Source organism: Nipponia nippon, unplaced genomic scaffold (genome assembly GCF_047370975.1).
Source record: "Nipponia nippon isolate SJK-2023a ecotype South Korea unplaced genomic scaffold, ASM4737097v1 scaffold_38, whole genome shotgun sequence".
Lineage (NCBI taxonomy): Eukaryota > Metazoa > Chordata > Aves > Pelecaniformes > Threskiornithidae > Nipponia > Nipponia nippon.
In genome coordinates, this window is record NW_028262356.1 from 947,906 (window position 1) to 1,008,853 (window position 60,948).

Sequence of the window (60,948 nt, forward strand, 5' to 3'; positions counted from 1 at the left end):
GTGGCCCTGTCCTGAGGAGCCCTTTTGGTGACGGTGGTGCTAACAGGGAGGCCAGCTCTGACACAGTGGTTCACATGGCCTGCTCCTGCCTGCAGCCACAGGCATGCTACTGTGGAGGCAACAGGACTGTCACAAGTTACATGAGACCTTAGGCCTTATACAAATGCTTTGTGGCGTCCCTGCTCAGAGGGGATCCTCAGCACGGCCCTGAAGATCTGCACATAGGACACCACAATGAAAACAAAACACCCAAAGCCCACAAAGACACTAACCACAATAAGTCCAACCTCCCTGGGGTAGGAGTGTGAGCAGGAGAGCTTGAGGATCTGGGGGATTTCACAGGAGAACTGGTCCAGGGCATTGCTGTGGCAGAGTGGTAGTGAAAATGTGTCGAGAGTGTACAGGAGAAAACCACTGCACCAGGCAGCTGCTGCCATGTGGACACAAGCTCTGCTGCCCAGGAGGGTCCCGTAGTGCAGGGGTTTGCAAATGGCAACGTAGCAGTCATAGGCCATGACGGTGAGAAGAAAAAACTCTGCTGAAATCAGTAAGATAAACAGAAAGACTTGGGCAGCACATCCCAAGAAGGAGATGGCCCTGGTGTCCCAGAAGGAATTGCCCATGGCTTTGGGGACAGTGGTGGAGATGGAGCCCAGGTCGAGGAGGGAGAGGTTGAGGAGGAAGAAGTACATGGGGGTGTGGAGGTGATGGTCACAGGCTACAGCAGTGATGATGATGCTGTTGCCCAGGAGGGCAGCCAGGTAGATGCCCAGCAAGAGCCAGAAGTGCAAGAGCTGCAGCTCCCATGTGTCTGCGAATGCCAGGAGGAACTTGTTGATGGAGCTGCTGTTGGACATTTGCCACCTCTGGGCATGGGGATCTGTTCAAGGAGGTAAAGGAAGTGAGAAGTTAGGGCAGAATTCTTTGAGAAAAATCTATTCAATTTTCTATAAAAAATCCCCCAAACCACCTTTCACTTTTCAGGCAGACCTTCAGTGAGCTCTGGCTGGTGCTGGCTGAGGGTGTCTCAGGGAGCAGGAGGCTCTGCTGTGGGCTCCGCAAGAGTCAGTCCTGCCCTACAGCAATAAGGAAATAGGAACTCAGGGTGATCTCAGATTAAATCAACTCGTGATATGAGAAAACTTTTCACCATTGTCGCTCCTAATTCACCTGACTGCAGAGCAGAGCTGTGGGGATTTTGTTTTGTGTCTCCTGCTCTAGTTGCCCCACCACAGCTGAGGAGCGGTTTAAATGCAGAAATCCTTGGCATTTGTGCTGCACTGCAAGTGAAACCTTGTGGGTCCCAAGAGGCAAACCGACTGTCCTTTAGCACAGGGTGAGGACAGCCGGTCTGTCCATCAGCCCTGCTCTCAGCTGCCCTGTGCTGGCAGCTCTTTCAGCTGGAGGACTATCACACTCCAGTGTTCCTCCCAGAAGAAACAGGATGCTGCTGGGAGCAGAGGAATCCAGTTTCTGAGTGCAGATCTCCAACCCCCTCGCCCCATCTCATCATACCTGAGGAGGACCTCAGCTCTGTCTTCCCAAAGAGAGACACAGAGGGCTCATTACAGCTGCCCTCATGCAGCCACCCAGCAGCATTTCAAAGGCCTTAGCACGGAGGTGTCTTCTCCATGGGGTCCTGTATAACAGAGAGATGCCATGGGAGAGCTGTGCCCTAGTGGAGGGCAGCCTGTAGCGCAGCAGAACCTCCTAAGGACAGAGTCAACTGTCCTAAATTTGTTATGTCCTACAGAGAGGGTGAGATCACTGCCAGCCACACACACTGCAGTACCCAGAGCCCCAAAGGTTAACAGGGTGCGAGTTGGATGCTTCTCCTCCATGGATATATGTCACACCAGTGAGTGTAACAATAAGAACAAGGGTGGCAGGGAGAAGAGGAGAACATGCCAAAGGACCCCTGCCAAGAGAGGCAGGAGAGGGAGACACAGTCAGAGCCTTGAGTTTTTCTCCTCTTTGGCGGTCAAGTTGCTGGCCAAGTCTCCATGACATTAAGGGCAGAGGCTCTGCTGTGTGAGTCAGGAGACCGGGGGGCTGATCCCCAGAAAGCATCTGCACTGCAGGGGATGGCAGGGAGATGTCTGAATCCCTCCTCCCTCGGCATTTCTGGGAGCAGGTCTCCCCTTCTGCCCATGTCTCTGCTGCCTGGAGCTCTTCTTGGCCAGGACCTGTTTCTCTGTCCCCACATCTCCTCCCTCTTCATGCTCACAGAGCCCATCCCACCTGCTGTGTGCTCAGCTCTGCCCTGCAGACACCTCCTGGCAGCAGGGCACTGCCCAGGGGCATCTCTGTGTGTGCAGGGGCTAAGGAGCAGCTCAGACAAGTCCTAACGAGATCTGAGGCCTCATGGCCTGCTCCAGAGCAGAGAAATAAATTCCCATCTCCCACCGACCACCCAGCCAACCAAGAGGAGAAAACTCAAAGCAAAGACTTCTTCCGTTTCTGGTGATCCCCTACCTTGACATCCATCTTTAAAACAACCCTCTGCAAATGTCCTCCAGGTGATGTGAAAGTCTGAGCAGCCCTGACCCACACAGCACCTTCTGGACAGCAGAAGGATCCTGCCCTGCCAGAGCTCACTGCTTCCACCCACAGCTTCTCCCCATAGCGTTGTGAGGAGCTCCCCAGGCAGGCTGAGTGCTGACCCTGACAGGCGGCAGAGGCCAGGGCCAGGGCAGGAGCAGGAGCAGGAGCAGCTATCTGCCAGTGCCTAGGGGGTGGGACCTGGAGACCTCACTGCCCGTGGGCCCCGCCATGGCCCAGTTCACCAGCTCAGGATAGAAACTGCGGGGAGTTGGCCAGGGGGCAGTGATCGCTGCTCGGGGCTGGGCTGGGCGTCGGTCGGCGGGTGGTGAGCGGTTGCGTCACTTGTTTTGCCTGGGTTTTGTTCCTCTGTTTCATAGAATCATGGAATAGAATCATAGAATGCGTTGGGATGGAAGGGACCTTTCAAGGTCACCTAGTCCATCCCCCCTGCAATGGGCAGGGACATCTACAACTAGATCCGGTTGCTCAGAGCCCCCTCCAGCCTGGCCTTGAACGTTTCCAAGGATGGGGCATCCACCACCTCTCTGGGCAACCTGTTCCAGTGTTTCACTACCCTCATTGTAAAAAATCTCTTCCTTATATCCAGTCTGAATCTACCCTCTTGTAGTTTAAAGCCATCACCCCTTGTCTTATCGCTACTGGCCCCGCTAAAAAGTCTGTGCCCATCTTTCTCGTAAGCCCCCTTTAAGTACTGAAAGGCTGCAATAAGGTCACCCCGCAGCCTTCTCTTCTCCAGCCTGAACAACCCCGGCTCTTGCCGCCTTCCCTCAGAAGAGAGGGGCTCCATCCCTTTGCTCGTTTTTGTGGCCCTTCTCTGGACCCTCTCCAACAGGTCTATGTCCTTCTTGTACCGAGGACCCCAGAGCTGGAGGCAGTGCTCCAGGTGGGGTCTCACCAGAGCAGAGTAGAGGGGCAGAATCCCCTCCCTCGACCTGCTGGCCACGCTTCTTTGGATGCAGCCCAGGATACGGCGGGCCGCCTGGGCTGCGAGAGCACATTGCCGGCTCATGTCCAGCTTTTCGTCCATCGGTACTGTCCCGGTGCGATTTTGGGCTCGGGGAAGGTTTGTGATGATCCCAAGAGTCAGATTAAGACAGTCCAGCCTCTCACAAGTACCCCCAAGTCCTTCTCAGCGGGGCTTCACACAGTCCCTTCATCCCCCAGCCTGTACTGATACCGGGGATTACTCAGACCCAAGTGCAGGACCTTGCACTTCTCCTTCTTGAACCTCATGAGGTTCACACAGGCCCACCTCTCCAGCCTGTCCAGAACCCTCTGGATGCCATCCCGTCCCTCAGGCGTGTCGACCGCACCACTCAGCTTGGTGTCACCTGCACACTTGCTGAGGGTGCACTCGATCCCGCTGTCTATGTCCTTGATGAAGATATTGAACAGCGCTGGCCCCAGAGCGGACCCCTGAGGGACACCACTCGTCACTGGTCTGCATCTGGACATCGAGCCATTGACCACTACCCTCTGGATGCGACCATCCAGCCAATTCCTTAGCCACCAAACAGTCCACCCATCGAATCCATATCCTTCCAATTTAGAGAGGAGGAGATTGTGGGGGACCGTGCCAAAGGCCTTACAGAAGTCCAGAGAGGTGACATCCGTAGCTCTTCCCTCGTCCGCTGACGTAGTTAATCCATCACAGAAGGCCACTAGGTTGGTCGGGCAGGACTTGCCCTTGGTGAAGGCGTGCTGGCTGTCCCAAATCACCTCCCTGTCCTCCATGGGCCTTAGCGTAGCTTCTAGGAGGATCTGTTCCATGATCTTCCCAGGCACAGAGGGGAGGCTGACAGGTCGGCAGTTCCCAGGGTCCTCCTTTTTACCCTTTTCAAAAATGGCTGCAATACTTCCCTTTTGCCAGTCCCCAGGGACTTCACCTGACTGCCCTGACTTTTCAGATATCATGGAGAGTGGCTTAGCAACTACATCAAGACAAAAAAGACAGGCTGGGACGCTAGAAGTGAGGATTTCAGCCCTAACCATGAGGCTCTGGGCACTAAAAAGGACAGGCGAGGTGCTACAAATGAGGCTTTTGACCCTGCAAAGGAGGGGAACCTCTTGGCTCCTCTATGGCCCCACAAAAGGAAGCTTCCGTCCCTCAAACAGGGCTTTGGGCACTCCAGTGGAGGCTTTGAGCTGTGAAAGAGGGGTTTGGACCTATAAATGAGAGTTTGGACCTACAAAGGGAGGGTTTGGGCTTTAAAAGCAGGGCTTTGAAAATGAAATTGAGGCTTTGAACCCTGAAATTAGGGTTTGTGCCCTAAAATGATGCTTTGGTACCAAACGCTGAGGCTGTTCACACTCCAAATGGGTCTTTGGAGGCTCAAAATGAGGCTTTGGGCCCTCCAAAATGCAGACTCAATCCTAAACATGAGGCTTTGGTCCCTACAAAGGAGGCTTTGGAAGTTAAAAATGAGCCTGTGGACCCTATAAATAAGGCTTTGGCCTCGAAAACTGAGGCTTGGGTCCTTCTAAATCGGCCTGCGGGCCTTGAAAATGACACTCTGGGCCCTTCAAATGAGTCTCTGAACCTTAAAATGGCGGCTTGGAGCTTATCAATGAGGGTTTGTACCCTAAAAACGAGGCTTTGGGACCTAAAAGGCAGGTTTTCAACCCGAGAATCAAAGCTTTGGACTCTAAACATGACGATGGGAGACAAAGTGCTCCCCGCCGCCGCCCCCAGCAATGGCAGGGACTCACGGCTGAGGATGGTGGCCCTCTTGCAGGGCCGGGCGCTCATGGCGGCGGGGCAGAGAGGGGTGCAGAGGTGGTGCCAGGTGGCCTCGCCGTCGCACACCTCGTGGAAGTAGCGGCAGGTCTGGCCCAGTCTCAGCACGTCAGGCAGCGTCAGGAAGGAGATGATGTGCAGTAGCTGTGGAGAGAGAGGCGGGGAGAGCATCGGCCCTGGGACCCCCCTGCATGGCCCCGGGACACTGACTCTCTGTCAGCCGGTGGCTCCCATGGAGACGGGGCGCTCTAGAACGGGAGGGCGGTCAGGGGTGGAGGAGAGAGGGGAGAGAGGTGGGAGGGGGAAGAGGGGCCCCGCACCTGGTCCGGGGGCTGCTCGGCCTCGGGGCAGGCCCCACGGGCGCCATGTTGAAGCTCGGCCTGCCCACAGGCAGAGCCCGCCGCCTTCTCCCAACAGTCGGCACTGGCCTAGGTCGGGAGGGCTGTCAGTCTCCTCCCCTGGGGTGATGCTGCCTGGGATTGGCCCCCAGGTGGTCAGGCTGCGGTGCTGCAGTGCCTGCCCTGCACCTGAGATGTGACCTGGGATTGGCTAGCTGGGCTGTCACTCTGCCCTGGTTGCAGGCCCACCCTCCCCTGCGGTGATGCTCGCTCTTATTGGCTGCCTGTGGGGTCCCTCCCCCTTACCCACCCCAGTGCCCGCCCTTCCCTGCAGGGAGCTTTCCTCTGATTGGCTGCCTGCTCACAGAGCAATCACGTGCCTTGCCCCCGGCTCCTCAAAGGCCATTGGCTGTCCCGGGTCACCGCCCCCCCTTCTGGGCAGGCGTTGCCAGGCGACTCGCTCCGCCCCTGGGGTTGAGGCCCTCAGGGTGAAACCGGGGCCCTGAGGAAAGGCCGTGGGTCCTAAAAGAGACGTTTGGACCCTAAACACGAGGATTTCAGCCCGAAAAAGGAGGCTTTGGGCACGGACGGGATGGGCTAGATGCTAAAAAGGACGCTTTGAACCCTGAGAACAAGGGGAACCTCGTGGTTCCGCCCTGCGCTGGCTTTGGTGCCCAAGAGCCCCACGCAGCGCAGCACCTCTCCTGTCCTGAGTGACCACCGTCACAGATGGAGCCCGGAGTCACGGACCCAGTGAAGCCAATGGACGCTCTGTGGGCATCTGGTGGACATTTGATGGACATTTTACAGGGGTGGTCCATAGACTGAGGGAATGCTAGCTGTGTGTTATGTCAAAGGATGGGAAGGGGAGTGGTGGTTCATGAGGATGTATTGGATCGTGTGGGAGGTGAGCCTGATGTTAATGGTATGGAAGAGGGGCTGGAGAAAGGAGCGTCATGGTTTAACTCCAGCCGGTAACTGAGCTCCACACAGCCACTCGCTGACTCCCCCCAGCAGGATGGGGGGAGAGAATCGGAAGGGTAAAAGTGAGAAAACTCGTGGGTTGAGATGAAAACAGTTTAATAACTGAAATAAAATGACAATAGCAATAGCAGTAACAATAATAATAGTAGTAATAGTAATGGTAAAAATAAAAATAATAATATTGTACTGAAAAGGAAAATAACAAAGAGAGAGACAAATAAAACCCAAGAAAGAGAAGCGATGCAAATCGCTTTTATCCTGACGCTCTACTTGCCCATCTTTGGTCTCGTGGGTTTTTCCGTTACGGTCCCACCAGTTTCACCCCAGGCCAACTACTTTTCTCCTTTCACGGTCTGCCATCTCCAGCAGTTTCTCACTTTCTAAAGCGGTGAGTTGCACTTGGAGCCAAGGCTGACGAAGACAAAAGTGACTGAGAGATTCTGTAAGCAATGAGACGGCAGACCCCATCCAAAAATGTCTCTCCTCTCCACTGCGCACCTTAGAAATCTCAAGAAATCTCTAACGGCACAAATAAGGAGCAGCTCAGAAGATGTTCAAATCAGCCGGGCTTGGTTTCGAACCCCATGGGATCCATGTGTTTAGAGAAGACTTTTCTGAACGACTCCTCAAGTTCTCTGTCTCTTAGGCTGTAGGTGAGGGCGTTGATTAGAGATGTGAAGGCAGTGTAGAAAAGACAGAGAATCTTTCTTTCGGGGTTCCTATTCTGAACAGCATCTGGTAAGCGATACACCCTGTAAGAGTCCCATCGACAGCTGTATCCCCAAAGAGGGACTGGAGGAGAGAAGCAGGCGTAAACATCCTTTGCTTCCTGGTGCTGAGAGAGATTTTCAGAGTGGGGGAAAGGACGTAACTGTGAGATGCCAGAAAGTGTAGAGATGTGAAGAGAGCGCTACACGGAGCGGGAGAAGCAGGGGTCTCCCAGGGAGGTCCTGGGGCCACGCCTGGGCGTGTGAACGCAGGGTTCTGGGACGAGCCGGAGGGTACAGGAAGGTCCTGAGGGGACATAAGGGCAGATGGGGGCCTGGGGGCACCCTGAGAGGAGCCAGGGGCCAATGGCGAGCTGGCTCCCTACCCCTCGCAGTGGACGCCCTGCCCCTCCCAGCCCAGGCGGCGGGTCACAGTGGGGCCCTTTGTGACCCCGCTCTGTGACACCCCACGGCACCGTCTATAGCCAGCGTGGCCGCAGCCCTGCAGTGTTGGAGAAGACAGCGACAGGACAGGGCAGGAGCGTGGAGCTGGCGAGGAGACCCCGAGCGCAGCCCACATCTTTCCCTGTGCCCCAGCAGCCCCGTGGCGCTGGGGTTCCCTTAAGCTGCCCCCTTCTCCCCCGACTTTCCTCCACTTTGCAGGATGGCGGAGAGACCCCCAGCCGCCCCAGGGTGGCCTGGGAGGAGGTGGGGGCTCCCCAGGAGAGCAGCTCTCGGCCAGAGCCCTACGAGGTGTCCATGCTGCAGCCGCTGCAGACCGGTGAGCGAAGGGCCCCGGGACTGGCAGGGTCGGGGCCAGCGAGTGCGACCGGCTGGACGCCGGCATCCTGTTTCCTCGGCACACCGGCAGCAGGGGTCCTGTGGGCAGGGGCCACGGCGGTGCCTGAATGGCAGGGCTGCTTGGGGCTGGGAGCCGGCTCCGGCACAGCCTCCCTCCTCAGCCGTGCTGAGCTTAAAGCTCTTTTCACCATTTGGCAAGCTTGTTGGCAAAGATGCTGTGTCCTACTGCCTCTTTTGTGTTTCCCCTCCATGCAGGCGAGACACTGCCAGAGGATAATGCAGAGCATCCGGAGCTCCGACCAGAGAGGGATTCTGAGAGCGCCCGGCTGCTTTCTTCCCACAACAGCAGTGACCTGACCACGGTAATAAGCTCCCCCTTGCTAGGACTCTTGTCCGTGGCATCGGCAGGAGGCTTGTGTGAGCAAAGGGACCCAGAATCAGTGGGCTTGGCATGGCCTCAGTGTCCCTGCTGAGAGGCTTCCTGCTGTCCCCGAGCAGGGCCTATCCGAGGGGGGCACTCCAGTGTCCCAGCAGCAGCTCCAGCCCTCCTGGCCACCAGCGAGCCCTGGTTCTCTGCAGGGCCAACACACAGTGCCCATGCCCCCAAGCCTCCTCCCTCACCCGCTGCTCTCTCCTCTGCCCTGCAGAGACTGCAAGCCCTGCTTCCAGCTTTCCTGTGGGCACTGCTGGCAGCACTGCCGGGCATCTCTTGCCAGAGCTGTTGGTGCTGCTCAGGCAAACAGCCCCATCAGGGTACTTGGCGTGACATGGCTTCCCTCCCTTCCTTCCTCCCATAGCTGTTTGGAGAACACCTCGAGCCTGCTGAGATGACAGACGTTCTCCTTGGGGCCATTGAAGCCTTGACAGCAGACGACATAGCTGACAGGGAGATGGGCAGCACTGTCCTGGCCATGGCCAGGAGAGACCCTGCCTCCTGGCTGAGGGATGTAAGTGCCCTGTGGCTGGATTGCCCTGCCCCTGAACCCTGTCAGGCCTTGTTCTTCCCTCCCTGCCTAACTCAGCTCTCTCGGGCACCTGAAGCCATTTCAAGGCAGCAGAGAGGGACAGGAAGGGCAGCAGTTTCAGTGGCAGCTTGGGAAATGGCTGCACTCCAGTGGCTGCACACCATCCTCACCTCTGTCCCCTCCAGGTGCCAAAGATCATGAGGTACATCCACAAAAACGTGGAGTGCGTCCGCACGGAGCCAGCCCGGCACAGCCTGGACTCATTCCTCCTCCTGCTGACCGAGTGGTGCCCCAGGGAAGCGGTCAGGAGCCTGCTGAAGATCTCTCCAACATCTGACAGGTAGTGGCCCCGACAGCCTTGAGAGCTTGTTCCCTGTGCGGAGAGGGGCCCAGAGACTCTCTGGCTGCCAGACCCACAGAAAACCGCAGGACATCCTCGAGGAGCCGGGCCCTCCATCCCACCGCGCTTCCCAGCCCCGGTGGAACAGCCAGGCCCGCAGCAGCCAAAGCTGGCCAAGCCAGAGCCCTGCCCCCACGCTCCTCCCTGCCCCATGGGGAGCACCACCTCAGCCCCCTCCTGCCTGCGTGGGCAGGGCCCCCGGGCACCCCAAGCGAGGGGGTGCGCAGGGCCAGGGCTGCAGCACAGCCTGGGTCCGGAGAGGCTGGCGCGGGCAGGGTGCGGTGGCCGAGGCAGCCCTGCTGACCGAGCGCTCTGGGTCTGCAGCGCTGCCCTGGCCATGTGGGAGGTGATCATCTCCGTGCCTCGGGCTTTGCGGAGTGTCTTGACGGAGCTGCTCGGCGTGCTCCAGGACCAGCGGCTGCGCAAGGTGTTCAGCTGTGCCGCAGAGGACGCCTGCATCTGTCCCTTGGCTGTGAGTGACCATGCTCAACTTCAGAGCTGTGCCTGCCTCCCCAGGGAAACGGGCACGGCCCCCTCCCCTTCTGGCTGCCTCCAAATGGCCACCTCCTCCAGGACACAGGGACACAGCCACCTAGGGTCAGCAGGGACCTGCCCAGCACCAGCCAGACCCCATGCCAGACACTTGGGGCCGCCCCGTGCCGGTTTGGTCCGGGTGAAAAAACCACGAAGCCTGCCCCTGCCCGGGCAGCGCTCTGCTTCCCCCCTGCCCGCATGCCCCTGCCCTGCTCTGCAGCCTGGAAACCTGGGGCAGGGGCAGAGAAAGGGGCAGAAGGCAGAGTCAGGCCAGTTGCTGGGCCTGGGGCAGAGGCACGGCCTGCACAGGCTGAGGGGGCTTCAAGCCTGGGGAGAGGAGACACTCGCCACCGCCCACGTCTCGTGCCTCCTTTGTGGCAGCGCGGTGGAGGGAGCCCTGCGGGCTCTGCTGCTCTCTCACTGCTGTCTTCGTTTTAGCTGCTGGTCTGCGGTGACATTGAAACAGAGGAGTTTGCTGCCCTCTACAAAGCCCAGAGGTACCTGAGGCATCCAAGCCTGCCGATGCTCTCGCCAGTGCTCAGCGGCCTCATCACGCTCTCAAAGACAGCGGAGATGGTGAGCAGGGTGCAGTCAAGCGGAGCCATGTTGGCAGCCGAGGCCTGGGGCAGTGGGTAACGCGGTGGCTTGGCCTCGGCTGGGAGTCAGAATGTGGGGTGACGGCTCCAGTCTCCCTCCCTGCTGGGGAGGGGGCTGGTGGGTGCCTGGGGAGCCCTCCAGGCGCAGAGGGTTACCAGTCCACCTGCCCCTTCAGGCCTGTCGCAAAAGGAGGTGGCAGAGCAGGGGACCCTGCTCTCCTGCACTCCCTTCCCTTCCTGGTGCTCTCCCCGCATCCCCATCAGTGGCCACTGCCTGCCAGGAGGCTGCTGCAGGGACTCCTGTGCCAGGTCCTGGGAGGCTGGTGCTCAGCGACCGGTGCACTTTTGCCAGGGTGGTCTCTTACCGCTTCACAATAAGGAAACTGTGTGTTTCATGCAGGCACGAAAAATCCTGGTCCTGCTGCCAGACATCGTGGAGACCCTGCAGGATGCCGACACTGACGTCAAGACGAAGGCCCTGGTATTCCTCAGGAACATGATGGGTCACATGAAGAGGGAGGAGGCCAGCCTCATTGCTCTGCAGCTGGCGGAGAAGCTCCTGCCCCTCTTTGATGAGGTAAGGCTGCCGTGGGAGCCTGACGCCACTGATGGGCACTCTGCAAGGACAGCTGCCCTTCAGCCCAGCGCTGCGGGCAGCACTCAGGCAGGGCTGCTCCCCTCCTTGCTCCTCTTGCGTGGCCTGGCAGGGCTCTGGGGCCATTCAGCCGGGGCTGCAGGTCTGGCCCACGGCTCCTGTGTTCAGGAGCTGACCCCAGAGCATCTCCCCTCACATCAGCCATGCCAACGCCCTTGGCTCCCTCTGGGCAGGGAGCGGCTGGTGCTCAAGTGCCCCTGTCCTCCTCCCTACCAGGAGGCCAGCCAGGTGCAGGAGCTCTCCATCAGCCTCTTCAAAGACACGATGAAGAGTGTGGTGGGGAGTGAGAAGGAAAAGATGAAGAAGAACGTGCAGAGGGTCCTGCTCCCGCTCTTGTTGCATATGAACGACCAAATCAGCAGCGTGGCCAAGGTGCAGTGAGCAGCGACCAGTGTCGCGGGGAAGGGCGTGCTGACACCATGGGGGTGGCCTGGGCATAAGGGGCAAGGGCTGCTGGACCTCAGGGTCTGGGAATGAGTGTCACCTCAGGGTCCCACTGCTCCCCTCCTTCCCTGCGCTGGTCCCACCGCTGCCTTCCTCCTTCCCCGCTGCTGCCTGCTGCCCTGCTCACCCAGGTGCCCCTGCACTGGGCCAGAGAACTTGGTCTGTGCGGAGGGGTGCAGCACTTGCAAGGGGTGCAGAGCCAGCTTGTTCCCCAGCCTGGGGCAGGGAGAGCGGTGGGAAGGGAGATGCAGCCGGCGGTGGACTGGCCCTGCATCCCGGGATCAAAGCTCTGCCCACCCAGAGCCTGGGCGTGAAGGGGCTGGGGACCCCAGCGTCCTGCTGGGGGATGCCCATGCGAGATGCTGCTGGCTCTGTCCTGCCTCGGTGTCTCTGGGACTGTGGACCTCTCTGCCTACAGCCGCAGGCCTACACCTCCTTTCCCTTCAGTCTGCCCCATCCCTGAGAGCAGCTCAGCAGTTCTTGAGCTTCTCTGTTCTGCTGGCCGGCAGCGTGAGACACCTGAGGTGGTGGCTGCCCCGTGTCCCTGCCCTGGGCACTGAACCCAGTTCAGACTCTGTCCCCCGCTGCCTCTTCCCCTAAGGGGCTGGGAAGGGCTCGGAGCCTGGCCAAGAGGAGGAGGATGCCAAGGCTCGTCCCCTGGGCTGTGCTGCCGTCTCCCGACCTCTGCTTCTCTGCAGGCCTCTAGGGACACCCTCCTCGCCTCTGCAGAGTTCCTGGGCTGGAGGAAGCTCAGTGACCTGGCCGAGACCTACCAGACACGCCAGATTGGAGAGTGCTTGGTGAGGACAACCGCCAAGGCCCAGGGCCGGGCTGGACGAGGGCTGCCCCACGTGCCATGGGGAGGGCTGTGCAGCTGTGCCTCGCCTGCCCTGCTCCAGCCCAGAGCCCACAGCCTGGAGCTGCAGCCTCCTTCCCTGCCCTCAAGCACGGAGCCCCCAAGGGCTCTTCTGCAGGCCCCTCTCCCCTCCCTGCCCCCAGGCTGCTAAGCAAGACCCCGGCCCGTGTGGGCCCTGGCAGTGGCACAGAGGGGTCTCAGCACCCCCAGGCCCCCTGTGCCTGCGGCTCTCTCTCAACCTCGGCCCCACAGGGCTCCTGGCTGGGAGACGGGGAATCGCCGGGAGGGAAGGGGGTGCTGGTAGGAGGCACTGGTGCGGCTGTCTGGGGAGGGTCTGTACCAGCCCCGTGCCCTTGTGCTCTCCCCAGCTACAGCAGGACAGGAGCAGGGTGAAAGAATATCTGCGTCAGAGCCTGCCGTACCTGAAGGACACTCGGGCCACCTTGCGAGAGGCAGCCGTCAGGTTCATCGGTGAGCCACACACAGCCCCCGGGGACCCTCTTCTGGCAGCCTGGCCCCAGTCCCTGCCGCTGCACTGGCAACAAGGGGCAGCCCAGTGGCTGCCAGAGCCCCAGCTGCCGCGTGCACGGCCCACCGCGCAGGTGGGCTCGCTGGGCGCCTTGCTCAGTGCCAGCGCCCTCACGTGCTGTCCTTCCCTGGGGTCAGCCCTGCTGAGGGCGAGGAGGGTGTGCAGCCGCGGTGGAAGGGCCAGGGGCCGTGTGGCTGGGAGCGTGCTGGGGAGCAGAGGTGTGACAGGAGCTCTGTGCCTAGGGCTTGCTGCGGGGCACCAGAGGAACCTGAGCAGGGAGGAGCTGCGGGCTATCTGCAACGGTGAGCAGGGGCAGTGCTGTGCTGGCCGGGGCTGGTGGGGCAGGGGCCAGAGCCAGGGCAGGGCGCTGCCATGCCTGGCCCTGCTCCAGGAAAAGGCTTCAGGGGCAGAGGAAGATGTCAGGGGCACGTGGGGCATTCCTGAGCAGCAGCTTCCAGCTGGTCTCTTTGTGTCACCTGCTCCTCCTGGCCAGGGAGATAGAGAGGGTGGGGCTGGCATGGTCCGCAGGGGACTCCTGGGGGTCTCTGCAGGCAGTGGCGGCTCATGTCTGCTCTGCTTCCTTCTTTTGCAGCCCTCCTGCCCTTGGGGAAAGACCCCGATCCCTTGGTCAGCCTCCTGGCAGCTGACACCGTCTTTGTCTTGACAACAGACATGCCAACATCAAGATGGAGCCTGCGGTGGCTGTGCTGCTGGCTCTGCTGAGCCTCGGAGAGATTAAATTCTCTTCTGGAAATGGCCAAAGTGGAATGAATTGTTTTGAAATAAAGCTGGAAGAAAGCGCCCCGTCCCCTGGTGTCTGTTCCCGTGGAGACCACCCTGAGTGTGCTGAGCAGACAGGGTCATTCCTGGCCTCTGCCGCTGCCTGCAGGACAGCACCCCCGGACCCAGGGTGTGCTTGCCACAAAGCCCCAGCTGCCCCGCTAGGCCACAACACCCGGAGGGGAGGAGGAGAGAAGCTTTAGCCCCACAAAGCCCCAGCTGCTCGCTGCCATCTGTGCTGGCATCCAACCGACAGTGATGAGGACGTGACGGTGAGGCTGCTGGGATGGCGGTGGAGTGGATGAGGATGGGTGGGGGGTTGTCCTAGTTTCAGCTGCGATGGAGTTAATTTTCTTCCGAGTAGCTGGTACAGTGCTGTCTTTTGGATTTAGGATGAGAATAATGTTGGTAACACACTGCTGGTTTAGTGGTTGCTAAGTAGTGCTTCCACCAGTCAAGGACTTTTCAGCTCCCCACGCTCTGCCAGGTGCATGAGAAGCTGGGAGGGGGCACAGCCAGGAGAGCCGAGCCAGACTGGCCCAAGGGCTATTCCATCCCATATGACGTCATGCTCAGGATAGAAACTGCGGGGAGTTGGCCAGGGGGCAGTGATCGCTGCTCGGGGCTGGGCTGGGCGTCGGTCGGCGGGTGGTGAGCGGTTGCGTCACTTGTTTTGCCTGGGTTTTGTTCCTCTGTTTCATAGAATCATGGAATAGAATCATAGAATGCGTTGGGATGGAAGGGACCTTTCAAGGTCACCTAGTCCATCCCCCTGCAATGGGCAGGGACATCTACAACTAGATCCGGTTGCTCAGAGCCCCCTCCAGCCTGGCCTTGAACGTTTCCAAGGATGGGGCATCCACCACCTCTCTGGGCAACCTGTTCCAGTGTTTCACTACCCTCATTGTAAAAAATCTCTTCCTTATATCCAGTCTGAATCTACCCTCTTGTAGTTTAAAGCCATCACCCCTTGTCTTATCGCTACTGGCCCCGCTAAAAAGTCTGTGCCCATCTTTCTCGTAAGCCCCCTTTAAGTACTGAAAGGCTGCAATAAGGTCACCCCGCAGCCTTCTCTTCTCCAGCCTGAACAACCCCGGCTCTTGCCGCCTTCCCTCAGAAGAGAGGGGCTCCATCCCTTTGCTCGTTTTTGTGGCCCTTCTCTGGACCCTCTCCAACAGGTCTATGTCCTTCTTGTACCGAGGACCCCAGAGCTGGAGGCAGTGCTCCAGGTGGGGTCTCACCAGAGCAGAGTAGAGGGGCAGAATCCCCTCCCTCGACCTGCTGGCCACGCTTCTTTGGATGCAGCCCAGGATACGGCGGGCCGCCTGGGCTGCGAGAGCACATTGCCGGCTCATGTCCAGCTTTTCGTCCATCGGTACTGTCCCGGTGCGATTTTGGGCTCGGGGAAGGTTTGTGATGATCCCAAGAGTCAGATTAAGACAGTCCAGCCTCTCACAAGTACCCCCAAGTCCTTCTCAGCGGGGCTTCACACAGTCCCTTCATCCCCCAGCCTGTACTGATACCGGGGATTACTCAGACCCAAGTGCAGGACCTTGCACTTCTCCTTCTTGAACCTCATGAGGTTCACACAGGCCCACCTCTCCAGCCTGTCCAGAACCCTCTGGATGCCATCCCGTCCCTCAGGCGTGTCGACCGCACCACTCAGCTTGGTGTCACCTGCACACTTGCTGAGGGTGCACTCGATCCCGCTGTCTATGTCCTTGATGAAGATATTGAACAGCGCTGGCCCCAGAGCGGACCCCTGAGGGACACCACTCGTCACTGGTCTGCATCTGGACATCGAGCCATTGACCACTACCCTCTGGATGCGACCATCCAGCCAATTCCTTAGCCACCAAACAGTCCACCCATCGAATCCATATCCTTCCAATTTAGAGAGGAGGAGATTGTGGGGGACCGTGCCAAAGGCCTTACAGAAGTCCAGAGAGGTGACATCCGTAGCTCTTCCCTCGTCCGCTGACGTAGTTAATCCATCACAGAAGGCCACTAGGTTGGTCGGGCAGGACTTGCCCTTGGTGAAGGCGTGCTGGCTGTCCCAAATCACCTCCCTGTCCTCCATGGGCCTTAGCGTAGCTTCTAGGAGGATCTGTTCCATGATCTTCCCAGGCACAGAGGGGAGGCTGACAGGTCGGCAGTTCCCAGGGTCCTCCTTTTTACCCTTTTCAAAAATGGCTGCAATACTTCCCTTTTGCCAGTCCCCAGGGACTTCACCTGACTGCCCTGACTTTTCAGATATCATGGAGAGTGGCTTAGCAACTACATCAAGACAAAAAAGACAGGCTGGGACGCTAGAAGTGAGGATTTCAGCCCTAACCATGAGGCTCTGGGCACTAAAAAGGACAGGCGAGGTGCTACAAATGAGGCTTTTGACCCTGCAAAGGAGGGGAACCTCTTGGCTCCTCTATGGCCCCACAAAAGGAAGCTTCCGTCCCTCAAACAGGGCTTTGGGCACTCCAGTGGAGGCTTTGAGCTGTGAAAGAGGGGTTTGGACCTATAAATGAGAGTTTGGACCTACAAAGGGAGGGTTTGGGCTTTAAAAGCAGGGCTTTGAAAATGAAATTGAGGCTTTGAACCCTGAAATTAGGGTTTGTGCCCTAAAATGATGCTTTGGTACCAAACGCTGAGGCTGTTCACACTCCAAATGGGTCTTTGGAGGCTCAAAATGAGGCTTTGGGCCCTCCAAAATGCAGACTCAATCCTAAACATGAGGCTTTGGTCCCTACAAAGGAGGCTTTGGAAGTTAAAAATGAGCCTGTGGACCCTATAAATAAGGCTTTGGCCTCGAAAACTGAGGCTTGGGTCCTTCTAAATCGGCCTGCGGGCCTTGAAAATGACACTCTGGGCCCTTCAAATGAGTCTCTGAACCTTAAAATGGCGGCTTGGAGCTTATCAATGAGGGTTTGTACCCTAAAAACGAGGCTTTGGGACCTAAAAGGCAGGTTTTCAACCCGAGAATCAAAGCTTTGGACTCTAAACATGACGATGGGAGACAAAGTGCTCCCCGCCGCCGCCCCCAGCAATGGCAGGGACTCACGGCTGAGGATGGTGGCCCTCTTGCAGGGCCGGGCGCTCATGGCGGCGGGGCAGAGAGGGGTGCAGAGGTGGTGCCAGGTGGCCTCGCCGTCGCACACCTCGTGGAAGTAGCGGCAGGTCTGGCCCAGTCTCAGCACGTCAGGCAGCGTCAGGAAGGAGATGATGTGCAGTAGCTGTGGAGAGAGAGGCGGGGAGAGCATCGGCCCTGGGACCCCCTGCATGGCCCCGGGACACTGACTCTCTGTCAGCCGGTGGCTCCCATGGAGACGGGGCGCTCTAGAACGGGAGGGCGGTCAGGGGTGGAGGAGAGAGGGGAGAGAGGTGGGAGGGGGAAGAGGGGCCCCGCACCTGGTCCGGGGGCTGCTCGGCCTCGGGGCAGGCCCCACGGGCGCCATGTTGAAGCTCGGCCTGCCCACAGGCAGAGCCCGCCGCCTTCTCCCAACAGTCGGCACTGGCCTAGGTCGGGAGGGCTGTCAGTCTCCTCCCCTGGGGTGATGCTGCCTGGGATTGGCCCCCAGGTGGTCAGGCTGCGGTGCTGCAGTGCCTGCCCTGCACCTGAGATGTGACCTGGGATTGGCTAGCTGGGCTGTCACTCTGCCCTGGTTGCAGGCCCACCCTCCCCTGCGGTGATGCTCGCTCTTATTGGCTGCCTGTGGGGTCCCTCCCCCTTACCCACCCCAGTGCCCGCCCTTCCCTGCAGGGAGCTTTCCTCTGATTGGCTGCCTGCTCACAGAGCAATCACGTGCCTTGCCCCCGGCTCCTCAAAGGCCATTGGCTGTCCCGGGTCACCGCCCCCTTCTGGGCAGGCGTTGCCAGGCGACTCGCTCCGCCCCTGGGGTTGAGGCCCTCAGGGTGAAACCGGGGCCCTGAGGAAAGGCCGTGGGTCCTAAAAGAGACGTTTGGACCCTAAACACGAGGATTTCAGCCCGAAAAAGGAGGCTTTGGGCACGGACGGGATGGGCTAGATGCTAAAAAGGACGCTTTGAACCCTGAGAACAAGGGGAACCTCGTGGTTCCGCCCTGCGCTGGCTTTGGTGCCCAAGAGCCCCACGCAGCGCAGCACCTCTCCTGTCCTGAGTGACCACCGTCACAGATGGAGCCCGGAGTCACGGACCCAGTGAAGCCAATGGACGCTCTGTGGGCATCTGGTGGACATTTGATGGACATTTTACAGGGGTGGTCCATAGACTGAGGGAATGCTAGCTGTGTGTTATGTCAAAGGATGGGAAGGGGAGTGGTGGTTCATGAGGATGTATTGGATCGTGTGGGAGGTGAGCCTGATGTTAATGGTATGGAAGAGGGGCTGGAGAAAGGAGCGTCATGGTTTAACTCCAGCCGGTAACTGAGCTCCACACAGCCACTCGCTGACTCCCCCCAGCAGGATGGGGGGAGAGAATCGGAAGGGTAAAAGTGAGAAAACTCGTGGGTTGAGATGAAAACAGTTTAATAACTGAAATAAAATGACAATAGCAATAGCAGTAACAATAATAATAGTAGTAATAGTAATGGTAAAAATAAAAATAATAATATTGTACTGAAAAGGAAAATAACAAAGAGAGAGACAAATAAAACCCAAGAAAGAGAAGCGATGCAAATCGCTTTTATCCTGACGCTCTACTTGCCCATCTTTGGTCTCGTGGGTTTTTCCGTTACGGTCCCACCAGTTTCACCCCAGGCCAACTACTTTTCTCCTTTCACGGTCTGCCATCTCCAGCAGTTTCTCACTTTCTAAAGCGGTGAGTTGCACTTGGAGCCAAGGCTGACGAAGACAAAAGTGACTGAGAGATTCTGTAAGCAATGAGACGGCAGACCCCATCCAAAAATGTCTCTCCTCTCCACTGCGCACCTTAGAAATCTCAAGAAATCTCTAACGGCACAAATAAGGAGCAGCTCAGAAGATGTTCAAATCAGCCGGGCTTGGTTTCGAACCCCGTGGGATCCATGTGTTTAGAGAAGACTTTTCTGAACGACTCCTCAAGTTCTCTGTCTCTTAGGCTGTAGGTGAGGGCGTTGATTAGAGATGTGAAGGCAGTGTAGAAAAGACAGAGAATCTTTCTTTCGGGGTTCCTATTCTGAACAGCATCTGGTAAGCGATACACCCTGTAAGAGTCCCATCGACAGCTGTATCCCCAAAGAGGGACTGGAGGAGAGAAGCAGGCGTAAACATCCTTTGCTTCCTGGTGCTGAGAGAGATTTTCAGAGTGGGGGAAAGGACGTAACTGTGAGATGCCAGAAAGTGTAGAGATGTGAAGAGAGCGCTACACGGAGCGGGAGAAGCAGGGGTCTCCCAGGGAGGTCCTGGGGCCACGCCTGGGCGTGTGAACGCAGGGTTCTGGGACGAGCCGGAGGGTACAGGAAGGTCCTGAGGGGACATAAGGGCAGATGGGGGCCTGGGGGCACCCTGAGAGGAGCCAGGGGCCAATGGCGAGCTGGCTCCCTACCCCTCGCAGTGGACGCCCTGCCCCTCCCAGCCCAGGCGGCGGGTCACAGTGGGGCCCTTTGTGACCCCGCTCTGTGACACCCCACGGCACCGTCTATAGCCAGCGTGGCCGCAGCCCTGCAGTGTTGGAGAAGACAGCGACAGGACAGGGCAGGAGCGTGGAGCTGGCGAGGAGACCCCGAGCGCAGCCCACATCTTTCCCTGTGCCCCAGCAGCCCCGTGGCGCTGGGGTTCCCTTAAGCTGCCCCCTTCTCCCCCGACTTTCCTCCACTTTGCAGGATGGCGGAGAGACCCCCAGCCGCCCCAGGGTGGCCTGGGAGGAGGTGGGGGCTCCCCAGGAGAGCAGCTCTCGGCCAGAGCCCTACGAGGTGTCCATGCTGCAGCCGCTGCAGACCGGTGAGCGAAGGGCCCCGGGACTGGCAGGGTCGGGGCCAGCGAGTGCGACCGGCTGGACGCCGGCATCCTGTTTCCTCGGCACACCGGCAGCAGGGGTCCTGTGGGCAGGGGCCACGGCGGTGCCTGAATGGCAGGGCTGCTTGGGGCTGGGAGCCGGCTCCGGCACAGCCTCCCTCCTCAGCCGTGCTGAGCTTAAAGCTCTTTTCACCATTTGGCAAGCTTGTTGGCAAAGATGCTGTGTCCTACTGCCTCTTTTGTGTTTCCCCTCCATGCAGGCGAGACACTGCCAGAGGATAATGCAGAGCATCCGGAGCTCCGACCAGAGAGGGATTCTGAGAGCGCCCGGCTGCTTTCTTCCCACAACAGCAGTGACCTGACCACGGTAATAAGCTCCCCCCTTGCTAGGACTCTTGTCCGTGGCATCGGCAGGAGGCTTGTGTGAGCAAAGGGACCCAGAATCAGTGGGCTTGGCATGGCCTCAGTGTCCCTGCTGAGAGGCTTCCTGCTGTCCCCGAGCAGGGCCTATCCGAGGGGGGCACTCCAGTGTCCCAGCAGCAGCTCCAGCCCTCCTGGCCACCAGCGAGCCCTGGTTCTCTGCAGGGCCAACACACAGTGCCCGTGCCCCCAAGCCTCCTCCCTCACCCGCTGCTCTCTCCTCTGCCCTGCAGAGACTGCAAGCCCTGCTTCCAGCTTTCCTGTGGGCACTGCTGACAGCACTGCCGGGCATCTCTTGCCAGAGCTGTTGGTGCTGCTCAGGCAAACAGCCCCATCAGGGTACTTGGCGTGACATGGCTTCCCTCCCTTCCTTCCTCCCATAGCTGTTTGGAGAACACCTCGAGCCTGCTGAGATGACAGACGTTCTCCTTGGGGCCATTGAAGCCTTGACAGCAGACGACATAGCTGACAGGGAGATGGGCAGCACTGTCCTGGCCATGGCCAGGAGAGACCCTGCCTCCTGGCTGAGGGATGTAAGTGCCCTGTGGCTGGATTGCCCTGCCCCTGAACCCTGTCAGGCCTTGTTCTTCCCTCCCTGCCTAACTCAGCTCTCTCGGGCACCTGAAGCCATTTCAAGGCAGCAGAGAGGGACAGGAAGGGCAGCAGTTTCAGTGGCAGCTTGGGAAATGGCTGCACTCCAGTGGCTGCACACCATCCTCACCTCTGTCCCCTCCAGGTGCCAAAGATCATGAGGTACATCCACAAAAACGTGGAGTGCGTCCGCACGGAGCCAGCCCGGCACAGCCTGGACTCATTCCTCCTCCTGCTGACCGAGTGGTGCCCCAGGGAAGCGGTCAGGAGCCTGCTGAAGATCTCTCCAACATCTGACAGGTAGTGGCCCCGACAGCCTTGAGAGCTTGTTCCCTGTGCGGAGAGGGGCCCAGAGACTCTCTGGCTGCCAGACCCACAGAAAACCGCAGGACATCCTCGAGGAGCCGGGCCCTCCATCCCACCGCGCTTCCCAGCCCCGGTGGAACAGCCAGGCCCGCAGCAGCCAAAGCTGGCCAAGCCAGAGCCCTGCCCCCACGCTCCTCCCTGCCCCATGGGGAGCACCACCTCAGCCCCCTCCTGCCTGCGTGGGCAGGGCCCCCGGGCACCCCAAGCGAGGGGGTGCGCAGGGCCAGGGCTGCAGCACAGCCTGGGTCCGGAGAGGCTGGCGCGGGCAGGGTGCGGTGGCCGAGGCAGCCCTGCTGACCGAGCGCTCTGGGTCTGCAGCGCTGCCCTGGCCATGTGGGAGGTGATCATCTCCGTGCCTCGGGCTTTGCGGAGTGTCTTGACGGAGCTGCTCGGCGTGCTCCAGGACCAGCGGCTGCGCAAGGTGTTCAGCTGTGCCGCAGAGGACGCCTGCATCTGTCCCTTGGCTGTGAGTGACCATGCTCAACTTCAGAGCTGTGCCTGCCTCCCCAGGGAAACGGGCACGGCCCCCTCCCCTTCTGGCTGCCTCCAAATGGCCACCTCCTCCAGGACACAGGGACACAGCCACCTAGGGTCAGCAGGGACCTGCCCAGCACCAGCCAGACCCCATGCCAGACACTTGGGGCCGCCCCGTGCCGGTTTGGTCCGGGTGAAAAAACCACGAAGCCTGCCCCTGCCCGGGCAGCGCTCTGCTTCCCCCCTGCCCGCATGCCCCTGCCCTGCTCTGCAGCCTGGAAACCTGGGGCAGGGGCAGAGAAAGGGGCAGAAGGCAGAGTCAGGCCAGTTGCTGGGCCTGGGGCAGAGGCACGGCCTGCACAGGCTGAGGGGGCTTCAAGCCTGGGGAGAGGAGACACTCGCCACCGCCCACGTCTCGTGCCTCCTTTGTGGCAGCGCGGTGGAGGGAGCCCTGCGGGCTCTGCTGCTCTCTCACTGCTGTCTTCGTTTTAGCTGCTGGTCTGCGGTGACATTGAAACAGAGGAGTTTGCTGCCCTCTACAAAGCCCAGAGGTACCTGAGGCATCCAAGCCTGCCGATGCTCTCGCCGGTGCTCAGCGGCCTCATCACGCTCTCAAAGACAGCGGAGACGGTGAGCAGGGTGCAGTCAAGCGGAGCCATGTTGGCAGCCGAGGCCTGGGGCAGTGGGTAACGCGGTGGCTTGGCCTCGGCTGGGAGTCAGAATGTGGGGTGACGGCTCCAGTCTCCCTCCCTGCTGGGGAGGGGGCTGGTGGGTGCCTGGGGAGCCCTCCAGGCGCAGAGGGTTACCAGTCCACCTGCCCCTTCAGGCCTGTCGCAAAAGGAGGTGGCAGAGCAGGGGACCCTGCTCTCCTGCACTCCCTTCCCTTCCTGGTGCTCTCCCCGCATCCCCATCAGTGGCCACTGCCTGCCAGGAGGCTGCTGCAGGGACTCCTGTGCCAGGTCCTGGGAGGCTGGTGCTCAGCGACCGGTGCACTTTTGCCAGGGTGGTCTCTTACCGCTTCACAATAAGGAAACTGTGTGTTTCATGCAGGCACGAAAAATCCTGGTCCTGCTGCCAGACATCGTGGAGACCCTGCAGGATGCCGACACTGACGTCAAGACGAAGGCCCTGGTATTCCTCAGGAACATGATGGGTCACATGAAGAGGGAGGAGGCCAGCCTCATTGCTCTGCAGCTGGCGGAGAAGCTCCTGCCCCTCTTTGATGAGGTAAGGCTGCCGTGGGAGCCTGACGCCACTGATGGGCACTCTGCAAGGACAGCTGCCCTTCAGCCCAGCGCTGCGGGCAGCACTCAGGCAGGGCTGCTCCCCTCCTTGCTCCTCTTGCGTGGCCTGGCAGGGCTCTGGGGCCATTCAGCCGGGGCTGCAGGTCTGGCCCACGGCTCCTGTGTTCAGGAGCTGACCCCAGAGCATCTCCCCTCACATCAGCCATGCCAACGCCCTTGGCTCCCTCTGGGCAGGGAGCGGCTGGTGCTCAAGTGCCCCTGTCCTCCTCCCTACCAGGAGGCCAGCCAGGTGCAGGAGCTCTCCATCAGCCTCTTCAAAGACACGATGAAGAGTGTGGTGGGGAGTGAGAAGGAAAAGATGAAGAAGAACGTGCAGAGGGTCCTGCTCCCGCTCTTGTTGCATATGAACGACCAAATCAGCAGCGTGGCCAAGGTGCAGTGAGCAGCGACCAGTGTCGCGGGGAAGGGCGTGCTGACACCATGGGGGTGGCCTGGGCATAAGGGGCAAGGGCTGCTGGACCTCAGGGTCTGGGAATGAGTGTCACCTCAGGGTCCCACTGCTCCCCTCCTTCCCTGCGCTGGTCCCACCGCTGCCTTCCTCCTTCCCCGCTGCTGCCTGCTGCCCTGCTCACCCAGGTGCCCCTGCACTGGGCCAGAGAACTTGGTCTGTGCGGAGGGGTGCAGCACTTGCAAGGGGTGCAGAGCCAGCTTGTTCCCCAGCCTGGGGCAGGGAGAGCGGTGGGAAGGGAGATGCAGCCGGCGGTGGACTGGCCCTGCATCCCGGGATCAAAGCTCTGCCCACCCAGAGCCTGGGCGTGAAGGGGCTGGGGACCCCAGCGTCCTGCTGGGGGATGCCCATGCGAGATGCTGCTGGCTCTGTCCTGCCTCGGTGTCTCTGGGACTGTGGACCTCTCTGCCTACAGCCGCAGGCCTACACCTCCTTTCCCTTCAGTCTGCCCCATCCCTGAGAGCAGCTCAGCAGTTCTTGAGCTTCTCTGTTCTGCTGGCCGGCAGCGTGAGACACCTGAGGTGGTGGCTGCCCCGTGTCCCTGCCCTGGGCACTGAACCCAGTTCAGACTCTGTCCCCCGCTGCCTCTTCCCCTAAGGGGCTGGGAAGGGCTCGGAGCCTGGCCAAGAGGAGGAGGATGCCAAGGCTCGTCCCCTGGGCTGTGCTGCCGTCTCCCGACCTCTGCTTCTCTGCAGGCCTCTAGGGACACCCTCCTCGCCTCTGCAGAGTTCCTGGGCTGGAGGAAGCTCAGTGACCTGGCCGAGACCTACCAGACACGCCAGATTGGAGAGTGCTTGGTGAGGACAACCGCCAAGGCCCAGGGCCGGGCTGGACGAGGGCTGCCCCACGTGCCATGGGGAGGGCTGTGCAGCTGTGCCTCGCCTGCCCTGCTCCAGCCCAGAGCCCACAGCCTGGAGCTGCAGCCTCCTTCCCTGCCCTCAAGCACGGAGCCCCCAAGGGCTCTTCTGCAGGCCCCTCTCCCCTCCCTGCCCCCAGGCTGCTAAGCAAGACCCCGGCCCGTGTGGGCCCTGGCAGTGGCACAGAGGGGTCTCAGCACCCCCAGGCCCCCTGTGCCTGCGGCTCTCTCTCAACCTCGGCCCCACAGGGCTCCTGGCTGGGAGACGGGGAATCGCCGGGAGGGAAGGGGGGTGCTGGTAGGAGGCACTGGTGCGGCTGTCTGGGGAGGGTCTGTACCAGCCCCGTGCCCTTGTGCTCTCCCCAGCTACAGCAGGACAGGAGCAGGGTGAAAGAATATCTGCGTCAGAGCCTGCCGTACCTGAAGGACACTCGGGCCACCTTGCGAGAGGCAGCCGTCAGGTTCATCGGTGAGCCACACACAGCCCCCGGGGACCCTCTTCTGGCAGCCTGGCCCCAGTCCCTGCCGCTGCACTGGCAACAAGGGGCAGCCCAGTGGCTGCCAGAGCCCCAGCTGCCGCGTGCACGGCCCACCGCGCAGGTGGGCTCGCTGGGCGCCTTGCTCAGTGCCAGCGCCCTCACGTGCTGTCCTTCCCTGGGGTCAGCCCTGCTGAGGGCGAGGAGGGTGTGCAGCCGCGGTGGAAGGGCCAGGGGCCGTGTGGCTGGGAGCGTGCTGGGGAGCAGAGGTGTGACAGGAGCTCTGTGCCTAGGGCTTGCTGCGGGGCACCAGAGGAACCTGAGCAGGGAGGAGCTGCGGGCTATCTGCAACGGTGAGCAGGGGCAGTGCTGTGCTGGCCGGGGCTGGTGGGGCAGGGGCCAGAGCCAGGGCAGGGCGCTGCCATGCCTGGCCCTGCTCCAGGAAAAGGCTTCAGGGGCAGAGGAAGATGTCAGGGGCACGTGGGGCATTCCTGAGCAGCAGCTTCCAGCTGGTCTCTTTGTGTCACCTGCTCCTCCTGGCCAGGGAGATAGAGAGGGTGGGGCTGGCATGGTCCGCAGGGGACTCCTGGGGGTCTCTGCAGGCAGTGGCGGCTCATGTCTGCTCTGCTTCCTTCTTTTGCAGCCCTCCTGCCCTTGGGGAAAGACCCCGATCCCTTGGTCAGCCTCCTGGCAGCTGACACCGTCTTTGTCTTGACAACAGACATGCCAACATCAAGATGGAGCCTGCGGTGGCTGTGCTGCTGGCTCTGCTGAGCCTCGGAGAGATTAAATTCTCTTCTGGAAATGGCCAAAGTGGAATGAATTGTTTTGAAATAAAGCTGGAAGAAAGCGCCCCGTCCTCTGGTGTCTGTTCCCGTGGAGACCACCCTGAGTGTGCTGAGCAGACAGGGTCATTCCTGGCCTCTGCCGCTGCCTGCAGGACAGCACCCCCGGACCCAGGGTGTGCTTGCCACAAAGCCCCAGCTGCCCCGCTAGGCCACAACACCCGGAGGGGAGGAGGAGAGAAGCTTTAGCCCCACAAAGCCCCAGCTGCTCGCTGCCATCTGTGCTGGCATCCAACCGACAGTGATGAGGACGTGACGGTGAGGCTGCTGGGATGGCGGTGGAGTGGATGAGGATGGGTGGGGGGTTGTCCTAGTTTCAGCTGCGATGGAGTTAATTTTCTTCCGAGTAGCTGGTACAGTGCTGTCTTTTGGATTTAGGATGAGAATAATGTTGGTAACACACTGCTGGTTTAGTGGTTGCTAAGTAGTGCTTCCACCAGTCAAGGACTTTTCAGCTCCCCACGCTCTGCCAGGTGCATGAGAAGCTGGGAGGGGGCACAGCCAGGAGAGCCGAGCCAGACTGGCCCAAGGGCTATTCCATCCCATATGACGTCATGCTCAGGATAGAAACTGCGGGGAGTTGGCCAGGGGGCAGTGATCGCTGCTCGGGGCTGGGCTGGGCGTCGGTCGGCGGGTGGTGAGCGGTTGCGTCACTTGTTTTGCCTGGGTTTTGTTCCTCTGTTTCATAGAATCATGGAATAGAATCATAGAATGCGTTGGGATGGAAGGGACCTTTCAAGGTCACCTAGTCCATCCCCCTGCAATGGGCAGGGACATCTACAACTAGATCCGGTTGCTCAGAGCCCCCTCCAGCCTGGCCTTGAACGTTTCCAAGGATGGGGCATCCACCACCTCTCTGGGCAACCTGTTCCAGTGTTTCACTACCCTCATTGTAAAAAATCTCTTCCTTATATCCAGTCTGAATCTACCCTCTTGTAGTTTAAAGCCATCACCCCTTGTCTTATCGCTACTGGCCCCGCTAAAAAGTCTGTGCCCATCTTTCTCGTAAGCCCCCTTTAAGTACTGAAAGGCTGCAATAAGGTCACCCCGCAGCCTTCTCTTCTCCAGCCTGAACAACCCCGGCTCTTGCCGCCTTCCCTCAGAAGAGAGGGGCTCCATCCCTTTGCTCGTTTTTGTGGCCCTTCTCTGGACCCTCTCCAACAGGTCTATGTCCTTCTTGTACCGAGGACCCCAGAGCTGGAGGCAGTGCTCCAGGTGGGGTCTCACCAGAGCAGAGTAGAGGGGCAGAATCCCCTCCCTCGACCTGCTGGCCACGCTTCTTTGGATGCAGCCCAGGATACGGCGGGCCGCCTGGGCTGCGAGAGCACATTGCCGGCTCATGTCCAGCTTTTCGTCCATCGGTACTGTCCCGGTGCGATTTTGGGCTCGGGGAAGGTTTGTGATGATCCCAAGAGTCAGATTAAGACAGTCCAGCCTCTCACAAGTACCCCCAAGTCCTTCTCAGCGGGGCTTCACACAGTCCCTTCATCCCCCAGCCTGTACTGATACCGGGGATTACTCCGACCCAAGTGCAGGACCTTGCACTTGTCCTTCTTGAACCTCATGAGGTTCACACAGGCCCACCTCTCCAGCCTGTCCAGAACCCTCTGGATGCCATCCCGTCCCTCAGGCGTGTCGACCGCACCACTCAGCTTGGTGTCACCTGCACACTTGCTGAGGGTGCACTCGATCCCGCTGTCTATGTCCTTGATGAAGATATTGAACAGCGCTGGCCCCAGAGCGGACCCCTGAGGGACACCACTCGTCACTGGTCTGCATCTGGACATCGAGCCATTGACCACTACCCTCTGGATGCGACCATCCAGCCAATTCCTTAGCCACCAAACAGTCCACCCATCGAATCCATATCCTTCCAATTTAGAGAGGAGGAGATTGTGGGGGACCGTGCCAAAGGCCTTACAGAAGTCCAGAGAGGTGACATCCGTAGCTCTTCCCTCGTCCGCTGACGTAGTTAATCCATCACAGAAGGCCACTAGGTTGGTCGGGCAGGACTTGCCCTTGGTGAAGGCGTGCTGGCTGTCCCAAATCACCTCCCTGTCCTCCATGGGCCTTAGCGTAGCTTCTAGGAGGATCTGTTCCATGATCTTCCCAGGCACAGAGGGGAGGCTGACAGGTCGGCAGTTCCCAGGGTCCTCCTTTTTACCCTTTTTAAAAATGGCTGCAATACTTCCCTTTTGCCAGTCCCCAGGGACTTCACCTGACTGCCCTGACTTTTCAGATATCATGGAGAGTGGCTTAGCAACTACATCAAGACAAAAAAGACAGGCTGGGACCCTAGAAGTGAGGATTTCAGCCCTAACCATGAGGCTCTGGGCACTAAAAAGGACAGGCGAGGTGCTACAAATGAGGCTTTTGACCCTGCAAAGGAGGGGAACCTCTTGGCTCCTCTATGGCCCCACAAAAGGAAGCTTCCGTCCCTCAAACAGGGCTTTGGGCACTCCAGTGGAGGCTTTGAGCTGTGAAAGAGGGGTTTGGACCTATAAATGAGAGTTTGGACCTACAAAGGGAGGGTTTGGGCTTTAAAAGCAGGGCTTTGAAAATGAAATTGAGGCTTTGAACCCTGAAATTAGGGTTTGTGCCCTAAAATGATGCTTTGGTACCAAACGCTGAGGCTGTTCACACTCCAAATGGGTCTTTGGAGGCTCAAAATGAGGCTTTGGGCCCTCCAAAATGCAGACTCAATCCTAAACATGAGGCTTTGGTCCCTACAAAGGAGGCTTTGGAAGTTAAAAATGAGCCTGTGGACCCTATAAATAAGGCTTTGGCCTCGAAAACTGAGGCTTGGGTCCTTCTAAATCGGCCTGCGGGCCTTGAAAATGACACTCTGGGCCCTTCAAATGAGTCTCTGAACCTTAAAATGGCGGCTTGGAGCTTATCAATGAGGGTTTGTACCCTAAAAACGAGGCTTTGGGACCTAAAAGGCAGGTTTTCAACCCGAGAATCAAAGCTTTGGACTCTAAACATGACGATGGGAGACAAAGTGCTCCCCGCCGCCGCCCCCAGCAATGGCAGGGACTCACGGCTGAGGATGGTGGCCCTCTTGCAGGGCCGGGCGCTCATGGCGGCGGGGCAGAGAGGGGTGCAGAGGTGGTGCCAGGTGGCCTCGCCGTCGCACACCTCGTGGAAGTAGCGGCAGGTCTGGCCCAGTCTCAGCACGTCAGGCAGCGTCAGGAAGGAGATGATGTGCAGTAGCTGTGGAGAGAGAGGCGGGGAGAGCATCGGCCCTGGGACCCCCCTGCATGGCCCCGGGACACTGACTCTCTGTCAGCCGGTGGCTCCCATGGAGACGGGGCGCTCTAGAACGGGAGGGCGGTCAGGGGTGGAGGAGAGAGGGGAGAGAGGTGGGAGGGGGGAAGAGGGGCCCCGCACCTGGTCCGGGGGCTGCTCGGCCTCGGGGCAGGCCCCACGGGCGCCATGTTGAAGCTCGGCCTGCCCACAGGCAGAGCCCGCCGCCTTCTCCCAACAGTCGGCACTGGCCTAGGTCGGGAGGGCTGTCAGTCTCCTCCCCTGGGGTGATGCTGCCTGGGATTGGCCCCCAGGTGGTCAGGCTGCGGTGCTGCAGTGCCTGCCCTGCACCTGAGATGTGACCTGGGATTGGCTAGCTGGGCTGTCACTCTGCCCTGGTTGCAGGCCCACCCTCCCCTGCGGTGATGCTCGCTCTTATTGGCTGCCTGTGGGGTCCCTCCCCCTTACCCACCCCAGTGCCCGCCCTTCCCTGCAGGGAGCTTTCCTCTGATTGGCTGCCTGCTCACAGAGCAATCACGTGCCTTGCCCCCGGCTCCTCAAAGGCCATTGGCTGTCCCGGGTCACCGCCCCCCCTTCTGGGCAGGCGTTGCCAGGCGACTCGCTCCGCCCCTGGGGTTGAGGCCCTCAGGGTGAAACCGGGGCCCTGAGGAAAGGCCGTGGGTCCTAAAAGAGACGTTTGGACCCTAAACACGAGGATTTCAGCCCGAAAAAGGAGGCTTTGGGCACGGACGGGATGGGCTAGATGCTAAAAAGGACGCTTTGAACCCTGAGAACAAGGGGAACCTCGTGGTTCCGCCCTGCGCTGGCTTTGGTGCCCAAGAGCCCCACGCAGCGCAGCACCTCTCCTGTCCTGAGTGACCACCGTCACAGATGGAGCCCGGAGTCACGGACCCAGTGAAGCCAATGGACGCTCTGTGGGCATCTGGTGGACATTTGATGGACATTTTACAGGGGTGGTCCATAGACTGAGGGAATGCTAGCTGTGTGTTATGTCAAAGGATGGGAAGGGGAGTGGTGGTTCATGAGGATGTATTGGATCGTGTGGGAGGTGAGCCTGATGTTAATGGTATGGAAGAGGGGCTGGAGAAAGGAGTGTCATGGTTTAACTCCAGCCGGTAACTGAGCTCCACACAGCCACTCGCTGACTCCCCCCAGCAGGATGGGGGGAGAGAATCGGAAGGGTAAAAGTGAGAAAACTCGTGGGTTGAGATGAAAACAGTTTAATAACTGAAATAAAATGACAATAGCAATAGCAATAGCAATAGCAGTAACAATAATAATAGTAGTAATAGTAATGGTAAAAATAAAAATAATAATATTGTACTGAAAAGGAAAATAACAAAGAGAGAGACAAATAAAACCCAAGAAAGAGAAGCGATGCAAATCGCTTTTATCCTGACGCTCTACTTGCCCATCTTTGGTCTCGTAGGTTTTTCCGTTACGGTCCCACCAGTTTCACCCCAGGCCAACTACTTTTCTCCTTTCACGGTCTGCCATCTCCAGCAGTTTCTCACTTTCTAAAGCGGTGAGTTGCACTTGGAGCCAAGGCTGACGAAGACAAAAGTGACTGAGAGATTCTGTAAGCAATGAGACGGCAGACCCCATCCAAAAATGTCTCTCCTCTCCACTGCGCACCTTAGAAATCTCAAGAAATCTCTAACGGCACAAATAAGGAGCAGCTCAGAAGATGTTCAAATCAGCCGGGCTTGGTTTCGAACCCCGTGGGATCCATGTGTTTAGAGAAGACTTTTCTGAACGACTCCTCAAGTTCTCTGTCTCTTAGGCTGTAGGTGAGGGCGTTGATTAGAGATGTGAAGGCAGTGTAGAAAAGACAGAGAATCTTTCTTTCGGGGTTCCTATTCTGAACAGCATCTGGTAAGCGATACACCCTGTAAGAGTCCCATCGACAGCTGTATCCCCAAAGAGGGACTGGAGGAGAGAAGCAGGCGTAAACATCCTTTGCTTCCTGGTGCTGAGAGAGATTTTCAGAGTGGGGGAAAGGACGTAACTGTGAGATGCCAGAAAGTGTAGAGATGTGAAGAGAGCGCTACACGGAGCGGGAGAAGCAGGGGTCTCCCAGGGAGGTCCTGGGGCCACGCCTGGGCGTGTGAACGCAGGGTTCTGGGACGAGCCGGAGGGTACAGGAAGGTCCTGAGGGGACATAAGGGCAGATGGGGGCCTGGGGGCACCCTGAGAGGAGCCAGGGGCCAATGGCGAGCTGGCTCCCTACCCCTCGCAGTGGACGCCCTGCCCCTCCCAGCCCAGGCGGCGGGTCACAGTGGGGCCCTTTGTGACCCCGCTCTGTGACACCCCACGGCACCGTCTATAGCCAGCGTGGCCGCAGCCCTGCAGTGTTGGAGAAGACAGCGACAGGACAGGGCAGGAGCGTGGAGCTGGCGAGGAGACCCCGAGCGCAGCCCACATCTTTCCCTGTGCCCCAGCAGCCCCGTGGCGCTGGGGTTCCCTTAAGCTGCCCCCTTCTCCCCCGACTTTCCTCCACTTTGCAGGATGGCGGAGAGACCCCCCAGCCGCCCCAGGGTGGCCTGGGAGGAGGTGGGGGCTCCCCAGGAGAGCAGCTCTCGGCCAGAGCCCTACGAGGTGTCCATGCTGCAGCCGCTGCAGACCGGTGAGCGAAGGGCCCCGGGACTGGCAGGGTCGGGGCCAGCGAGTGCGACCGGCTGGACGCCGGCATCCTGTTTCCTCGGCACACCGGCAGCAGGGGTCCTGTGGGCAGGGGCCACGGCGGTGCCTGAATGGCAGGGCTGCTTGGGGCTGGGAGCCGGCTCCGGCACAGCCTCCCTCCTCAGCCGTGCTGAGCTTAAAGCTCTTTTCACCATTTGGCAAGCTTGTTGGCAAAGATGCTGTGTCCTACTGCCTCTTTTGTGTTTCCCCTCCATGCAGGCGAGACACTGCCAGAGGATAATGCAGAGCATCCGGAGCTCCGACCAGAGAGGGATTCTGAGAGCGCCCGGCTGCTTTCTTCCCACAACAGCAGTGACCTGACCACGGTAATAAGCTCCCCCCTTGCTAGGACTCTTGTCCGTGGCATCGGCAGGAGGCTTGTGTGAGCAAAGGGACCCAGAATCAGTGGGCTTGGCATGGCCTCAGTGTCCCTGCTGAGAGGCTTCCTGCTGTCCCCGAGCAGGGCCTATCCGAGGGGGGCACTCCAGTGTCCCAGCAGCAGCTCCAGCCCTCCTGGCCACCAGCGAGCCCTGGTTCTCTGCAGGGCCAACACACAGTGCCCATGCCCCCAAGCCTCCTCCCTCACCCGCTGCTCTCTCCTCTGCCCTGCAGAGACTGCAAGCCCTGCTTCCAGCTTTCCTGTGGGCACTGCTGGCAGCACTGCCGGGCATCTCTTGCCAGAGCTGTTGGTGCTGCTCAGGCAAACAGCCCCATCAGGGTACTTGGCGTGACATGGCTTCCCTCCCTTCCTTCCTCCCATAGCTGTTTGGAGAACACCTCGAGCCTGCTGAGATGACAGACGTTCTCCTTGGGGCCATTGAAGCCTTGACAGCAGACGACATAGCTGACAGGGAGATGGGCAGCACTGTCCTGGCCATGGCCAGGAGAGACCCTGCCTCCTGGCTGAGGGATGTAAGTGCCCTGTGGCTGGATTGCCCTGCCCCTGAACCCTGTCAGGCCTTGTTCTTCCCTCCCTGCCTAACTCAGCTCTCTCGGGCACCTGAAGCCATTTCAAGGCAGCAGAGAGGGACAGGAAGGGCAGCAGTTTCAGTGGCAGCTTGGGAAATGGCTGCACTCCAGTGGCTGCACACCATCCTCACCTCTGTCCCCTCCAGGTGCCAAAGATCATGAGGTACATCCACAAAAACGTGGAGTGCGTCCGCACGGAGCCAGCCCGGCACAGCCTGGACTCATTCCTCCTCCTGCTGACCGAGTGGTGCCCCAGGGAAGCGGTCAGGAGCCTGCTGAAGATCTCTCCAACATCTGACAGGTAGTGGCCCCGACAGCCTTGAGAGCTTGTTCCCTGTGCGGAGAGGGGCCCAGAGACTCTCTGGCTGCCAGACCCACAGAAAACCGCAGGACATCCTCGAGGAGCCGGGCCCTCCATCCCACCGCGCTTCCCAGCCCCGGTGGAACAGCCAGGCCCGCAGCAGCCAAAGCTGGCCAAGCCAGAGCCCTGCCCCCACGCTCCTCCCTGCCCCATGGGGAGCACCACCTCAGCCCCCTCCTGCCTGCGTGGGCAGGGCCCCCGGGCACCCCAAGCGAGGGGGTGCGCAGGGCCAGGGCTGCAGCACAGCCTGGGTCCGGAGAGGCTGGCGCGGGCAGGGTGCGGTGGCCGAGGCAGCCCTGCTGACCGAGCGCTCTGGGTCTGCAGCGCTGCCCTGGCCATGTGGGAGGTGATCATCTCCGTGCCTCGGGCTTTGCGGAGTGTCTTGACGGAGCTGCTCGGCGTGCTCCAGGACCAGCGGCTGCGCAAGGTGTTCAGCTGTGCCGCAGAGGACGCCTGCATCTGTCCCTTGGCTGTGAGTGACCATGCTCAACTTCAGAGCTGTGCCTGCCTCCCCAGGGAAACGGGCACGGCCCCCTCCCCTTCTGGCTGCCTCCAAATGGCCACCTCCTCCAGGACACAGGGACACAGCCACCTAGGGTCAGCAGGGACCTGCCCAGCACCAGCCAGACCCCATGCCAGACACTTGGGGCCGCCCCGTGCCGGTTTGGTCCGGGTGAAAAAACCACGAAGCCTGCCCCTGCCCGGGCAGCGCTCTGCTTCCCCCCTGCCCGCATGCCCCTGCCCTGCTCTGCAGCCTGGAAACCTGGGGCAGGGGCAGAGAAAGGGGCAGAAGGCAGAGTCAGGCCAGTTGCTGGGCCTGGGGCAGAGGCACGGCCTGCACAGGCTGAGGGGGCTTCAAGCCTGGGGAGAGGAGACACTCGCCACCGCCCACGTCTCGTGCCTCCTTTGTGGCAGCGCGGTGGAGGGAGCCCTGCGGGCTCTGCTGCTCTCTCACTGCTGTCTTCGTTTTAGCTGCTGGTCTGCGGTGACATTGAAACAGAGGAGTTTGCTGCCCTCTACAAAGCCCAGAGGTACCTGAGGCATCCAAGCCTGCCGATGCTCTCGCCGGTGCTCAGCGGCCTCATCACGCTCTCAAAGACAGCGGAGACGGTGAGCAGGGTGCAGTCAAGCGGAGCCATGTTGGCAGCCGAGGCCTGGGGCAGTGGGTAACGCGGTGGCTTGGCCTCGGCTGGGAGTCAGAATGTGGGGTGACGGCTCCAGTCTCCCTCCCTGCTGGGGAGGGGGCTGGTGGGTGCCTGGGGAGCCCTCCAGGCGCAGAGGGTTACCAGTCCACCTGCCCCTTCAGGCCTGTCGCAAAAGGAGGTGGCAGAGCAGGGGACCCTGCTCTCCTGCACTCCCTTCCCTTCCTGGTGCTCTCCCCGCATCCCCATCAGTGGCCACTGCCTGCCAGGAGGCTGCTGCAGGGACTCCTGTGCCAGGTCCTGGGAGGCTGGTGCTCAGCGACCGGTGCACTTTTGCCAGGGTGGTCTCTTACCGCTTCACAATAAGGAAACTGTGTGTTTCATGCAGGCACGAAAAATCCTGGTCCTGCTGCCAGACATCGTGGAGACCCTGCAGGATGCCGACACTGACGTCAAGACGAAGGCCCTGGTATTCCTCAGGAACATGATGGGTCACATGAAGAGGGAGGAGGCCAGCCTCATTGCTCTGCAGCTGGCGGAGAAGCTCCTGCCCCTCTTTGATGAGGTAAGGCTGCCGTGGGAGCCTGACGCCACTGATGGGCACTCTGCAAGGACAGCTGCCCTTCAGCCCAGCGCTGCGGGCAGCACTCAGGCAGGGCTGCTCCCCTCCTTGCTCCTCTTGCGTGGCCTGGCAGGGCTCTGGGGCCATTCAGCCGGGGCTGCAGGTCTGGCCCACGGCTCCTGTGTTCAGGAGCTGACCCCAGAGCATCTCCCCTCACATCAGCCATGCCAACGCCCTTGGCTCCCTCTGGGCAGGGAGCGGCTGGTGCTCAAGTGCCCCTGTCCTCCTCCCTACCAGGAGGCCAGCCAGGTGCAGGAGCTCTCCATCAGCCTCTTCAAAGACACGATGAAGAGTGTGGTGGGGAGTGAGAAGGAAAAGATGAAGAAGAACGTGCAGAGGGTCCTGCTCCCGCTCTTGTTGCATATGAACGACCAAATCAGCAGCGTGGCCAAGGTGCAGTGAGCAGCGACCAGTGTCGCGGGGAAGGGCGTGCTGACACCATGGGGGTGGCCTGGGCATAAGGGGCAAGGGCTGCTGGACCTCAGGGTCTGGGAATGAGTGTCACCTCAGGGTCCCACTGCTCCCCTCCTTCCCTGCGCTGGTCCCACCGCTGCCTTCCTCCTTCCCCGCTGCTGCCTGCTGCCCTGCTCACCCAGGTGCCCCTGCACTGGGCCAGAGAACTTGGTCTGTGCGGAGGGGTGCAGCACTTGCAAGGGGTGCAGAGCCAGCTTGTTCCCCAGCCTGGGGCAGGGAGAGCGGTGGGAAGGGAGATGCAGCCGGCGGTGGACTGGCCCTGCATCCCGGGATCAAAGCTCTGCCCACCCAGAGCCTGGGCGTGAAGGGGCTGGGGACCCCAGCGTCCTGCTGGGGGATGCCCATGCGAGATGCTGCTGGCTCTGTCCTGCCTCGGTGTCTCTGGGACTGTGGACCTCTCTGCCTACAGCCGCAGGCCTACACCTCCTTTCCCTTCAGTCTGCCCCATCCCTGAGAGCAGCTCAGCAGTTCTTGAGCTTCTCTGTTCTGCTGGCCGGCAGCGTGAGACACCTGAGGTGGTGGCTGCCCCGTGTCCCTGCCCTGGGCACTGAACCCAGTTCAGACTCTGTCCCCCGCTGCCTCTTCCCCTAAGGGGCTGGGAAGGGCTCGGAGCCTGGCCAAGAGGAGGAGGATGCCAAGGCTCGTCCCCTGGGCTGTGCTGCCGTCTCCCGACCTCTGCTTCTCTGCAGGCCTCTAGGGACACCCTCCTCGCCTCTGCAGAGTTCCTGGGCTGGAGGAAGCTCAGTGACCTGGCCGAGACCTACCAGACACGCCAGATTGGAGAGTGCTTGGTGAGGACAACCGCCAAGGCCCAGGGCCGGGCTGGACGAGGGCTGCCCCACGTGCCATGGGGAGGGCTGTGCAGCTGTGCCTCGCCTGCCCTGCTCCAGCCCAGAGCCCACAGCCTGGAGCTGCAGCCTCCTTCCCTGCCCTCAAGCACGGAGCCCCCAAGGGCTCTTCTGCAGGCCCCTCTCCCCTCCCTGCCCCCAGGCTGCTAAGCAAGACCCCGGCCCGTGTGGGCCCTGGCAGTGGCACAGAGGGGTCTCAGCACCCCCAGGCCCCCTGTGCCTGCGGCTCTCTCTCAACCTCGGCCCCACAGGGCTCCTGGCTGGGAGACGGGGAATCGCCGGGAGGGAAGGGGGTGCTGGTAGGAGGCACTGGTGCGGCTGTCTGGGGAGGGTCTGTACCAGCCCCGTGCCCTTGTGCTCTCCCCAGCTACAGCAGGACAGGAGCAGGGTGAAAGAATATCTGCGTCAGAGCCTGCCGTACCTGAAGGACACTCGGGCCACCTTGCGAGAGGCAGCCGTCAGGTTCATCGGTGAGCCACACACAGCCCCCGGGGACCCTCTTCTGGCAGCCTGGCCCCAGTCCCTGCCGCTGCACTGGCAACAAGGGGCAGCCCAGTGGCTGCCAGAGCCCCAGCTGCCGCGTGCACGGCCCACCGCGCAGGTGGGCTCGCTGGGCGCCTTGCTCAGTGCCAGCGCCCTCACGTGCTGTCCTTCCCTGGGGTCAGCCCTGCTGAGGGCGAGGAGGGTGTGCAGCCGCGGTGGAAGGGCCAGGGGCCGTGTGGCTGGGAGCGTGCTGGGGAGCAGAGGTGTGACAGGAGCTCTGTGCCTAGGGCTTGCTGCGGGGCACCAGAGGAACCTGAGCAGGGAGGAGCTGCGGGCTATCTGCAACGGTGAGCAGGGGCAGTGCTGTGCTGGCCGGGGCTGGTGGGGCAGGGGCCAGAGCCAGGGCAGGGCGCTGCCATGCCTGGCCCTGCTCCAGGAAAAGGCTTCAGGGGCAGAGGAAGATGTCAGGGGCACGTGGGGCATTCCTGAGCAGCAGCTTCCAGCTGGTCTCTTTGTGTCACCTGCTCCTCCTGGCCAGGGAGATAGAGAGGGTGGGGCTGGCATGGTCCGCAGGGGACTCCTGGGGGTCTCTGCAGGCAGTGGCGGCTCATGTCTGCTCTGCTTCCTTCTTTTGCAGCCCTCCTGCCCTTGGGGAAAGACCCCGATCCCTTGGTCAGCCTCCTGGCAGCTGACACCGTCTTTGTCTTGACAACAGACATGCCAACATCAAGATGGAGCCTGCGGTGGCTGTGCTGCTGGCTCTGCTGAGCCTCGGAGAGATTAAATTCTCTTCTGGAAATGGCCAAAGTGGAATGAATTGTTTTGAAATAAAGCTGGAAGAAAGCGCCCCGTCCCCTGGTGTCTGTTCCCGTGGAGACCACCCTGAGTGTGCTGAGCAGACAGGGTCATTCCTGGCCTCTGCCGCTGCCTGCAGGACAGCACCCCCGGACCCAGGGTGTGCTTGCCACAAAGCCCCAGCTGCCCCGCTAGGCCACAACACCCGGAGGGGAGGAGGAGAGAAGCTTTAGCCCCACAAAGCCCCAGCTGCTCGCTGCCATCTGTGCTGGCATCCAACCGACAGTGATGAGGACGTGACGGTGAGGCTGCTGGGATGGCGGTGGAGTGGATGAGGATGGGTGGGGGGTTGTCCTAGTTTCAGCTGCGATGGAGTTAATTTTCTTCCGAGTAGCTGGTACAGTGCTGTCTTTTGGATTTAGGATGAGAATAATGTTGGTAACACACTGCTGGTTTAGTGGTTGCTAAGTAGTGCTTCCACCAGTCAAGGACTTTTCAGCTCCCCACGCTCTGCCAGGTGCATGAGAAGCTGGGAGGGGGCACAGCCAGGAGAGCCGAGCCAGACTGGCCCAAGGGCTATTCCATCCCATATGACGTCATGCTCAGGATAGAAACTGCGGGGAGTTGGCCAGGGGGCAGTGATCGCTGCTCGGGGCTGGGCTGGGCGTCGGTCGGCGGGTGGTGAGCGGTTGCGTCACTTGTTTTGCCTGGGTTTTGTTCCTCTGTTTCATAGAATCATGGAATAGAATCATAGAATGCGTTGGGATGGAAGGGACCTTTCAAGGTCACCTAGTCCATCCCCCGTGCAATGGGCAGGGACATCTACAACTAGATCCGGTTGCTCAGAGCCCCCTCCAGCCTGGCCTTGAACGTTTCCAAGGATGGGGCATCCACCACCTCTCTGGGCAACCTGTTCCAGTGTTTCACTACCCTCATTGTAAAAAATCTCTTCCTTATATCCAGTCTGAATCTACCCTCTTGTAGTTTAAAGCCATCACCCCTTGTCTTATCGCTACTGGCCCCGCTAAAAAGTCTGTGCCCATCTTTCTCGTAAGCCCCCTTTAAGTACTGAAAGGCTGCAATAAGGTCACCCCGCAGCCTTCTCTTCTCCAGCCTGAACAACCCCGGCTCTTGCCGCCTTCCCTCAGAAGAGAGGGGCTCCATCCCTTTGCTCGTTTTTGTGGCCCTTCTCTGGACCCTCTCCAACAGGTCTATGTCCTTCTTGTACCGAGGACCCCAGAGCTGGAGGCAGTGCTCCAGGTGGGGTCTCACCAGAGCAGAGTAGAGGGGCAGAATCCCCTCCCTCGACCTGCTGGCCACGCTTCTTTGGATGCAGCCCAGGATACGGCGGGCCGCCTGGGCTGCGAGAGCACATTGCCGGCTCATGTCCAGCTTTTCGTCCATCGGTACTGTCCCGGTGCGATTTTGGGCTCGGGGAAGGTTTGTGATGATCCCAAGAGTCAGATTAAGACAGTCCAGCCTCTCACAAGTACCCCCAAGTCCTTCTCAGCGGGGCTTCACACAGTCCCTTCATCCCCCAGCCTGTACTGATACCGGGGATTACTCAGACCCAAGTGCAGGACCTTGCACTTCTCCTTCTTGAACCTCATGAGGTTCACACAGGCCCACCTCTCCAGCCTGTCCAGAACCCTCTGGATGCCATCCCGTCCCTCAGGCGTGTCGACCGCACCACTCAGCTTGGTGTCACCTGCACACTTGCTGAGGGTGCACTCGATCCCGCTGTCTATGTCCTTGATGAAGATATTGAACAGCGCTGGCCCCAGAGCGGACCCCTGAGGGACACCACTCGTCACTGGTCTGCATCTGGACATCGAGCCATTGACCACTACCCTCTGGATGCGACCATCCAGCCAATTCCTTAGCCACCAAACAGTCCACCCATCGAATCCATATCCTTCCAATTTAGAGAGGAGGAGATTGTGGGGGACCGTGCCAAAGGCCTTACAGAAGTCCAGAGAGGTGACATCCGTAGCTCTTCCCTCGTCCGCTGACGTAGTTAATCCATCACAGAAGGCCACTAGGTTGGTCGGGCAGGACTTGCCCTTGGTGAAGGCGTGCTGGCTGTCCCAAATCACCTCCCTGTCCTCCATGGGCCTTAGCGTAGCTTCTAGGAGGATCTGTTCCATGATCTTCCCAGGCACAGAGGGGAGGCTGACAGGTCGGCAGTTCCCAGGGTCCTCCTTTTTACCCTTTTTAAAAATGGCTGCAATACTTCCCTTTTGCCAGTCCCCAGGGACTTCACCTGACTGCCCTGACTTTTCAGATATCATGGAGAGTGGCTTAGCAACTACATCAAGACAAAAAAGACAGGCTGGGACGCTAGAAGTGAGGATTTCAGCCCTAACCATGAGGCTCTGGGCACTAAAAAGGACAGGCGAGGTGCTACAAATGAGGCTTTTGACCCTGCAAAGGAGGGGAACCTCTTGGCTCCTCTATGGCCCCACAAAAGGAAGCTTCCGTCCCTCAAACAGGGCTTTGGGCACTCCAGTGGAGGCTTTGAGCTGTGAAAGAGGGGTTTGGACCTATAAATGAGAGTTTGGACCTACAAAGGGAGGGTTTGGGCTTTAAAAGCAGGGCTTTGAAAATGAAATTGAGGCTTTGAACCCTGAAATTAGGGTTTGTGCCCTAAAATGATGCTTTGGTACCAAACGCTGAGGCTGTTCACACTCCAAATGGGTCTTTGGAGGCTCAAAATGAGGCTTTGGGCCCTCCAAAATGCAGACTCAATCCTAAACATGAGGCTTTGGTCCCTACAAAGGAGGCTTTGGAAGTTAAAAATGAGCCTGTGGACCCTATAAATAAGGCTTTGGCCTCGAAAACTGAGGCTTGGGTCCTTCTAAATCGGCCTGCGGGCCTTGAAAATGACACTCTGGGCCCTTCAAATGAGTCTCTGAACCTTAAAATGGCGGCTTGGAGCTTATCAATGAGGGTTTGTACCCTAAAAACGAGGCTTTGGGACCTAAAAGGCAGGTTTTCAACCCGAGAATCAAAGCTTTGGACTCTAAACATGACGATGGGAGACAAAGTGCTCCCCGCCGCCGCCCCCAGCAATGGCAGGGACTCACGGCTGAGGATGGTGGCCCTCTTGCAGGGCCGGGCGCTCATGGCGGCGGGGCAGAGAGGGGTGCAGAGGTGGTGCCAGGTGGCCTCGCCGTCGCACACCTCGTGGAAGTAGCGGCAGGTCTGGCCCAGTCTCAGCACGTCAGGCAGCGTCAGGAAGGAGATGATGTGCAGTAGCTGTGGAGAGAGAGGCGGGGAGAGCATCGGCCCTGGGACCCCCTGCATGGCCCCGGGACACTGACTCTCTGTCAGCCGGTGGCTCCCATGGAGACGGGGCGCTCTAGAACGGGAGGGCGGTCAGGGGTGGAGGAGAGAGGGGAGAGAGGTGGGAGGGGGGAAGAGGGGCCCCGCACCTGGTCCGGGGGCTGCTCGGCCTCGGGGCAGGCCCCACGGGCGCCATGTTGAAGCTCGGCCTGCCCACAGGCAGAGCCCGCCGCCTTCTCCCAACAGTCGGCACTGGCCTAGGTCGGGAGGGCTGTCAGTCTCCTCCCCTGGGGTGATGCTGCCTGGGATTGGCCCCCAGGTGGTCAGGCTGCGGTGCTGCAGTGCCTGCCCTGCACCTGAGATGTGACCTGGGATTGGCTAGCTGGGCTGTCACTCTGCCCTGGTTGCAGGCCCACCCTCCCCTGCGGTGATGCTCGCTCTTATTGGCTGCCTGTGGGGTCCCTCCCCCTTACCCACCCCAGTGCCCGCCCTTCCCTGCAGGGAGCTTTCCTCTGATTGGCTGCCTGCTCACAGAGCAATCACGTGCCTTGCCCCCGGCTCCTCAAAGGCCATTGGCTGTCCCGGGTCACCGCCCCCCCTTCTGGGCAGGCGTTGCCAGGCGACTCGCTCCGCCCCTGGGGTTGAGGCCCTCAGGGTGAAACCGGGGCCCTGAGGAAAGGCCGTGGGTCCTAAAAGAGACGTTTGGACCCTAAACACGAGGATTTCAGCCCGAAAAAGGAGGCTTTGGGCACGGACGGGATGGGCTAGATGCTAAAAAGGACGCTTTGAACCCTGAGAACAAGGGGAACCTCGTGGTTCCGCCCTGCGCTGGCTTTGGTGCCCAAGAGCCCCACGCAGCGCAGCACCTCTCCTGTCCTGAGTGACCACCGTCACAGATGGAGCCCGGAGTCACGGACCCAGTGAAGCCAATGGACGCTCTGTGGGCATCTGGTGGACATTTGATGGACATTTTACAGGGGTGGTCCATAGACTGAGGGAATGCTAGCTGTGTGTTATGTCAAAGGATGGGAAGGGGAGTGGTGGTTCATGAGGATGTATTGGATCGTGTGGGAGGTGAGCCTGATGTTAATGGTATGGAAGAGGGGCTGGAGAAAGGAGCGTCATGGTTTAACTCCAGCCGGTAACTGAGCTCCACACAGCCACTCGCTGACTCCCCCAGCAGGATGGGGGGAGAGAATCGGAAGGGTAAAAGTGAGAAAACTCGTGGGTTGAGATGAAAACAGTTTAATAACTGAAATAAAATGACAATAGCAATAGCAGTAACAATAATAATAGTAGTAATAGTAATGGTAAAAATAAAAATAATAATATTGTACTGAAAAGGAAAATAACAAAGAGAGAGACAAATAAAACCCAAGAAAGAGAAGCGATGCAAATCGCTTTTATCCTGACGCTCTACTTGCCCATCTTTGGTCTCGTAGGTTTTTCCGTTACGGTCCCACCAGTTTCACCCCAGGCCAACTACTTTTCTCCTTTCACGGTCTGCCATCTCCAGCAGTTTCTCACTTTCTAAAGCGGTGAGTTGCACTTGGAGCCAAGGCTGACGAAGACAAAAGTGACTGAGAGATTCTGTAAGCAATGAGACGGCAGACCCCATCCAAAAATGTCTCTCCTCTCCACTGCGCACCTTAGAAATCTCAAGAAATCTCTAACGGCACAAATAAGGAGCAGCTCAGAAGATGTTCAAATCAGCCGGGCTTGGTTTCGAACCCCGTGGGATCCATGTGTTTAGAGAAGACTTTTCTGAACGACTCCTCAAGTTCTCTGTCTCTTAGGCTGTAGGTGAGGGCGTTGATTAGAGATGTGAAGGCAGTGTAGAAAAGACAGAGAATCTTTCTTTCGGGGTTCCTATTCTGAACAGCATCTGGTAAGCGATACACCCTGTAAGAGTCCCATCGACAGCTGTATCCCCAAAGAGGGACTGGAGGAGAGAAGCAGGCGTAAACATCCTTTGCTTCCTGGTGCTGAGAGAGATTTTCAGAGTGGGGGAAAGGACGTAACTGTGAGATGCCAGAAAGTGTAGAGATGTGAAGAGAGCGCTACACGGAGCGGGAGAAGCAGGGGTCTCCCAGGGAGGTCCTGGGGCCACGCCTGGGCGTGTGAACGCAGGGTTCTGGGACGAGCCGGAGGGTACAGGAAGGTCCTGAGGGGACATAAGGGCAGATGGGGGCCTGGGGGCACCCTGAGAGGAGCCAGGGGCCAATGGCGAGCTGGCTCCCTACCCCTCGCAGTGGACGCCCTGCCCCTCCCAGCCCAGGCGGCGGGTCACAGTGGGGCCCTTTGTGACCCCGCTCTGTGACACCCCACGGCACCGTCTATAGCCAGCGTGGCCGCAGCCCTGCAGTGTTGGAGAAGACAGCGACAGGACAGGGCAGGAGCGTGGAGCTGGCGAGGAGACCCCGAGCGCAGCCCACATCTTTCCCTGTGCCCCAGCAGCCCCGTGGCGCTGGGGTTCCCTTAAGCTGCCCCCTTCTCCCCCGACTTTCCTCCACTTTGCAGGATGGCGGAGAGACCCCCAGCCGCCCCAGGGTGGCCTGGGAGGAGGTGGGGGCTCCCCAGGAGAGCAGCTCTCGGCCAGAGCCCTACGAGGTGTCCATGCTGCAGCCGCTGCAGACCGGTGAGCGAAGGGCCCCGGGACTGGCAGGGTCGGGGCCAGCGAGTGCGACCGGCTGGACGCCGGCATCCTGTTTCCTCGGCACACCGGCAGCAGGGGTCCTGTGGGCAGGGGCCACGGCGGTGCCTGAATGGCAGGGCTGCTTGGGGCTGGGAGCCGGCTCCGGCACAGCCTCCCTCCTCAGCCGTGCTGAGCTTAAAGCTCTTTTCACCATTTGGCAAGCTTGTTGGCAAAGATGCTGTGTCCTACTGCCTCTTTTGTGTTTCCCCTCCATGCAGGCGAGACACTGCCAGAGGATAATGCAGAGCATCCGGAGCTCCGACCAGAGAGGGATTCTGAGAGCGCCCGGCTGCTTTCTTCCCACAACAGCAGTGACCTGACCACGGTAATAAGCTCCCCCTTGCTAGGACTCTTGTCCGTGGCATCGGCAGGAGGCTTGTGTGAGCAAAGGGACCCAGAATCAGTGGGCTTGGCATGGCCTCAGTGTCCCTGCTGAGAGGCTTCCTGCTGTCCCCGAGCAGGGCCTATCCGAGGGGGGCACTCCAGTGTCCCAGCAGCAGCTCCAGCCCTCCTGGCCACCAGCGAGCCCTGGTTCTCTGCAGGGCCAACACACAGTGCCCGTGCCCCCAAGCCTCCTCCCTCACCCGCTGCTCTCTCCTCTGCCCTGCAGAGACTGCAAGCCCTGCTTCCAGCTTTCCTGTGGGCACTGCTGACAGCACTGCCGGGCATCTCTTGCCAGAGCTGTTGGTGCTGCTCAGGCAAACAGCCCCATCAGGGTACTTGGCGTGACATGGCTTCCCTCCCTTCCTTCCTCCCATAGCTGTTTGGAGAACACCTCGAGCCTGCTGAGATGACAGACGTTCTCCTTGGGGCCATTGAAGCCTTGACAGCAGACGACATAGCTGACAGGGAGATGGGCAGCACTGTCCTGGCCATGGCCAGGAGAGACCCTGCCTCCTGGCTGAGGGATGTAAGTGCCCTGTGGCTGGATTGCCCTGCCCCTGAACCCTGTCAGGCCTTGTTCTTCCCTCCCTGCCTAACTCAGCTCTCTCGGGCACCTGAAGCCATTTCAAGGCAGCAGAGAGGGACAGGAAGGGCAGCAGTTTCAGTGGCAGCTTGGGAAATGGCTGCACTCCAGTGGCTGCACACCATCCTCACCTCTGTCCCCTCCAGGTGCCAAAGATCATGAGGTACATCCACAAAAACGTGGAGTGCGTCCGCACAGAGCCAGCCCGGCACAGCCTGGACTCATTCCTCCTCCTGCTGACCGAGTGGTGCCCCAGGGAAGCGGTCAGGAGCCTGCTGAAGATCTCTCCAACATCTGACAGGTAGTGGCCCCGACAGCCTTGAGAGCTTGTTCCCTGTGCGGAGAGGGGCCCAGAGACTCTCTGGCTGCCAGACCCACAGAAAACCGCAGGACATCCTCGAGGAGCCGGGCCCTCCATCCCACCGCGCTTCCCAGCCCCGGTGGAACAGCCAGGCCCGCAGCAGCCAAAGCTGGCCAAGCCAGAGCCCTGCCCCCACGCTCCTCCCTGCCCCATGGGGAGCACCACCTCAGCCCCCTCCTGCCTGCGTGGGCAGGGCCCCCGGGCACCCCAAGCGAGGGGGTGCGCAGGGCCAGGGCTGCAGCACAGCCTGGGTCCGGAGAGGCTGGCGCGGGCAGGGTGCGGTGGCCGAGGCAGCCCTGCTGACCGAGCGCTCTGGGTCTGCAGCGCTGCCCTGGCCATGTGGGAGGTGATCATCTCCGTGCCTCGGGCTTTGCGGAGTGTCTTGACGGAGCTGCTCGGCGTGCTCCAGGACCAGCGGCTGCGCAAGGTGTTCAGCTGTGCCGCAGAGGACGCCTGCATCTGTCCCTTGGCTGTGAGTGACCATGCTCAACTTCAGAGCTGTGCCTGCCTCCCCAGGGAAACGGGCACGGCCCCCTCCCCTTCTGGCTGCCTCCAAATGGCCACCTCCTCCAGGACACAGGGACACAGCCACCTAGGGTCAGCAGGGACCTGCCCAGCACCAGCCAGACCCCATGCCAGACACTTGGGGCCGCCCCGTGCCGGTTTGGTCCGGGTGAAAAAACCACGAAGCCTGCCCCTGCCCGGGCAGCGCTCTGCTTCCCCCCTGCCCGCATGCCCCTGCCCTGCTCTGCAGCCTGGAAACCTGGGGCAGGGGCAGAGAAAGGGGCAGAAGGCAGAGTCAGGCCAGTTGCTGGGCCTGGGGCAGAGGCACGGCCTGCACAGGCTGAGGGGGCTTCAAGCCTGGGGAGAGGAGACACTCGCCACCGCCCACGTCTCGTGCCTCCTTTGTGGCAGCGCGGTGGAGGGAGCCCTGCGGGCTCTGCTGCTCTCTCACTGCTGTCTTCGTTTTAGCTGCTGGTCTGCGGTGACATTGAAACAGAGGAGTTTGCTGCCCTCTACAAAGCCCAGAGGTACCTGAGGCATCCAAGCCTGCCGATGCTCTCGCCGGTGCTCAGCGGCCTCATCACGCTCTCAAAGACAGCGGAGACGGTGAGCAGGGTGCAGTCAAGCGGAGCCATGTTGGCAGCCGAGGCCTGGGGCAGTGGGTAACGCGGTGGCTTGGCCTCGGCTGGGAGTCAGAATGTGGGGTGACGGCTCCAGTCTCCCTCCCTGCTGGGGAGGGGGCTGGTGGGTGCCTGGGGAGCCCTCCAGGCGCAGAGGGTTACCAGTCCACCTGCCCCTTCAGGCCTGTCGCAAAAGGAGGTGGCAGAGCAGGGGACCCTGCTCTCCTGCACTCCCTTCCCTTCCTGGTGCTCTCCCCGCATCCCCATCAGTGGCCACTGCCTGCCAGGAGGCTGCTGCAGGGACTCCTGTGCCAGGTCCTGGGAGGCTGGTGCTCAGCGACCGGTGCACTTTTGCCAGGGTGGTCTCTTACCGCTTCACAATAAGGAAACTGTGTGTTTCATGCAGGCACGAAAAATCCTGGTCCTGCTGCCAGACATCGTGGAGACCCTGCAGGATGCCGACACTGACGTCAAGACGAAGGCCCTGGTATTCCTCAGGAACATGATGGGTCACATGAAGAGGGAGGAGGCCAGCCTCATTGCTCTGCAGCTGGCGGAGAAGCTCCTGCCCCTCTTTGATGAGGTAAGGCTGCCGTGGGAGCCTGACGCCACTGATGGGCACTCTGCAAGGACAGCTGCCCTTCAGCCCAGCGCTGCGGGCAGCACTCAGGCAGGGCTGCTCCCCTCCTTGCTCCTCTTGCGTGGCCTGGCAGGGCTCTGGGGCCATTCAGCCGGGGCTGCAGGTCTGGCCCACGGCTCCTGTGTTCAGGAGCTGACCCCAGAGCATCTCCCCTCACATCAGCCATGCCAACGCCCTTGGCTCCCTCTGGGCAGGGAGCGGCTGGTGCTCAAGTGCCCCTGTCCTCCTCCCTACCAGGAGGCCAGCCAGGTGCAGGAGCTCTCCATCAGCCTCTTCAAAGACACGATGAAGAGTGTGGTGGGGAGTGAGAAGGAAAAGATGAAGAAGAACGTGCAGAGGGTCCTGCTCCCGCTCTTGTTGCATATGAACGACCAAATCAGCAGCGTGGCCAAGGTGCAGTGAGCAGCGACCAGTGTCGCGGGGAAGGGCGTGCTGACACCATGGGGGTGGCCTGGGCATAAGGGGCAAGGGCTGCTGGACCTCAGGGTCTGGGAATGAGTGTCACCTCAGGGTCCCACTGCTCCCCTCCTTCCCTGCGCTGGTCCCACCGCTGCCTTCCTCCTTCCCCGCTGCTGCCTGCTGCCCTGCTCACCCAGGTGCCCCTGCACTGGGCCAGAGAACTTGGTCTGTGCGGAGGGGTGCAGCACTTGCAAGGGGTGCAGAGCCAGCTTGTTCCCCAGCCTGGGGCAGGGAGAGCGGTGGGAAGGGAGATGCAGCCGGCGGTGGACTGGCCCTGCATCCCGGGATCAAAGCTCTGCCCACCCAGAGCCTGGGCGTGAAGGGGCTGGGGACCCCAGCGTCCTGCTGGGGGATGCCCATGCGAGATGCTGCTGGCTCTGTCCTGCCTCGGTGTCTCTGGGACTGTGGACCTCTCTGCCTACAGCCGCAGGCCTACACCTCCTTTCCCTTCAGTCTGCCCCATCCCTGAGAGCAGCTCAGCAGTTCTTGAGCTTCTCTGTTCTGCTGGCCGGCAGCGTGAGACACCTGAGGTGGTGGCTGCCCCGTGTCCCTGCCCTGGGCACTGAACCCAGTTCAGACTCTGTCCCCCGCTGCCTCTTCCCCTAAGGGGCTGGGAAGGGCTCGGAGCCTGGCCAAGAGGAGGAGGATGCCAAGGCTCGTCCCCTGGGCTGTGCTGCCGTCTCCCGACCTCTGCTTCTCTGCAGGCCTCTAGGGACACCCTCCTCGCCTCTGCAGAGTTCCTGGGCTGGAGGAAGCTCAGTGACCTGGCCGAGACCTACCAGACACGCCAGATTGGAGAGTGCTTGGTGAGGACAACCGCCAAGGCCCAGGGCCGGGCTGGACGAGGGCTGCCCCACGTGCCATGGGGAGGGCTGTGCAGCTGTGCCTCGCCTGCCCTGCTCCAGCCCAGAGCCCACAGCCTGGAGCTGCAGCCTCCTTCCCTGCCCTCAAGCACGGAGCCCCCAAGGGCTCTTCTGCAGGCCCCTCTCCCCTCCCTGCCCCCAGGCTGCTAAGCAAGACCCCGGCCCGTGTGGGCCCTGGCAGTGGCACAGAGGGGTCTCAGCACCCCCAGGCCCCCTGTGCCTGCGGCTCTCTCTCAACCTCGGCCCCACAGGGCTCCTGGCTGGGAGACGGGGAATCGCCGGGAGGGAAGGGGGGTGCTGGTAGGAGGCACTGGTGCGGCTGTCTGGGGAGGGTCTGTACCAGCCCCGTGCCCTTGTGCTCTCCCCAGCTACAGCAGGACAGGAGCAGGGTGAAAGAATATCTGCGTCAGAGTCTGCCGTACCTGAAGGACACTCGGGCCACCTTGCGAGAGGCAGCCGTCAGGTTCATCGGTGAGCCACACACAGCCCCCGGGGACCCTCTTCTGGCAGCCTGGCCCCAGTCCCTGCCGCTGCACTGGCAACAAGGGGCAGCCCAGTGGCTGCCAGAGCCCCAGCTGCCGCGTGCACGGCCCACCGCGCAGGTGGGCTCGCTGGGCGCCTTGCTCAGTGCCAGCGCCCTCACGTGCTGTCCTTCCCTGGGGTCAGCCCTGCTGAGGGTGAGGAGGGTGTGCAGCCGCGGTGGAAGGGCCAGGGGCCGTGTGGCTGGGAGCGTGCTGGGGAGCAGAGGTGTGACAGGAGCTCTGTGCCTAGGGCTTGCTGCGGGGCACCAGAGGAACCTGAGCAGGGAGGAGCTGTGGGCTATCTGCAACGGTGAGCAGGGGCAGTGCTGTGCTGGCCGGGGCTGGTGGGGCAGGGGCCAGAGCCAGGGCAGGGTGCTGCCATGCCTGGCCCTGCTCCAGGAAAAGGCTTCAGGGGCAGAGGAAGATGTCAGGGGCACGTGGGGCATTCCTGAGCAGCAGCTTCCAGCTGGTCTCTTTGTGTCACCTGCTCCTCCTGGCCAGGGAGATAGAGAGGGTGGGGCTGGCATGGTCCGCAGGGGACTCCTGGGGGTCTCTGCAGGCAGTGGCGGCTCATGTCTGCTCTGCTTCCTTCTTTTGCAGCCCTCCTGCCCTTGGGGAAAGACCCCGATCCCTTGGTCAGCCTCCTGGCAGCTGACACCGTCTTTGTCTTGACAACAGACATGCCAACATCAAGATGGAGCCTGCGGTGGCTGTGCTGCTGGCTCTGCTGAGCCTCGGAGAGATTAAATTCTCTTCTGGAAATGGCCAAAGTGGAATGAATTGTTTTGAAATAAAGCTGGAAGAAAGCGCCCCGTCCTCTGGTGTCTGTTCCCGTGGAGACCACCCTGAGTGTGCTGAGCAGACAGGGTCATTCCTGGCCTCTGCCGCTGCCTGCAGGACAGCACCCCCGGACCCAGGGTGTGCTTGCCACAAAGCCCCAGCTGCCCCGCTAGGCCACAACACCCGGAGGGGAGGAGGAGAGAAGCTTTAGCCCCACAAAGCCCCAGCTGCTCGCTGCCATCTGTGCTGGCATCCAACCGACAGTGATGAGGACGTGACGGTGAGGCTGCTGGGATGGCGGTGGAGTGGATGAGGATGGGTGGGGGGTTGTCCTAGTTTCAGCTGCGATGGAGTTAATTTTCTTCCGAGTAGCTGGTACAGTGCTGTCTTTTGGATTTAGGATGAGAATAATGTTGGTAACACACTGCTGGTTTAGTGGTTGCTAAGTAGTGCTTCCACCAGTCAAGGACTTTTCAGCTCCCCACGCTCTGCCAGGTGCATGAGAAGCTGGGAGGGGGCACAGCCAGGAGAGCCGAGCCAGACTGGCCCAAGGGCTATTCCATCCCATATGACGTCATGCTCAGGATAGAAACTGCGGGGAGTTGGCCAGGGGGCAGTGATCGCTGCTCGGGGCTGGGCTGGGCGTCGGTCGGCGGGTGGTGAGCGGTTGCGTCACTTGTTTTGCCTGGGTTTTGTTCCTCTGTTTCATAGAATCATGGAATAGAATCATAGAATGCGTTGGGATGGAAGGGACCTTTCAAGGTCACCTAGTCCATCCCCCCTGCAATGGGCAGGGACATCTACAACTAGATCCGGTTGCTCAGAGCCCCCTCCAGCCTGGCCTTGAACGTTTCCAAGGATGGGGCATCCACCACCTCTCTGGGCAACCTGTTCCAGTGTTTCACTACCCTCATTGTAAAAAATCTCTTCCTTATATCCAGTCTGAATCTACCCTCTTGTAGTTTAAAGCCATCACCCCTTGTCTTATCGCTACTGGCCCCGCTAAAAAGTCTGTGCCCATCTTTCTCGTAAGCCCCCTTTAAGTACTGAAAGGCTGCAATAAGGTCACCCCGCAGCCTTCTCTTCTCCAGCCTGAACAACCCCGGCTCTTGCCGCCTTCCCTCAGAAGAGAGGGGCTCCATCCCTTTGCTCGTTTTTGTGGCCCTTCTCTGGACCCTCTCCAACAGGTCTATGTCCTTCTTGTACCGAGGACCCCAGAGCTGGAGGCAGTGCTCCAGGTGGGGTCTCACCAGAGCAGAGTAGAGGGGCAGAATCCCCTCCCTCGACCTGCTGGCCACGCTTCTTTGGATGCAGCCCAGGATACGGCGGGCCGCCTGGGCTGCGAGAGCACATTGCCGGCTCATGTCCAGCTTTTCGTCCATCGGTACTGTCCCGGTGCGATTTTGGGCTCGGGGAAGGTTTGTGATGATCCCAAGAGTCAGATTAAGACAGTCCAGCCTCTCACAAGTACCCCCAAGTCCTTCTCAGCGGGGCTTCACACAGTCCCTTCATCCCCCAGCCTGTACTGATACCGGGGATTACTCAGACCCAAGTGCAGGACCTTGCACTTCTCCTTCTTGAACCTCATGAGGTTCACACAGGCCCACCTCTCCAGCCTGTCCAGAACCCTCTGGATGCCATCCCGTCCCTCAGGCGTGTCGACCGCACCACTCAGCTTGGTGTCACCTGCACACTTGCTGAGGGTGCACTCGATCCCGCTGTCTATGTCCTTGATGAAGATATTGAACAGCGCTGGCCCCAGAGCGGACCCCTGAGGGACACCACTCGTCACTGGTCTGCATCTGGACATCGAGCCATTGACCACTACCCTCTGGATGCGACCATCCAGCCAATTCCTTAGCCACCAAACAGTCCACCCATCGAATCCATATCCTTCCAATTTAGAGAGGAGGAGATTGTGGGGGACCGTGCCAAAGGCCTTACAGAAGTCCAGAGAGGTGACATCCGTAGCTCTTCCCTCGTCCGCTGACGTAGTTAATCCATCACAGAAGGCCACTAGGTTGGTCGGGCAGGACTTGCCCTTGGTGAAGGCGTGCTGGCTGTCCCAAATCACCTCCCTGTCCTCCATGGGCCTTAGCGTAGCTTCTAGGAGGATCTGTTCCATGATCTTCCCAGGCACAGAGGGGAGGCTGACAGGTCGGCAGTTCCCAGGGTCCTCCTTTTTACCCTTTTTAAAAATGGCTGCAATACTTCCCTTTTGCCAGTCCCCAGGGACTTCACCTGACTGCCCTGACTTTTCAGATATCATGGAGAGTGGCTTAGCAACTACATCAAGACAAAAAAGACAGGCTGGGACGCTAGAAGTGAGGATTTCAGCCCTAACCATGAGGCTCTGGGCACTAAAAAGGACAGGCGAGGTGCTACAAATGAGGCTTTTGACCCTGCAAAGGAGGGGAACCTCTTGGCTCCTCTATGGCCCCACAAAAGGAAGCTTCCGTCCCTCAAACAGGGCTTTGGGCACTCCAGTGGAGGCTTTGAGCTGTGAAAGAGGGGTTTGGACCTATAAATGAGAGTTTGGACCTACAAAGGGAGGGTTTGGGCTTTAAAAGCAGGGCTTTGAAAATGAAATTGAGGCTTTGAACCCTGAAATTAGGGTTTGTGCCCTAAAATGATGCTTTGGTACCAAACGCTGAGGCTGTTCACACTCCAAATGGGTCTTTGGAGGCTCAAAATGAGGCTTTGGGCCCTCCAAAATGCAGACTCAATCCTAAACATGAGGCTTTGGTCCCTACAAAGGAGGCTTTGGAAGTTAAAAATGAGCCTGTGGACCCTATAAATAAGGCTTTGGCCTCGAAAACTGAGGCTTGGGTCCTTCTAAATCGGCCTGCGGGCCTTGAAAATGACACTCTGGGCCCTTCAAATGAGTCTCTGAACCTTAAAATGGCGGCTTGGAGCTTATCAATGAGGGTTTGTACCCTAAAAACGAGGCTTTGGGACCTAAAAGGCAGGTTTTCAACCCGAGAATCAAAGCTTTGGACTCTAAACATGACGATGGGAGACAAAGTGCTCCCCGCCGCCGCCCCCAGCAATGGCAGGGACTCACGGCTGAGGATGGTGGCCCTCTTGCAGGGCCGGGCGCTCATGGCGGCGGGGCAGAGAGGGGTGCAGAGGTGGTGCCAGGTGGCCTCGCCGTCGCACACCTCGTGGAAGTAGCGGCAGGTCTGGCCCAGTCTCAGCACGTCAGGCAGCGTCAGGAAGGAGATGATGTGCAGTAGCTGTGGAGAGAGAGGCGGGGAGAGCATCGGCCCTGGGACCCCCCTGCATGGCCCCGGGACACTGACTCTCTGTCAGCCGGTGGCTCCCATGGAGACGGGGCGCTCTAGAACGGGAGGGCGGTCAGGGGTGGAGGAGAGAGGGGAGAGAGGTGGGAGGGGGGAAGAGGGGCCCCGCACCTGGTCCGGGGGCTGCTCGGCCTCGGGGCAGGCCCCACGGGCGCCATGTTGAAGCTCGGCCTGCCCACAGGCAGAGCCCGCCGCCTTCTCCCAACAGTCGGCACTGGCCTAGGTCGGGAGGGCTGTCAGTCTCCTCCCCTGGGGTGATGCTGCCTGGGATTGGCCCCCAGGTGGTCAGGCTGCGGTGCTGCAGTGCCTGCCCTGCACCTGAGATGTGACCTGGGATTGGCTAGCTGGGCTGTCACTCTGCCCTGGTTGCAGGCCCACCCTCCCCTGCGGTGATGCTCGCTCTTATTGGCTGCCTGTGGGGTCCCTCCCCCTTACCCACCCCAGTGCCCGCCCTTCCCTGCAGGGAGCTTTCCTCTGATTGGCTGCCTGCTCACAGAGCAATCACGTGCCTTGCCCCCGGCTCCTCAAAGGCCATTGGCTGTCCCGGGTCACCGCCCCCAGTTCTGGGCAGGCGTTGCCAGGCGACTCGCTCCGCCCCTGGGGTTGAGGCCCTCAGGGTGAAACCGGGGCCCTGAGGAAAGGCCGTGGGTCCTAAAAGAGACGTTTGGACCCTAAACACGAGGATTTCAGCCCGAAAAAGGAGGCTTTGGGCACGGACGGGATGGGCTAGATGCTAAAAAGGACGCTTTGAACCCTGAGAACAAGGGGAACCTCGTGGTTCCGCCCTGCGCTGGCTTTGGTGCCCAAGAGCCCCACGCAGCGCAGCACCTCTCCTGTCCTGAGTGACCACCGTCACAGATGGAGCCCGGAGTCACGGACCCAGTGAAGCCAATGGACGCTCTGTGGGCATCTGGTGGACATTTGATGGACATTTTACAGGGGTGGTCCATAGACTGAGGGAATGCTAGCTGTGTGTTATGTCAAAGGATGGGAAGGGGAGTGGTGGTTCATGAGGATGTATTGGATCGTGTGGGAGGTGAGCCTGATGTTAATGGTATGGAAGAGGGGCTGGAGAAAGGAGCGTCATGGTTTAACTCCAGCCGGTAACTGAGCTCCACACAGCCACTCGCTGACTCCCCCCAGCAGGATGGGGGGAGAGAATCGGAAGGGTAAAAGTGAGAAAACTCGTGGGTTGAGATGAAAACAGTTTAATAACTGAAATAAAATGACAATAGCAATAGCAGTAACAATAATAATAGTAGTAATAGTAATGGTAAAAATAAAAATAATAATATTGTACTGAAAAGGAAAATAACAAAGAGAGAGACAAATAAAACCCAAGAAAGAGAAGCGATGCAAATCGCTTTTATCCTGACGCTCTACTTGCCCATCTTTGGTCTCGTAGGTTTTTCCGTTACGGTCCCACCAGTTTCACCCCAGGCCAACTACTTTTCTCCTTTCACGGTCTGCCATCTCCAGCAGTTTCTCACTTTCTAAAGCGGTGAGTTGCACTTGGAGCCAAGGCTGACGAAGACAAAAGTGACTGAGAGATTCTGTAAGCAATGAGACGGCAGACCCCATCCAAAAATGTCTCTCCTCTCCACTGCGCACCTTAGAAATCTCAAGAAATCTCTAACGGCACAAATAAGGAGCAGCTCAGAAGATGTTCAAATCAGCCGGGCTTGGTTTCGAACCCCGTGGGATCCATGTGTTTAGAGAAGACTTTTCTGAACGACTCCTCAAGTTCTCTGTCTCTTAGGCTGTAGGTGAGGGCGTTGATTAGAGATGTGAAGGCAGTGTAGAAAAGACAGAGAATCTTTCTTTCGGGGTTCCTATTCTGAACAGCATCTGGTAAGCGATACACCCTGTAAGAGTCCCATCGACAGCTGTATCCCCAAAGAGGGACTGGAGGAGAGAAGCAGGCGTAAACATCCTTTGCTTCCTGGTGCTGAGAGAGATTTTCAGAGTGGGGGAAAGGACGTAACTGTGAGATGCCAGAAAGTGTAGAGATGTGAAGAGAGCGCTACACGGAGCGGGAGAAGCAGGGGTCTCCCAGGGAGGTCCTGGGGCCACGCCTGGGCGTGTGAACGCAGGGTTCTGGGACGAGCCGGAGGGTACAGGAAGGTCCTGAGGGGACATAAGGGCAGATGGGGGCCTGGGGGCACCCTGAGAGGAGCCAGGGGCCAATGGCGAGCTGGCTCCCTACCCCTCGCAGTGGACGCCCTGCCCCTCCCAGCCCAGGCGGCGGGTCACAGTGGGGCCCTTTGTGACCCCGCTCTGTGACACCCCACGGCACCGTCTATAGCCAGCGTGGCCGCAGCCCTGCAGTGTTGGAGAAGACAGCGACAGGACAGGGCAGGAGCGTGGAGCTGGCGAGGAGACCCCGAGCGCAGCCCACATCTTTCCCTGTGCCCCAGCAGCCCCGTGGCGCTGGGGTTCCCTTAAGCTGCCCCCTTCTCCCCCGACTTTCCTCCACTTTGCAGGATGGCGGAGAGACCCCCCAGCCGCCCCAGGGTGGCCTGGGAGGAGGTGGGGGCTCCCCAGGAGAGCAGCTCTCGGCCAGAGCCCTACGAGGTGTCCATGCTGCAGCCGCTGCAGACCGGTGAGCGAAGGGCCCCGGGACTGGCAGGGTCGGGGCCAGCGAGTGCGACCGGCTGGACGCCGGCATCCTGTTTCCTCGGCACACCGGCAGCAGGGGTCCTGTGGGCAGGGGCCACGGCGGTGCCTGAATGGCAGGGCTGCTTGGGGCTGGGAGCCGGCTCCGGCACAGCCTCCCTCCTCAGCCGTGCTGAGCTTAAAGCTCTTTTCACCATTTGGCAAGCTTGTTGGCAAAGATGCTGTGTCCTACTGCCTCTTTTGTGTTTCCCCTCCATGCAGGCGAGACACTGCCAGAGGATAATGCAGAGCATCCGGAGCTCCGACCAGAGAGGGATTCTGAGAGCGCCCGGCTGCTTTCTTCCCACAACAGCAGTGACCTGACCACGGTAATAAGCTCCCCCCTTGCTAGGACTCTTGTCCGTGGCATCGGCAGGAGGCTTGTGTGAGCAAAGGGACCCAGAATCAGTGGGCTTGGCATGGCCTCAGTGTCCCTGCTGAGAGGCTTCCTGCTGTCCCCGAGCAGGGCCTATCCGAGGGGGGCACTCCAGTGTCCCAGCAGCAGCTCCAGCCCTCCTGGCCACCAGCGAGCCCTGGTTCTCTGCAGGGCCAACACACAGTGCCCGTGCCCCCAAGCCTCCTCCCTCACCCGCTGCTCTCTCCTCTGCCCTGCAGAGACTGCAAGCCCTGCTTCCAGCTTTCCTGTGGGCACTGCTGACAGCACTGCCGGGCATCTCTTGCCAGAGCTGTTGGTGCTGCTCAGGCAAACAGCCCCATCAGGGTACTTGGCGTGACATGGCTTCCCTCCCTTCCTTCCTCCCATAGCTGTTTGGAGAACACCTCGAGCCTGCTGAGATGACAGACGTTCTCCTTGGGGCCATTGAAGCCTTGACAGCAGACGACATAGCTGACAGGGAGATGGGCAGCACTGTCCTGGCCATGGCCAGGAGAGACCCTGCCTCCTGGCTGAGGGATGTAAGTGCCCTGTGGCTGGATTGCCCTGCCCCTGAACCCTGTCAGGCCTTGTTCTTCCCTCCCTGCCTAACTCAGCTCTCTCGGGCACCTGAAGCCATTTCAAGGCAGCAGAGAGGGACAGGAAGGGCAGCAGTTTCAGTGGCAGCTTGGGAAATGGCTGCACTCCAGTGGCTGCACACCATCCTCACCTCTGTCCCCTCCAGGTGCCAAAGATCATGAGGTACATCCACAAAAACGTGGAGTGCGTCCGCACGGAGCCAGCCCGGCACAGCCTGGACTCATTCCTCCTCCTGCTGACCGAGTGGTGCCCCAGGGAAGCGGTCAGGAGCCTGCTGAAGATCTCTCCAACATCTGACAGGTAGTGGCCCCGACAGCCTTGAGAGCTTGTTCCCTGTGCGGAGAGGGGCCCAGAGACTCTCTGGCTGCCAGACCCACAGAAAACCGCAGGACATCCTCGAGGAGCCGGGCCCTCCATCCCACCGCGCTTCCCAGCCCCGGTGGAACAGCCAGGCCCGCAGCAGCCAAAGCTGGCCAAGCCAGAGCCCTGCCCCCACGCTCCTCCCTGCCCCATGGGGAGCACCACCTCAGCCCCCTCCTGCCTGCGTGGGCAGGGCCCCCGGGCACCCCAAGCGAGGGGGTGCGCAGGGCCAGGGCTGCAGCACAGCCTGGGTCCGGAGAGGCTGGCGCGGGCAGGGTGCGGTGGCCGAGGCAGCCCTGCTGACCGAGCGCTCTGGGTCTGCAGCGCTGCCCTGGCCATGTGGGAGGTGATCATCTCCGTGCCTCGGGCTTTGCGGAGTGTCTTGACGGAGCTGCTCGGCGTGCTCCAGGACCAGCGGCTGCGCAAGGTGTTCAGCTGTGCCGCAGAGGACGCCTGCATCTGTCCCTTGGCTGTGAGTGACCATGCTCAACTTCAGAGCTGTGCCTGCCTCCCCAGGGAAACGGGCACGGCCCCCTCCCCTTCTGGCTGCCTCCAAATGGCCACCTCCTCCAGGACACAGGGACACAGCCACCTAGGGTCAGCAGGGACCTGCCCAGCACCAGCCAGACCCCATGCCAGACACTTGGGGCCGCCCCGTGCCGGTTTGGTCCGGGTGAAAAAACCACGAAGCCTGCCCCTGCCCGGGCAGCGCTCTGCTTCCCCCCTGCCCGCATGCCCCTGCCCTGCTCTGCAGCCTGGAAACCTGGGGCAGGGGCAGAGAAAGGGGCAGAAGGCAGAGTCAGGCCAGTTGCTGGGCCTGGGGCAGAGGCACGGCCTGCACAGGCTGAGGGGGCTTCAAGCCTGGGGAGAGGAGACACTCGCCACCGCCCACGTCTCGTGCCTCCTTTGTGGCAGCGCGGTGGAGGGAGCCCTGCGGGCTCTGCTGCTCTCTCACTGCTGTCTTCGTTTTAGCTGCTGGTCTGCGGTGACATTGAAACAGAGGAGTTTGCTGCCCTCTACAAAGCCCAGAGGTACCTGAGGCATCCAAGCCTGCCGATGCTCTCGCCGGTGCTCAGCGGCCTCATCACGCTCTCAAAGACAGCGGAGACGGTGAGCAGGGTGCAGTCAAGCGGAGCCATGTTGGCAGCCGAGGCCTGGGGCAGTGGGTAACGCGGTGGCTTGGCCTCGGCTGGGAGTCAGAATGTGGGGTGACGGCTCCAGTCTCCCTCCCTGCTGGGGAGGGGGCTGGTGGGTGCCTGGGGAGCCCTCCAGGCGCAGAGGGTTACCAGTCCACCTGCCCCTTCAGGCCTGTCGCAAAAGGAGGTGGCAGAGCAGGGGACCCTGCTCTCCTGCACTCCCTTCCCTTCCTGGTGCTCTCCCCGCATCCCCATCAGTGGCCACTGCCTGCCAGGAGGCTGCTGCAGGGACTCCTGTGCCAGGTCCTGGGAGGCTGGTGCTCAGCGACCGGTGCACTTTTGCCAGGGTGGTCTCTTACCGCTTCACAATAAGGAAACTGTGTGTTTCATGCAGGCACGAAAAATCCTGGTCCTGCTGCCAGACATCGTGGAGACCCTGCAGGATGCCGACACTGACGTCAAGACGAAGGCCCTGGTATTCCTCAGGAACATGATGGGTCACATGAAGAGGGAGGAGGCCAGCCTCATTGCTCTGCAGCTGGCGGAGAAGCTCCTGCCCCTCTTTGATGAGGTAAGGCTGCCGTGGGAGCCTGACGCCACTGATGGGCACTCTGCAAGGACAGCTGCCCTTCAGCCCAGCGCTGCGGGCAGCACTCAGGCAGGGCTGCTCCCCTCCTTGCTCCTCTTGCGTGGCCTGGCAGGGCTCTGGGGCCATTCAGCCGGGGCTGCAGGTCTGGCCCACGGCTCCTGTGTTCAGGAGCTGACCCCAGAGCATCTCCCCTCACATCAGCCATGCCAACGCCCTTGGCTCCCTCTGGGCAGGGAGCGGCTGGTGCTCAAGTGCCCCTGTCCTCCTCCCTACCAGGAGGCCAGCCAGGTGCAGGAGCTCTCCATCAGCCTCTTCAAAGACACGATGAAGAGTGTGGTGGGGAGTGAGAAGGAAAAGATGAAGAAGAACGTGCAGAGGGTCCTGCTCCCGCTCTTGTTGCATATGAACGACCAAATCAGCAGCGTGGCCAAGGTGCAGTGAGCAGCGACCAGTGTCGCGGGGAAGGGCGTGCTGACACCATGGGGGTGGCCTGGGCATAAGGGGCAAGGGCTGCTGGACCTCAGGGTCTGGGAATGAGTGTCACCTCAGGGTCCCACTGCTCCCCTCCTTCCCTGCGCTGGTCCCACCGCTGCCTTCCTCCTTCCCCGCTGCTGCCTGCTGCCCTGCTCACCCAGGTGCCCCTGCACTGGGCCAGAGAACTTGGTCTGTGCGGAGGGGTGCAGCACTTGCAAGGGGTGCAGAGCCAGCTTGTTCCCCAGCCTGGGGCAGGGAGAGCGGTGGGAAGGGAGATGCAGCCGGCGGTGGACTGGCCCTGCATCCCGGGATCAAAGCTCTGCCCACCCAGAGCCTGGGCGTGAAGGGGCTGGGGACCCCAGCGTCCTGCTGGGGGATGCCCATGCGAGATGCTGCTGGCTCTGTCCTGCCTCGGTGTCTCTGGGACTGTGGACCTCTCTGCCTACAGCCGCAGGCCTACACCTCCTTTCCCTTCAGTCTGCCCCATCCCTGAGAGCAGCTCAGCAGTTCTTGAGCTTCTCTGTTCTGCTGGCCGGCAGCGTGAGACACCTGAGGTGGTGGCTGCCCCGTGTCCCTGCCCTGGGCACTGAACCCAGTTCAGACTCTGTCCCCCGCTGCCTCTTCCCCTAAGGGGCTGGGAAGGGCTCGGAGCCTGGCCAAGAGGAGGAGGATGCCAAGGCTCGTCCCCTGGGCTGTGCTGCCGTCTCCCGACCTCTGCTTCTCTGCAGGCCTCTAGGGACACCCTCCTCGCCTCTGCAGAGTTCCTGGGCTGGAGGAAGCTCAGTGACCTGGCCGAGACCTACCAGACACGCCAGATTGGAGAGTGCTTGGTGAGGACAACCGCCAAGGCCCAGGGCCGGGCTGGACGAGGGCTGCCCCACGTGCCATGGGGAGGGCTGTGCAGCTGTGCCTCGCCTGCCCTGCTCCAGCCCAGAGCCCACAGCCTGGAGCTGCAGCCTCCTTCCCTGCCCTCAAGCACGGAGCCCCCAAGGGCTCTTCTGCAGGCCCCTCTCCCCTCCCTGCCCCCAGGCTGCTAAGCAAGACCCCGGCCCGTGTGGGCCCTGGCAGTGGCACAGAGGGGTCTCAGCACCCCCAGGCCCCCTGTGCCTGCGGCTCTCTCTCAACCTCGGCCCCACAGGGCTCCTGGCTGGGAGACGGGGAATCGCCGGGAGGGAAGGGGGTGCTGGTAGGAGGCACTGGTGCGGCTGTCTGGGGAGGGTCTGTACCAGCCCCGTGCCCTTGTGCTCTCCCCAGCTACAGCAGGACAGGAGCAGGGTGAAAGAATATCTGCGTCAGAGCCTGCCGTACCTGAAGGACACTCGGGCCACCTTGCGAGAGGCAGCCGTCAGGTTCATCGGTGAGCCACACACAGCCCCCGGGGACCCTCTTCTGGCAGCCTGGCCCCAGTCCCTGCCGCTGCACTGGCAACAAGGGGCAGCCCAGTGGCTGCCAGAGCCCCAGCTGCCGCGTGCACGGCCCACCGCGCAGGTGGGCTCGCTGGGCGCCTTGCTCAGTGCCAGCGCCCTCACGTGCTGTCCTTCCCTGGGGTCAGCCCTGCTGAGGGTGAGGAGGGTGTGCAGCCGCGGTGGAAGGGCCAGGGGCCGTGTGGCTGGGAGCGTGCTGGGGAGCAGAGGTGTGACAGGAGCTCTGTGCCTAGGGCTTGCTGCGGGGCACCAGAGGAACCTGAGCAGGGAGGAGCTGTGGGCTATCTGCAACGGTGAGCAGGGGCAGTGCTGTGCTGGCCGGGGCTGGTGGGGCAGGGGCCAGAGCCAGGGCAGGGTGCTGCCATGCCTGGCCCTGCTCCAGGAAAAGGCTTCAGGGGCAGAGGAAGATGTCAGGGGCACGTGGGGCATTCCTGAGCAGCAGCTTCCAGCTGGTCTCTTTGTGTCACCTGCTCCTCCTGGCCAGGGAGATAGAGAGGGTGGGGCTGGCATGGTCCGCAGGGGACTCCTGGGGGTCTCTGCAGGCAGTGGCGGCTCATGTCTGCTCTGCTTCCTTCTTTTGCAGCCCTCCTGCCCTTGGGGAAAGACCCCGATCCCTTGGTCAGCCTCCTGGCAGCTGACACCGTCTTTGTCTTGACAACAGACATGCCAACATCAAGATGGAGCCTGCGGTGGCTGTGCTGCTGGCTCTGCTGAGCCTCGGAGAGATTAAATTCTCTTCTGGAAATGGCCAAAGTGGAATGAATTGTTTTGAAATAAAGCTGGAAGAAAGCGCCCCGTCCCCTGGTGTCTGTTCCCGTGGAGACCACCCTGAGTGTGCTGAGCAGACAGGGTCATTCCTGGCCTCTGCCGCTGCCTGCAGGACAGCACCCCCGGACCCAGGGTGTGCTTGCCACAAAGCCCCAGCTGCCCCGCTAGGCCACAACACCCGGAGGGGAGGAGGAGAGAAGCTTTAGCCCCACAAAGCCCCAGCTGCTCGCTGCCATCTGTGCTGGCATCCAACCGACAGTGATGAGGACGTGACGGTGAGGCTGCTGGGATGGCGGTGGAGTGGATGAGGATGGGTGGGGGTTGTCCTAGTTTCAGCTGCGATGGAGTTAATT

The 60,948-nt window shown here is 60.4% G+C and overlaps 5 protein-coding genes across 5 annotated transcripts; all 5 read left to right on the plus strand.

Annotated features, from left to right (window-relative positions):
* Positions 1 to 8,344: 8,344 nt before the first annotated feature.
* On the plus strand, positions 8,345 to 13,834 carry LOC148053656 (maestro heat-like repeat-containing protein family member 7). The gene is made up of 11 exons (XM_087773122.1): positions 8,345 to 8,494; positions 8,930 to 9,079; positions 9,283 to 9,437; positions 9,822 to 9,969; positions 10,470 to 10,607; positions 11,028 to 11,204; positions 11,499 to 11,654; positions 12,425 to 12,526; positions 12,951 to 13,053; positions 13,354 to 13,413; positions 13,704 to 13,834. Exons 1-11 carry the CDS (start codon positions 8,345 to 8,347, stop codon positions 13,832 to 13,834), a joined length of 1,470 nt encoding a protein of 489 aa, XP_087629248.1.
* A 6,179-nt stretch (positions 13,835 to 20,013) lies between these two features.
* LOC148053657 (maestro heat-like repeat-containing protein family member 7) lies at positions 20,014 to 25,505 on the plus strand. Its single transcript, XM_087773121.1, has 11 exons — positions 20,014 to 20,163; positions 20,600 to 20,749; positions 20,953 to 21,107; positions 21,492 to 21,639; positions 22,140 to 22,277; positions 22,698 to 22,874; positions 23,169 to 23,324; positions 24,095 to 24,196; positions 24,622 to 24,724; positions 25,025 to 25,084; positions 25,375 to 25,505. The coding sequence occupies exons 1-11, from the start codon at positions 20,014 to 20,016 to the stop codon at positions 25,503 to 25,505; spliced, it is 1,470 nt and encodes a 489-aa protein (XP_087629247.1).
* Positions 25,506 to 31,351: 5,846 nt separating this feature from the next.
* LOC148053658 (maestro heat-like repeat-containing protein family member 7) lies at positions 31,352 to 37,192 on the plus strand. Its single transcript, XM_087773120.1, has 12 exons — positions 31,352 to 31,469; positions 31,745 to 31,851; positions 32,288 to 32,437; positions 32,641 to 32,795; positions 33,180 to 33,327; positions 33,828 to 33,965; positions 34,386 to 34,562; positions 34,857 to 35,012; positions 35,783 to 35,884; positions 36,309 to 36,411; positions 36,712 to 36,771; positions 37,062 to 37,192. The coding sequence occupies exons 1-12, from the start codon at positions 31,352 to 31,354 to the stop codon at positions 37,190 to 37,192; spliced, it is 1,545 nt and encodes a 514-aa protein (XP_087629246.1).
* Positions 37,193 to 43,374: 6,182 nt separating this feature from the next.
* Positions 43,375 to 48,865, plus strand: LOC148053659 (maestro heat-like repeat-containing protein family member 7). The gene is made up of 11 exons (XM_087773094.1): positions 43,375 to 43,524; positions 43,960 to 44,109; positions 44,313 to 44,467; positions 44,852 to 44,999; positions 45,500 to 45,637; positions 46,058 to 46,234; positions 46,529 to 46,684; positions 47,455 to 47,556; positions 47,982 to 48,084; positions 48,385 to 48,444; positions 48,735 to 48,865. Exons 1-11 carry the CDS (start codon positions 43,375 to 43,377, stop codon positions 48,863 to 48,865), a joined length of 1,470 nt encoding a protein of 489 aa, XP_087629220.1.
* Positions 48,866 to 54,700: 5,835 nt separating this feature from the next.
* Positions 54,701 to 60,541, plus strand: LOC148053660 (maestro heat-like repeat-containing protein family member 7). Its single transcript, XM_087773093.1, has 12 exons — positions 54,701 to 54,818; positions 55,094 to 55,200; positions 55,637 to 55,786; positions 55,990 to 56,144; positions 56,529 to 56,676; positions 57,177 to 57,314; positions 57,735 to 57,911; positions 58,206 to 58,361; positions 59,132 to 59,233; positions 59,658 to 59,760; positions 60,061 to 60,120; positions 60,411 to 60,541. Exons 1-12 carry the CDS (start codon positions 54,701 to 54,703, stop codon positions 60,539 to 60,541), a joined length of 1,545 nt encoding a protein of 514 aa, XP_087629219.1.
* The last annotated feature ends 407 nt before the right edge of the window (positions 60,542 to 60,948 follow it).

Bases quoted from the DNA above. Each gene is read 5' to 3' on its own strand.
- LOC148053660 (XM_087773093.1), top strand. From the start codon at position 54,701: ATGGCGGAGAGACCCCCCAGCCGCCCCAGGGTGGCCTGGGAGGAGGTG. The intron at 57,315-57,734 runs GTGAGCAGGGTG...TGTTTCATGCAG, and splicing joins TCTCAAAGACAGCGGAGACG to GCACGAAAAATCCTGGTCCT. The intron at 60,121-60,410 runs GTGAGCAGGGGC...CTTCTTTTGCAG, and splicing joins GCTGTGGGCTATCTGCAACG to CCCTCCTGCCCTTGGGGAAA.
- LOC148053658 (XM_087773120.1), top strand. From the start codon at position 31,352: ATGGCGGAGAGACCCCCCAGCCGCCCCAGGGTGGCCTGGGAGGAGGTG. The intron at 32,438-32,640 runs GTAAGTGCCCTG...TGTCCCCTCCAG, and splicing joins CTGCCTCCTGGCTGAGGGAT to GTGCCAAAGATCATGAGGTA. The intron at 36,772-37,061 runs GTGAGCAGGGGC...CTTCTTTTGCAG, and splicing joins GCTGCGGGCTATCTGCAACG to CCCTCCTGCCCTTGGGGAAA.
- LOC148053659 (XM_087773094.1), top strand. From the start codon at position 43,375: ATGCTGTGTCCTACTGCCTCTTTTGTGTTTCCCCTCCATGCAGGCGAG. The intron at 45,638-46,057 runs GTGAGCAGGGTG...TGTTTCATGCAG, and splicing joins TCTCAAAGACAGCGGAGACG to GCACGAAAAATCCTGGTCCT. The intron at 46,685-47,454 runs GTGCAGTGAGCA...GCTTCTCTGCAG, and splicing joins AAATCAGCAGCGTGGCCAAG to GCCTCTAGGGACACCCTCCT.
- LOC148053656 (XM_087773122.1), top strand. From the start codon at position 8,345: ATGCTGTGTCCTACTGCCTCTTTTGTGTTTCCCCTCCATGCAGGCGAG. The intron at 9,080-9,282 runs GTAAGTGCCCTG...TGTCCCCTCCAG, and splicing joins CTGCCTCCTGGCTGAGGGAT to GTGCCAAAGATCATGAGGTA. The intron at 11,655-12,424 runs GTGCAGTGAGCA...GCTTCTCTGCAG, and splicing joins AAATCAGCAGCGTGGCCAAG to GCCTCTAGGGACACCCTCCT.
- LOC148053657 (XM_087773121.1), top strand. From the start codon at position 20,014: ATGCTGTGTCCTACTGCCTCTTTTGTGTTTCCCCTCCATGCAGGCGAG. The intron at 20,164-20,599 runs GTAATAAGCTCC...TTCCTCCCATAG, and splicing joins ACAGCAGTGACCTGACCACG to CTGTTTGGAGAACACCTCGA. The intron at 24,197-24,621 runs GTGAGGACAACC...TGCTCTCCCCAG, and splicing joins GCCAGATTGGAGAGTGCTTG to CTACAGCAGGACAGGAGCAG.